Raw genomic sequence first — 72,089 nt, forward strand, 5'->3', positions numbered from 1 at the left:
GATAATAGGTTTTCTACGATATAAAACGAAGCAAACTTGATTTGAAACTTGAGCTCTATGCATTACAGTTCACATCAGGGTTTACTTTCAACCTTTTCTCTCTGTTTCTGCTAGATTGTGTTGCCGGCCACCTTCGTGTTTCTGGCCCTGACGTTCACTCTGATCATACCCCCTTTTGGAGAGTATCCCAGCCTGACCCTCACCCCCTGGATGTACGGTCGACAGTTCACCTTCTTCAGGTAGGTTCTGGACCATATATACCTGCCTGGCTCGATTCCACTGCCATAATAGAATATTCAGAACACAATACACACTTAAATTGAGTCTTAAATCAGTAATTCTCAAACTTTCTCATCTGAAAATATTTGGTGCCAGGGACCCCATACAAGATTTGTGTTGTTAAAATGTTTCAAACATTTTCTTACAAGATTCTTTGGGAAATATCAGATCTACAAGCTTACAACGCATCATTTTGCGATCCGTTGTGAGCTTGTACATCAGCTATTTTCAAATATCCGGTAAAGTAGTTCAATTGATTTTGCTTTAACTCCTATATGTAGAACATCAGCAACATAGGTTTAGAATGATCATCATTACATTTTCAGTCATGAGATTAAATTCAGCTTTATTCCATGAATTAGTACTATTGCTGTCTTCTCTGTTTGCAGTAATGAGCGTCCGTCAGATCCGCGGATGAGATATTTCGGAGAGGTGTTGCTGGACAAGCCCGGCTTTGGGGCTCGCTGCATGGCGGGAGAACCACTACAGTGAGTAAATGAAGCAGAAAAAAACACCTAACAAGTTTCTTTAATCATTTTTTTCAGAACTGCATCCCTCCATGTAACAGATGGGGGCATTGGGGCATGCCTGCAATTGTACACACATTTCAGAGGTGTTTCATTCCAATAGGAGATAACTTTATCTTCTTTTGTTTGAGCATGTTTTATTTATATATGCACGTTTTCCGACTGCGACAATATCCAGGAATTGTGTCAGGTTCGATGGATCTCTTCTTGTCTCCCCCCACCTGTTGCCTGCAGAGACTTTCCCTGCAACAACATCACCACCGAGTGGGAGATGCCCCTGGTGAACCCCACCCTGATAGAGATGCTGGAGGGTCCGCGGTGGAGCCAGCTCAACCCCTCTCCACCCTGCCAGTGCAGCACGCGCTGGAAGCTCACCATGCTGCCCGTCTGCCCCGAGGGGGCCGGGGGGCTGCCGCCTCCACAGGTGGGTGGGCTATATGGCAGTGGTTCTCAAACAGTTCGTCCGGGGACCACCAATGGTCCTTGAGGGGGTTCCAGGTAGTCCCCAGCTAAATGATGTAGAGTTGGTTAATGGACCCTTATTAGATCTTTAACTCTTGAGAGTGCAAAATGAAACCAAATGGACCCTTACGGGTCCATTTGGTTTCATTTTACGCTCTGAAGAGTTCAATTATTGTTAAACATCTGACTGCATTACTTAATTTACAAGAAGTCTACTCAATTATAGAATGTAGAAGAGTTGTTATTTTGATCAACGTTTGCCTGTTTTCTCTTCTATGATACCACATCAATACTGCATGGAATTGTGGACAAAATTTTATCCAACAACGACCCAAGTTTTGGGTCTGAGAGGCTAAATCTCATCAAATGGTGGTCCGTCGCTCAAATGCTGAATAAATAATGGCCTTGATATGAAAAGGCTTGAAAACCACGGAAACGCAGATTGTAAAAACACACACACTCACACACACGACACAGGTAGTGCATACCTGGGTGTGCGGGGGCAGAAATGCAGAAATGACTGAACCCTCCCACGCACACACACAGGCACACACTCACACTCGCTCACACTCCTTCACACTGTAACATGCATAGGATGTGAACCTTTTCTGGGCACGATGTGATAATAAGCAAACATTCTGCGAAAATGGATGAACATTCAGCGAAAATAGGTGAATATTCAGCAAAAATAGCAGCTCTTCAAGCTCGCAAAACGTCACGTTGTGAGCTTGTGGGTCTGCTATTTTCTGCAATTTCACAAACGATGAATGAATAGGGTTTATGACTTTTAAGTGGTTAATTAACAGCCCAATGCGATATTCCTGGTTCTTTCTGTGCATCCAGAGGATACAAACCACAGGAGACGTTCTGTTGGATCTGACTGGCAGGAACATCTCTGACTACCTGGTGAAGACCTACCCCAGCCTCATCAAAACCAGGTATCCACTGGACACACTGGTATACTACTCTATTCAGTTCAGTGATCCAACTAGTCAATTTAATCTATTATAAAAAAAACATAATCGTTAATCGATCATTAAATACAATAATCGATCAATATTCGGGCGCTTGTTGATAGCAGATCAACAAGCGCCCGAATATTGATTGATTGTTGATTGATCGCTTGTTGATAGCAGATCAACAAGCTCACAACGTAGATCTGGTATTTTTGATTATTCATTTATTAGGTTAATCGAAAAAGTAATCGATAGAATAATCACTGTGGAAATAATCGATAGAATAATCACTGTGAAAATAATCGATAGAATAATCACTGTGGAAATAATCGATAGTCGCGGCCCTATTCTCAATCTTTTAACTGTGCAACCTCTTTTTACAGCTTGAAGAGCAAGTATTGGGTGAACGAACAAAGGTAATTTCAGCTTCAATATTGACTTGATTCACCATCGGACTGCATTAAGATTCAAACACAAGTTGTCATTTGACACTGTTGTTGTTTAAAACATTAATTATACAACATTCTGTAAATGTCCCACTATTAGCCAACTGGCTAGTTCTCAACTGCAGTCCCTGGCCAAGATGAAAAAGCACATTATAAAGCATTTGTACGAAAATATTCAATATTTTTGCACTAGTTTAAAATGTGTCTTTCCTTGTGAAGTTCATTGAGTTTGAGACAAGTAGATCCTGTAGAACTAGACATTGTTTGAATCCATGGTATACGTGTTGAGTTTATACTTAATATTTATACTTCCACATATGCCGGAGTCACCCGCCCAAAATGGCTATTTTGGGCGGGAGACACCGGCATACAACGGAGTCTAAATTAATCATAAGTGTGACATCATTTCATGTGCAGGTATGGAGGGATATCGGTTGGAGGACAGCTTCCTGTGTTGGAGATAAAGCCCAAGACCATCCAGGATATAGCTGGACAACTGGGACAACTCCTCAACGTCACTGGGGTATGACTGGAGCATCCCTTTCTCACTGTGTGTGTGTGTGTGTGTGTGTGTGTGTGTGTGTGTGTGTGTGTGTGTGTGTGTGTGTGTGTGTGTGTGTGTGTGTGCGCGCGCGTGTGTGTGCATGTGTTGTTGACATCGGTCACCTTTGGGTACAGATGGTGGATTTGAAACCAGTTGATTGGAGTCAGCATGTCAAATTGGGGATAATTTGCCTTTTCCCCCAATTAGATTTTACTTAAGCTTCATGAGGTTGGGGTTAGGTTTAGGCTAAGGAGATAAAGTATGTGATTAATGTAAGTCAATGCAATGTCGCAAAACAGTCGTTTGTGTGTGCGCGTGCATGCGTGCATGTGTTTGTAAAATTGATCTAATATAAACAACAGTGACCAAATATATTTCCAGGGTTCCAAATACAGTATGTTGTTTGCATATATTTGTTGTATACTGTATGTCTGTATTCTTGACTGTTTGTTTGTAACTACAACATAGGATTTGCCTGTGCCTTGCTTACCTTAACGGAGTGAAAATGTGGCTTGTTGTTTACAGGGCAAGTACTGCAAACAAACTCTAAAGGACCTGGGGATGTTCCTCCGGTACATGGAGACTGAGAACAATGTCAAGGCAAGTTAAATAGATCTTGATTGCCCTGTGTACCTTATACTAGAGCAGCAACTATCTTCATTACTCTCCGCAGGAGAGTATTGTTTTCACTTTCAAAATATGACACACCGATTGGTCAAGCCTCACGTGACACGTGACAATACGGTGAAATACTGTATAAATACATGGCATCACTTTGACAGTGTCTGTGCCACTGTCAAAGTGAGGTAAGACAGGAACCATCACGAAATGGCTGCATGGCTGATACATAATTGGCAGATAGGACAGATAGGACACTTATATAGACAGGAGGGATATGACACTTACACAGACGGATAGGACACTTACAGTACACAGACAGGACGGATAGGACACTTATACAGACAGGACGGATAGGACACTTATACAGACAGGACGGATAGGACACTTATACAGACAGGACGGATAGAACACTTACACAGACAGGACGGATAGGACACTTACATAGACAGGACGGATATGACACTTACACAGACAGGACGGATAGGACACTTACAGTATACAGACAGGACGGATAGGACACTTACAGCATACAGACAGGACGGATAGGACACTTATACAGACACGAGGGATAGGACACTTACACAGACAGGAGGGATAGGACACTTACATAGACAGGACGGATAGGACACTTATACAGACAAGACGGATAGGACACTTATACAGACGGATAGGACACTTATACAGACAGGACGGATCGGACACTTATACAGACAGGATGGATAGGACAGTTAGAACATAAGAATTAGAACATTCCCAACATTCCCAGCACAAGTCTGGTAAGAGTGAGGTAAGACAGGAACAATCACGAAATGGTTGAGAAATGGCGGATACTGTAACAATTGGATAGGACACTTACACAGACAGGACGGATAGGACACTTACACAGACAGGACGGATAGGACACTTACATAGACAGGACGGATAGGACACTTATACAGACAGGAGGGATAGGACACTTATACAGACAGGACGGATAGGACACTTATACAGATAGAACATTCCCAACATTCCCAACAGCGGAGAGTTGTGCTCCGAGGAGCACTTTTTCTAGTTATTTATATTATTATTAATATTATTATATAATAGTAATTACTATTAGTGTTATTTTTCATTTATTCTTTACCAGACACATTTTATAAATGCTCATTGTAAGTTCTGAGGAAGTTCTGAGCTTGTATTCTGAGAACCCCCCCCCCCCCACCCACACACACACACACACACACACACACACACACACACACACACACACACAAAAAAAAAAACATAATCACTAAACTGGTTACTTGTATTTGATACATTTTGTATCAAATATTATTTGATTATTTGATGAATTGCTTTGTTCCACAATGTAACACCATGATACAGTTTCACAAACTGTATTTTCCATTATACTGATCTCAAACAAATATCTGTATTCTGTTACCATCATTTCTCTTCCTTTTTCTCTTCACATTAAGATTAGTAGTCAGAGAGAGTGCCATCATGATGTGTTCTGCTGCTACATCTTCATTATGATTGTGTATGCTGTGATGCAGGTGTGGTACAACAACAAGGGCTGGCATGCCATGGTGTCCTTCATGAACGTGGCCAACAATGCCATCCTGCGCGCCCACCTGCCCAAAGACGCCAAGCTGGACGCGTACGGCATCACTGTCATCAACCACCCCCTCAACCTCACCAAGGAGCAGCTCTCTGACATCACTGTGTGAGTGACCAATGAGAAACACACTCAGATAGATCACTGTGTGAGTGACCAATGAGAAACACACTCAGATAGATCACTGTGTGATTGACCAATGAGGGACAGTGTTAGATATATCATTGTGTGATTGACCAATTAGGGACACACAGTCAAATAGATCACTGTGTGAGTAGCCTGAAAGAGCGAGCCCTATCAACGGTCTTGAAGGGCGGATCCAAACCCAGGCGGTTGGATTCCAGCGCCGCTTCCTATTGCTTCACCAATCTATGTCCCCACCTAAAAAAAGGCATGGGTTTCCGAGGCTACTGTGTGAGTGACCAATGAGAGACACAGCAGATACAGATAGTGCTCAGCTGTTTTGTGTATTTGGGGAGAAGATGCATTTTAGTTTTGATTGTCTGTCCCTCCCTCTCCGCAGGCTGAGCACCTCAGTGGACGCAGCGTTGGCCATCTGCGTCATCTTCGCCATGTCCTTTGTCCCCGCCAGCTTTGTCCTCTATCTGATCCAGGAGAGGGTCACCCAGGCCAAGCACCTGCAGTTTGTCAGCGGGGTCAGCCCCCTCATCTACTGGCTGGCCAACTATATCTGGGACACGGTACGCACCATACCACTTCCTGTTCTGAGCTGTACTGTAGGTGTGGCACTGGCCCACTCTAGATCTGTTTTGTAAACATGTAAGGGTCAAGGACAAGCACCACAGCTTCCCCCCCGCCCTTTTTGTTAACATAAAATGCTGCAAATACATGCTTCTGTCTGACGATAATAATGGGTTTTATCTGTGACCTACAGTACACGTTTGTGTGACTTTTGCTGCGTTCACAGTAGCAGTGACAAAGAGACAGAGTACAAGCTATTTTCAATGGAAGCCAGCGACATGAAGCTACTAAGTGACACTCGACACATGTCGCTGTGTGATGGTCGTCACGCTCTATAAAATGAAATAAATAATGCAATTTATTAAAAAATAATAAAACATGAAAAAGTTAAGATGGTTTCAGCTTTTTCCAGCGCTCTAATGATGTGGTGAAGCATCTAACAATCATATGTTTTTGTTTCACCACTTTCACTCCCAATTCTCTCGCTCATTCTGGCTGTTAACCAGTTCCCTGTGCTCTTTAATCCTACACTTTTCATATACAGTGACACGGAAGATGTCCTCGCTTGGCCGCTTTATAGCTTTTGTCATAGCTTTTTTTGCCACCAGTGTGAACAAAACATGTGTCCTCTTTCCAGATGAATTACTCCGTCAGTGCTGCCATGGTGGTGTGTATCTTCATGGCTTTCGATAAGAAGTGCTACACCTCGCCAACCAACCTCCAACCCCTTGTCTCACTGCTTGTGCTTTATGGGTAGGATGTCTTCCACTTTTCTATATCAAAACCTGTCTGATGGTGAAAGCAAAGAAAGCTAGCATACTTAGCATTCATCTTGTTAGGACTTTACACAACTTATACTATGTCCCCATGTGATGTAGATAGTCACAATAGACCATTTAAGCCCTATAATTTCTTGTACCGTACAACAAATTGCGAAATAGCCAATCTCCAAGCTCACAACGTGTCACATTGCGACACGTTGTGAGCTTGTAGATATTTTGTCTAATAATTATATTTTGTGAAAATCTTTGAACATTTTCGCTATAATGACATTGTACTGTTGTCCGAATGCGACCCGTTGTGAGCTTGTAGATCAGCTATTTTTAAATAGGTCTTAAGTGGTTAAAATAACTATTGTACACCACTACACCCTCTACAGATTTACTTGTAATAGCAGCTTGAATGATATTAATACCATTTTATGATTACAAAATAAAAAACCTAGATGAGTGTTGTATTATTTATATAGAAATCCATGTGCATGTGTGCTAATGCATGTGGTCGTGGGTGTGTTTGTTTGGTGTGTGTTCCAGGTGGGCGGTGATTCCCATGATGTACCCCATGTCCTACATGTTCAGCGTCCCCAGCACGGCCTACGTCTCTCTGTCCTGCATCAACCTCTTCATCGGCATCAACAGCAGTGCCATCACCTTCATTCTGGACCTGTTTGAGAGCACAACAGTAAGACCGTGTAAACCTCACTGGAAGGAGAAAACACAAACTATAGCAACCTCTCACACGCCTAATATACACCCATTTATTCAGGAGTCAGTCAGGACTTTGTTGGTTTTGAAGCTCCATTCTCTGTGAAGACATGCATATATCATATGCATGTCTTGTCGTTGATACAAAACACTGTACCATGGTGGGGTGTACTGTAGTATTCCTTTAAGTGCTCACATATTATTCACACTGGCAAACTGGCTCATTATTGGATACTTTATTAGTCAGAAATGTAAACAGCATGTGCTACAGTAAGACATTAAGGCTAAAAGTAACACAAAACAGTCCAGGGAACTTGTTTCCATTGTGGTCCTATGTATTGAATTCATCAACATCAATTCATCAACATCAAATCGGGAGAGCTGCTGTCTATCCTCAGGTCTCCTCTTAACACTGCACTGTGTGTGTTGCATCTCTCCTACAGGCTCTGTACAAATTCAATCAGCTTCTAAAGGCCTTCCTGCACGTCTTCCCCCATTACTGTCTGGGCCGAGGCCTCATCGATATGGCCATGAACCAGGCTGTGAGTGAAGTCTACGCCCGCTTCGGTGGGTATACAGAACACATGCACACACACACACACACACACACACACACACACACACACACACACACACACACACACACACACACACACACACACACACACACACACGAACGCGCACAGATATGCTTTCAAAAGGTGTGTGGTAAATAATGCTCGACCACTTCTATTACTACTTCAGTAATAATACTTCAGTTGGTGTCCCTATACATGTATATTATCGTTGCTTTCGGGCAGAAACTCTCCATATTTTAACTTTTTGTGTTTTTCCGTAAATTAACACCCTACTTGGTCATACTACAGCGTCACACGAAGGCATCAAAAGTAGCAGATCTACAAGCTTGAAATGCGGTGCAAAGCGACGCGTTTTGAGCTTGTCGATCTGCTACTTTTGTCATTTTTGAATTTGAATCCTGAAAAGAAACTGTTTTGTGTGTGTGTGTGTGTGTGTGTGTGTGTGTGTGTGTGTGTGTGTGTGTGTGTGTGTGTGTGTGTGTGTGTGTGTGTGTGTGTGTGTGTGTGTGTGTGTGTGTGTGTGTGTGTTTGGGTGTGTGCTTACAGGTGAGGACTACAGCCCAGACCCATACAGCTGGGACTACCTGGGGAAAAAGCTCTTCTGCCTGACTATCCAGGGCTACGTCTATTACATCTTCACCATCCTGATTCAGTACCGCTTCTTCCTGGACGTATGGTAAAATGTTGCCTTGCCTTGATGGGGGGACTTACATTTTCAGTACCGTCTTACTTGCCACTGGGCTTACATCAGAACGGTGGAAAGAGAGAGTGGTGACAACGGGAGTCCAAAATACTCGCATAATTCATTCAGATGTGATGATAATATATCAGTACACTCTTTAAACGTCTTGCCTTTTAGAAGTGCATCACAAACAATCTATTCTGCTGCAACTGTACGTGCTGCTAGTATTTACTGCTAACCTCCGATGACTGTTGACTCCACAATCCAAACATATCTGTAAGAACAGTCCATTGGAGGGCATGGGGTTCTCGCCAATCCCTCTTTCCATCACCGTGGGGCTACATATGTTTTGTTTCTCTGTGCAAAACCCAAAAGTCTTGATGTTCCAAATGATGCTCTTTTCATACAATATTTTTTACTCAAATTAAACACTCATATCCATCTTGCAAAGTGCAAACATGTTAAGCAGATTGGCCCTAATACTGCCACACCCCCCAAATTCATTTAGGTGGTTGATTAGTTTACTGATCGTTTCATTAATGGTCCTCTGACAGGATACCAGAGGTACCGAAGCCTGAGATCATGGAAGAAGACGAGGATGTTTCTGAGGAGAGAGAACGTATCTACAGGGGCGGAGACACCACGGACCTCTTACGCATCCACGACCTGTCCAAGGTAAGGAGGTTTTCATTCAAAATGTAATCTATGGTTCCGATTATCTTAGCACTTAAACCCTACAGTATATGGTTGACTGGAGTGCGTCAGGGTTCTACGCTAGTGTCTTTTCTGTTTTCTGTTATTGTGGGGAAAGCTTTTGCTGAAAATAGCTATTTTCTGCAAAAGCTTTCTCCACTATAATTATTTGTGAGGTTAATTCAAAAAAGGACATCAAAAATATAAAAAATGTTAGTTAACCACATTAACCATGGCGGCCCTATTTTGGGTCATTATAGGCAAAAACAATTCAAAATAGTGCGACGTGTTGTGAGCTTGTACGATGCAGTTTAAAACAGGGCTTAAGTAATCAAATCAAATCAAATAAAAAACTGCAACCGTGTCGGTAGTACGGTACTGGATAAATAGTGAGAATGTTTCAATTGTGTTGACAAGGTAGGTATAGTATAAGATTATGCTGTGCTGTCTCATAATGTCATCTCATAAATCAGATTGCACTGGAAGTGTAACTCATTTGGAGCTCCTCTGTGATAGTGTATAGGGTGGGCAAACACTTATTTTATTCGATTGAGGTGATCAAAAACAACCACTATTAACTATTATTTTTTGATGTGCATAACACTCTCCCCCAAATAGTCAGAAATTGTGTTACCTTTATCATTCATATAACATTATTGACTTATTCCTTTGTTTTATGACTATGTCTATGCTTGTATTATATTGTATTAATTATCATCTTACAGTGAAAAAAAAAGCAATGGTGGTTTTCACTGGGCGATCATGCCAGCCATGGAAAACGTTCAAGTGATCAAGTATCTTTAAAGGTTGCCCACCGCTGTTGTAGATGATCATTAGCCATGTTGCTAAAAGCTATTCCTGTCTGAGACTCCCACTCACTTTACTCTTCACTTCTCCCTTTCTCCATCTGTGGGTCTGTCGTCCAGACGTACGAAGGGAGTTCTATTCCAGCGGTGGACAGAATCTGTGTTGGGGTGTCCCCTGGAGAGGTAGGTACCATGGGGACAGTACCTCTAGAACAGGGGTGGGCAACTTTGTAGATGGTGAGGGCCACAAAATTTCCTCAATCACTCTGGGGGGCCGCATTGTTTATCGGCAGGGGGGCCGCATTGTTTATCGGCAGGGACCCCCCCCCCCCTTGACAAAACCCCTCCCGTTGGCAAAACGGTCCGGGGGCGGCGCGCCGGTTCGGACCAAAATGCCAGGGCTGGATTTTGGTCTCAGCCGCCCGTTTATCGGCACTCTCGCCAGTAGTACCCCATTACTCAAAAAGCGCATAATAGTCACATATGTGATAAATAAGGGATATTAACTATTATTATTTGTTATAACTTTGTTTTTATTTAGCATTTAGTAGGCCTCTCCCCGACTAAGGATTTGTTTAGTCGAATCTAATTGGCGACTAATTGCCAATAGTCGACTGGCAGTCGACTAATGCAAAAAAAAAAAGAAAACTTTTTTTTTTTTTGGGCCAAAATACATTTTATTTCAAAGGGCCAAGTCTACACAGTTTGTTTTGTGTCTCCAGCAGAGTTTCTAGTGTCTCTATCGCTCTCTGGAAGAGGTTGCACATGAACTCTGCAGCCGCACTGAGGCGCTCCAACACAAACAATACCAATACAAAGACGAGGAATAAGAAGAATAAAGTAGAAGTTACGTGTGGTTGCAGGTGTAGACTTGGCCAAAAAACAATTTAAAACATTTTTGGCCCAAAAAAAAAAAAAAAAAAAAAAGTTTTTTTTTTTTTTTTGGCCTGGGGCCGCATTGAGTGACGGTGCGGGCCACATGCGGCCCGCGGGCCGCCAGTTGCCCATCCCTGCTCTAGAAACATCTGTGTAGGGGGGTGTCCCCTGGAGAGGTACAGTAGGTACCATGGACAGTACCTCTAGAAACATCTGGGTAGGGGTGTCGCCTGGAGAGGTAGGTACCATGGACAGTACCTCTAGATACCATGGACAGTACCAAGGGCCCAGCTTCCTGCTTTGAAATTGAATCGAATAAGGAAGAGAGTTCAAGTGACTGTTCATATGAATGGCCTGTAGTTTCGCTGTTTTACCCCTGCTGGTGTCAGAAATAATTTATCTCAATGCAAGCGGATGGGTTTTTGACAAACTTTAGACTTGATTTTCTTACCTTAATAAACATTGTCTGTCATAAATACTATATGCTTCCAGTCACTAGTTTACTAGTCACTAGTCTCCTTTCAATCATCATGATATCAGGGTCCCCACGGTCATGAAATTCCTGGAAATATTTTGAAATTAAAAAAATAATAATCCAGTACTGGAAAAGTTTTGGAATTGATCAAACTTCATCAAAGGTCCTGGAATTTATCAAGGGTCCTGGAAAAATATTTGGCTATGCATTGTTTTTGGCTATTGATTTGTTTTAATACAAAACCTTTTCATAAACATGTATAACATTACACGAAATATGTAACATAAGTAGTTTTTCGCCGAACAGGCTGTGTAACACCCCATCCGCACTGCCAGCGATGCGACGTGACGCGACGCGAGCGGGCGATGAAATCTCATTAAAATACATGTTTTTGAATGAGACCGTCCTGACCTACCGCAAGTGACAACGAAACGTGCAACGACGTCGTCCACCGCTCCTATTTTTGCTCGCAGGCTCTATTTCAGCGAGGTTTCGCGGCTGTGCCCACCCCCAAACACTTTTTATTGTTTTTTATTTATTTATTTTGCTACACTGCTTATCTTTGGGCATTGTACATAGGAGTAAGAGACACATTATTGCGCTGAATGATTGTTATATAGGCCTGGAAATTGGGCTAAATATTCTGGAAAAGTTTTGGAAATTCATTGCTAAAAATGTGTGGGGACCCTGTGATATGCGTTTTGGTAAATTATGGTCCCATTTATTTTAAAATTGACGATAAAGTAGGCTATGCTCTAGGAGGGGCGGGATGATTTGATTGACACGCTACACAACCAATAGCATTCATTCCCCGCCCCCGCTCTTGATTGACAAGCTACCCAACCAATAATGGTCTGGTTGCATTCTGCAGGATATGACGCGATATGATGCGATATTGAAAGATGGCGGATTTGAAATTCCTGAACAATCGGCTTCATTTACGTAGTCTGTAGAAACCAATGGCGTAGCTTCGTCCATTCTTTTTGAGTGGTGCCAACCACTCCTATACATGACTTTGTCCGTGTGTCCGTATGTATGTATGTATGTCTGTCCAATAAACAAACATTGATGACAACATCAATACGGGTCTCATCAAAGGCACCACTCTCTGCACACAGGGTGTGATTTTTTACAGTCTATGGACAGTACACAGAGGTGTTTCAGTGTGTGCGGGACTCATTTGTAGGTATAGATACAGGTATAGATCCTGCTCTATACCTGACTTTGTCCGTGTTCACCGTCAACGTTCTGATTGGTCAGACCCGTCAACGTTCTGATTGGTCAGACCCGTCAACGTTCTGATTGGTCAGACCCGTCAACGTTCTGATTGGTCAGACCCGTCAACAAAGTCATTGGTCAAGCTTCACGTGACACATGGTTATAAACACATTATAAACACATATCGATGACAAAATGTATCAAAGGCGCCGCTACCTTCACACAGGGTGTGATTTTTACTTTTTTGGGGGGCTTTGGATTTCCTGCACCACAGAAGAGAGAAGTAGTTTGGTGTGTGTGTGTTTTTCCTCAACTTTCCATGTGGGGAGGGTCCATGGCATGGAAAGGTTTGGGAACACCAGATCTATAATTGCGTCTCTATTATCCGCTCTAACAGTGCTTTGGTCTGCTTGGAGTGAACGGAGCAGGGAAGACCACCACCTTCAAAATGCTGACGGGCGACATCGACGTCACCTCGGGAGGGGCCTCGGTCGCCGGACACAAGTAGGTCATTTTACTGAATGTATTTGTACGCCACCCTGACCAACACAAAGCTTACAATCACAATGGCTTTAATCACTTTAGAGACCCAGACTTGAGTTACAACTGAGCTTGAGCTTGTAGATCGGCTATTTTTGCCGAATGTTCCCCCCCCAGAATAGACCTGCTGGGGTTCAAGTGCTTATTTACAAAGTGCATTCATTGTGTAGAAATGACTTTTGATGACCTTGGTGCAGTAATGTACAGACAGACTGTCACAGTCTAGATAGAGAAATGCCTCAATATGGGACAGATCTCGCATATCATTGCTGTGGGGCAGAAAACCTTGCACTGTACAGTATCTCCATATGCGTACATGTATTTATTTATTCATATGTGGTGCGGATTAGCCAACACCAACTCGGGACTCCAATTCAGGATTCCAGTAGCATTGATTCTCATAAATAGCATTGCTTTCACATAGATCAATGCTAATGGTCAGCCTTTATGTCTCTGTGGGTTTTACAAACGTTTAACCAATGAAAAGTAATGAGAGCTTGTTGTGACAGAGTGAATAATACGTACATTTGGATCCATTGGAACACAGTTTTCTTTAAAATGTTCTGAAAAGTAACAGTTTTGGACATACAAGGTCCCCCCCCCCCTGACAGCAACGACATACTGTAATGCAAAGAGATCCATACAGTAGTGTGAACAGCAGAGCATACACATTATTATTCAACCTACTATATCGTTGCAATTAATATTCTATGCAGTTATAGCTGTCAGCCATTTGGAATCACATCAGAGGCGGTGCTCTCTCTTTGTTCTTGTGTTTTTTCCCTTGGCAGTGTTCTGACCAACATCCTGGACGTGCATCAGAACATGGGCTACTGTCCCCAGTTTGATGCCATAGACGAGCTGCTCACCGGCAGGGAACACCTGCACCTCTACGCCCGCCTCCGGGGGGTGCCAGAGTCCGAGATCAGCAGGGTACGGTCGGCCTAGAATGCCACACAATGAGCAGCATTTAACATTTTAACGATGACTTAGTGCAGTCGGTGGTTCTAAACCGTCTTCATTTCAAGGACCCCCCAGTTTGCTATGCATTAGACCAGTGATTCTCAACCTTTTCAGCCTGTGACCTCCCAAAATAATCATATTTGAACTGGGAACCCCCATCCTGATAAGCACTTGTGTCCTCAGGTCGCCGACTGGGCCATCCAGAAGCTAGGAATGAGCGAGTTTGCGGCTCACACCGCTGGGACCTACAGCGGAGGGAACCGGAGGAAGCTGTCCACAGCCATCGCCATGATAGGTTGTCCTGCTCTAGTCCTGCTGGTGAGGCCAATGCTAGCTCAATTTTTGTCACAGAATCAAATGTTTTATGGTTATGATTCACCACCCTGCTGAAAAAAAAAACAGCTTAAGATGGTTGCTGGTTTTAGCTGGTTCTATTGGTCTTAGGCTGGTTTAGCTGGTTTACCAGGCTGAACAAACTGGGCAGGCTGGTCTTGCTGGTTTGTCGGTATAGTTGATCAGTTGGTCACCCTGTCAGGCTAAGCTGAATTCTGCTGGTCACGCTGGTCGGCCAGCTGGCGGCTGGAATGACCAGCAAAGCCAAACTGGTAAGCTGGGCCTTGCTGGCCAGTCCAAAAGAACACTTCAAACGCACTAGAAGACGATACTTATAGACCGCTACGCCAGCGGTCCGGGCGGTAACTTTTTGTAATGTTAACATAAACAAACTTCAAAGGTACTAAGTCATTGACTGAGTAATGGTGTAGTAATACTCAGTCTTTCAGCAGAGAGTTTCCATTGTCAAATCCCAGGCCAAGGATGCGTAGTTGAACCAAATGCAAGAGTATTTTAAAGTTTTGCCAGCTAAACTACAAAAGATCAACTCAAATGCACTAAAAGACAAATACGGGGTTGAACAGGTGAGTTACATAATGCAGCTTTAAATGCTGGAGTATTTAAACTTAACTAACTTAACGCTGACATACAAAAGATCGCTTCAACAATACTAAGAGACCTCTACTGAGTGACTGAGTTATAGTGTACTGGTCTAATGATCTAACTTTCAGCACAGAGGGCGGGTGTTCAAACAGGGGCGGACTGGCCATTTGGCATACCGGGCATACCTGCAGTGGGCCGGTGGGCCACCAACCTTTTAAAAAAATGTATTTTTGCTCCTGCTTTAGGATTATTACGGTCATTTCCGGGTCGCGCGGCCCAATTATTAGTTCCGTTAATGTTTGAGCCCCCCCAATGATTGCCAATGATTTGGGGGCCCATTTGCAATATCCTCACAGCCCACCAGGGGCATGGTTTGTGGGAATGGCTGATTTCCATAGTTGCTGTTGTGTTAACCCTTTCAGGATGAGCCCACCACAGGCATGGACCCCCACTCCAGACGCTTCCTGTGGAACTCCATCATGAGCGTCATCCAGGACAACAGAGCTGTGGTTCTCACCTCTCACAGGTGTGTAGTACTGTGAGCGTGTAGTACTGTGTGTGTGTGTGTGTGTGTGTGTGTGTGTGTGTGTGTGTGTGTGTGTGTGTGTGTGTGTGTGTGTGTGTGTGTGTGTGTGTGTGTGTGCGTGTGTGCGCGCGCGTATGCGTGCGCGTGTGTGTGTGTGGGCACACGCGCGTGTGCGCGTTCTCACCTCTCACAGGCGGGTAGTACTGTGTGTGCTTACTGTCTCCAGTAAGCACACACAGTGTGAGCTTGCAGATCAGCTATATTCAAATAGCCAAAGTATAAAATAGGTTTTAAGTGGTTAATGATAAATAATAGTCCAATAACATATGATATGATTCTGAAATGGGGCATTCTGCATAATGAGTACATTTACTTTTGCTACTTAAGTATTCATGCTAATTCTCTTGTAGTTTGACTTCAGTAAGATTTTCAATGAGGGACTTTTACTCATTGGTACTAATACTGAAGTCCAAAATGTGAGTAATTCTCCCACCACTGATCTGTCCCCAGTGAATGCATATTGTGGTTCTAATCATGTTCTTCTCTCTCACAGTATGGAGGAGTGTGAGGCCTTGTGCACGCGCTTGGCCATCATGGTCAATGGCTCCTTTAAGTGTTTGGGGACCATTCAGCATCTCAAATACAAGTATGTCATTTGAAACCTTTGATGTTGTTGTTGCTGCTGTAAAACAATGTTGTGGAAATGTTACATCATAAGCTGTCGGACCGAAAAGTTCAGTATGTCCCAAACGGTTACTTTTCAGGAAATTGAAAAGAAATGATCTAGTGTAGTTACTATTTAGTCACACGCTCTTGTTAATACTTTTCATTTGTTAAATATTTATAAAAACCCACTGAGATTTAACCACTTTCAACCTGGTATCCCTATTTTAGGCATTTGCATTATAGGTGAATACGTTTGAAAAAGATTTCAAAAGTAGTGAATTTGACGCAATGCAACACATTATGAGCTTGTAGGCTGTTTTTCCACTGTCATGCAACCAAGTATAAAATAGGGCATTAAACATAAAAAGATCAAGTATGGAGATTGATTGCTTGACAGTGACGATATATTAATGTGAAAAAAATAGCATTTGTTGCACAATACGCTCACTGTATCGTTCTCAAATGATTCTGGTTCTTTTAAAAAATCCATTCCTTTAAACAGCAAAGGTCTCAGTATTTAATCCAGTTGCTCTGCTATGTAGATGACCTATATTTTACCTGTTAAATATCGCTGCGTTAAAAATTGTTAGCTGTCGCTGTCAAAAAGAGATTCAATCATGTCTTACCAATACATGTCATTGGTGGCAGGTTTGGCGATGGCTACGTGGTTACCATGAAAATCAGGGCCGCGAAGCGTGGTCGCGCCCCAGACCTCAACCCTACTGAAGCCTTCATGGAGAGCACCTTTCCTGGCTGTATCCAGAGAGAGAAACACTACAACACCCTGCAGTACGGGATCTGCTCCTCGTCCCTAGCCAGGATCTTCCAGATGGTCCTGGCCAACAAGGACAGGCTCAACATCGAGGACTACTCCGTGTCCCAGACCACGCTTGATCAGGTATAAATACTGAAAAGAAACACGTTAAAAACATGAGACATTAGCCGTGAGTCCATATATCAGTGGTTCTCAAACTTTTTCGTGCCAAGGACCTTCAAATTGAATTTAGCCGCGGACCACTCATCTGAAAACGTTTTGTGCGAGGGACCCCCAGAAGAGAAGATTTATGTTAAAGAAATTCAAAATTATTAAAATGTTTCCAAACATTTTTGATATTTTTCACAAATAAAAAAAACAGATGTACAAGCTTGCAACGCTGCACGAGAGAGCTGCTATTTTTGAATAGCCAACATATAAATGTATAAAGTGTGATGCTTCATTAATTACTTTTGCTGGGGACCCCACTTTGAGAACCAATGCCATCAATTGTCAAGCAAATTTAACTTTCTGAACTTCTGAAATGTCACAAAACAAATGATACAATTTATGAATATGTATCAGGCATGTTTCTATCCACTACTGATATGCAAATATTAGGAGTTGGTTCATCGAGATAAGCAGTAGCCAGTAGGTGGTGCTAATTCTACAGTAAGGTGAGATGTACAGTATTAACCGATATTTGAGACCTTTTGGTCTGAAAATAATATTACCACACTGGTTGAGCAGGTGGGCTGGTTCTTTCAATTACATACAATATGTATGGATACTATTCACGAATGACTTGCATTTTTATCAAATGATTTACTGAACCATTGTATTTGAATATTATGGAGCTCTGATCATTTGTTCCTTATGTGTCAGGTTTTGTATCAAGTACTTTGTCCGATATTCCTCATGCCATCTTGTTTGGGCCTTAAGCATTTAAACCCTCTATTCTTCGTGAATTGCAACTGTGCAATTGTGTACTTGGTCTGCTGTTGTTTCCTTCTCCACCAAATGTCGTTGCCAGAAATAGCAGATCTACAAGATTACACCGCGTTGCGTTGTGTTGCGACGCGTTGTGTTCTCCCAAAATATTTGTTTGGGGTTCTTAACATATAACTGGTTAAGAATGAGGCATATGTTTTGTTTATGCCTTTGTGGTTATGTGTCCTTCAGGTGTTTGTGAACTTTGCCAAGCAACAGTCAAGAGAAGACGAAGATATGGTGTTGCACCCAAAAGCTGCCGGGGCGCGGCGAGATGTCAAGGTCGCGCCCCTCAAGTGAGCCTTCCCCCCAAGCAACCTCAGCAGAAGGACAAAACGCCACGATTGATTGCGTTTTCCACAATTCTGGACATGCTTCATTCGGCATGTCACGTTACATGTGGTTAAGCCCAATCCGTGTGGTATTACCCGCCATTTGCAGCGATCTGATGCAATCATCGCCTGTATAATGCCCGGGATTCGAACCCCGGTCTCCTGCGTGGAAAGCCTACATCTGATGATGGCTTTCTACGCAGGAGACCAGGGTTCGAATCCCGGGCTTTACATTGGTGCCGTGACCCGGATCGGGAGACCCAGGTTCGATTGCCGGGCGTTACACCTGCATGGTGCATGGAGGGGCTGCGGAGTGGAGGCTCTGAGCGCGTAGCCACGCACCTACAACGATTTTGTAACTATGCGGATGGGACCCACAGACCGCCTTGCCGTGATTGACTGGCTACCACTACGAAACACTACGAAAACAGAGTAAAGACAACTGCAGAAGAAGTTCTCCGCTGTGGTGCTACTATATGGCGATCAAGAGGACCACGCCATTCTTTTGAGCAAAAAAAGCATAGAGCTTATTATTTTTGCTTCATATGCCATGTTTGGCCTTTTTTTGTAGACGTGAAATAAGCAGTCAGCGTCAAAGAGGTATTATCTTAGCACTTTATTGATGCAGCATTGATTTAAGCATTGCTTTTGTATGGAGATTTGTGATGATAGTAATACAAAAAGAACTAAAAACTGCTAGTGCAATACGGCTGTTCATTGTGCAAATTGCTTTTGCTGCTTTGTAACTTGTTACCATGTGGTTTTGTAAGCCAAGAATGTACTGTAAAGTTTTGCGCTTCATTAATATGTGCAATTTTGATCAATAATTGTTTTCATGCAGCTAATGTGACCACCGATACCTCAGGTGTCATGTGTAGAAGACAAAGGATGTCACAAGGATGATCATTCTGAGAGATTTCAAATAAAGAAACATTTGATAAAAAACATGAATGTTGACCTGAGATTAGACTGTTGAGTTTTTTGCTGCTTAGCCCCACTCACATGCTTTTATGTCAGATGTTACATTATAGGAGGGAAGCGCTACTTAGCCTGGTAAACCACCCCAGTTGCGTGAATTCACATTATCATGTGCCTTCTGCAGAAGACACAATGATAATGTCAATTCACACGACCGGGATGGTTTACCAGGCTAAGTAGCGGCTTCCCTCAAAAGATTCAGCAAAGAACTACAGCAGTTGTCCTGAAAATGTGAACAGCTACAGTATAAACAACAGTTCAATTTACCTGAGTGCCAATTAAAAATACAACGCATTCAATCCAAGGCACACAACAGACATTCAATCACAAAGTTAATAAGTACAGAAATTCTTATTTATTTTTTATTGTCTGAGAATTTTAAGTGATTTTAAATAATTCAAACAAACGTCTTATTTTGGATACACTCCTAACAGACGTTCAGCGGTGAACATTGCAGACATGTGCAGACCTGAGGACTTGAACCCTGAGCCCCATCTCTTTAGCCCTCATTGGTCAAATTAATAGACCTTATTAATGCACACATTAATAAATGTGTGCATAATGGAAATGGGGCCGTTTATTCTTGTGATTGCGTAGGCTTTTCTGATATGTAAAAAGTCAATATCATAGCCTTGCAAAAAAATGTAAACTAATCAATTAGTCGATACAATTCCTTCATAAAAATTCATTGATTAATAAGAATGAAATTTGCTATGTCTCTGAAACAGTGTTCAAAGGAGTCGCATATGTCATTTAAAACTGCACAAACCTAGTAAGGGGTTTAGCTTGCCGCAAGCTAGTGTAAATTATGACTGTCATTTTTTTCTTCTTTAAAAGAAATCAACGATCAGTCTTGTGCATGCTACACTTGGCCTTTTCACGTATTCTCTGCACGTCCCTGGAATGTTGCTGGGTGACAGAACAGTATATTGCAGTATATTGCTTTATTTTTTTGAAAAATACCCCAACAACGGAACCACACAAATCAGGCCGGTGCAGCGCTGCGTTCTTCAGAGAATCAGGGGAATGATAGCCATACGGAGTCTGGGATACTCCCTGAACTCTCGGCTGTAGATTCTGTGCTTCCCTTTGGCCCATATAGTCATCTGAATGAAGCCAAATAATGAGTACAGCGCCACTGTGAGGAAGACAGAAACCCAGCATGATGTATGTGCATAAAGATGGATGGAGCCCTACTTGTTTTTCATGTCATTACATTTGTCTGGCCTGTCTCACATGGCAAAGTGATTAGATACAGAATGTTGGACAGGTAAGGTGAAGCCTATTACATAATGATGACGTGTGTCATGGCCTGTTCCACTGTACCTGGTAAACACTGCGTCATGATAGAGAAGCTCACCCACGCTCCAACCTACATGTCAAATGGACAGAAAGACAGATCGGTTAAAAGACTTAAACTTACAGTACTATAAACTGTAGACAGTATCATGTCAGTATTATGGTCAGTATCATGGGCAGTATCATTTTAGTATCAGGTCAGTATCAGGTCAGTATCATGTCAATATTATGGTCAGTATCATGTTAGTATCAGGTCAGTATCAGGTCAGTATCATGTCAGTATTATGATCAGTATCATAGTCAGTATCATGGTCAGTATCATGGTCAGTATCATAGTCAGTATCATGGTCAGTATCATGGTCAGTATCATGGTCAGTATCATGTCAGGTTACCTCATATGTGTAATTTGGGCAGGATACAAAAAAATAGAGCCAAGTGAAGGGATTCTTAGTTGGATTAGGGAAGTTTCTGCACTTGGTTTCTGTGAATGAATACAAAGATGTTAGATTTCATCAGCTGTGAAGTAATGGTGAAACCAATACTGATTTTGTCGCTGTTGGGCGGAAGCCTTGTATGTCCATTTTTGGCATCTTTGTCACAGTCACACGAGTAGAAAAAAATGCCCTGCCAAGCCAAAGTGCAGTAACTACGTTTTTGGACACACTGACTTCTTTTTATATCCCAAAGGTCAAATTAGCCTTTGTGATTTTGGGGGATAAACAATTACCTCAAGAACAGATGTACAATTAGTGTAATATCACTTATATGCCAATATCTCATTTGGCTGACCAGTTGAATCACTTCAAAACCCATTTATAAGTGTTTTTTTTTTTCTCGTAGTTACTGCACTTTGGCTTGGCAGGGCACTTAGTGAATTATACAATATTGCTGTCAGGCAGAAACCTTGTAGCTGCATATTTCATCTTTTGATGTTTTTTATTTAATTTGAATGACCATCTACAAGCTCACAGCGCATGGTAAAGTGACACAATGTGAGCTTACAGAAGTCTACAGCACATCTGCTATTTTAGCTATTCATTTGAACATTTTTCGCCTATAATGATACGCCCATAATATGGACACAAGGTCGAAAGTGGTTAGGTCTGTCTGTGGGTTTTATAAACTAGGGAAGCGGCCCAAACATCTGCTTGGCTCTGATCTAGTAGTCTGCTGAAATACAGGCTGGCTGGACCGGACTGGCCTTCAATTAGGTAGCAAGATATTTAACCCATGAGACTAAATAATAACTGTTGTACATTGGAACACCGGTTCTGGACATAGGCTACAAGCTTTCCGCCGACTGCGACAACACATATCATCTCTGTCGGGTGGAAACCTCATATGTCCAAAACTGTTACTTTTCAGGATTCAAATGCAAAAGCAGCAAAAGTAGCAGATCTACAAGCTTGAAACACATCGCACCTGCTACTTTTGATGCTGTTGTGTGACGCTGTTGGAAAGGCTCCAAGCATAATATTAAAGGTAGGGTAAGTGATGAACTTTGGTTAAAATAAGTGTTAAATAGCCCTATATTCTGATAGTACTCATTGCTATAGAGTATTTGTTCAGTAAAAAGAGTCTCCCATGTCTCTCCAGCTCTTTATTAAACAGAAAATGCATTTTCAGTACTCTCCTGATTGGCTTAAAATGTGTCACCTACCTGAAAATGTACTTATATTCTGTTTACTAGAGCTGGAGCGACCCCTGTGACCGAACAAACGCTCTGTAGCAATGATTACAATCAGAATATAGTACTTTAACCTTTTAACAAATAATAATAATAATAATAATAATATTACTTGTTGACTTTTATTTGCCTATTATGTACTACCTTAAGAACTGTGTTCAGAGTAATATGTACCTGCCACCTTAAGTGCGCAATGCGTTGTGGGTAATTCATTCATACCAGTAGTAACAACCATAGATATATATAAAGGCTAGATGACTCACCCGCGCTGCTGGCCAATGGAGTACGACGTCGCCACATGGCGGCCATCTTGGGACGGTCATTCATAACATTATGTCTATGGTGCATATACTTTGAAATAACCATAGCGTGCTCAATTTTCATCCGATTTTCAAACGGTTTGGTGTTTTGTAAACACCAAAGATGTAGTTATGATATTATTGTATTTAAAAAAAAACACGATTATAATTATAAGTATGCAGTATCATAACTACATCTTTGGTGTTTACAAAACACCAAACCGTTTGAAAATCGGATGAAAATTGAGCACGCTATGGTTATTTCAAAGTATATGCACCATAGACATAATGTTATGAGTGACCGTCGCAAGATGGCCGCGGTTGAGCTACGCTTGCGCCGCCCCTTGAGCCATCTAGCCTTTATATATATCTATGGTAACAACAGCAGAGAGAGAGAGAGCGGTGAAGTTCACCTGCTTCAAACTACCTCCTTCATTTGTACAGCACTGCAGTGCGCGTCTTTGACTACTGTAAGTCCATTGTTTAGTTCAATAATGTACTAATAATGTCTGCTGTATTCATTTACCATGATTAATAGAGTTACTGCCTTTCTGTATGTTTATTTCTCTCCATGGCTCGCTACAGTGCGTGCTTTAACCGCCCCTTCATTATATTTCTGTAACTGTAAAGTCATGTAACTTGTGAGAGATGTGTGTATTTCACGGGCGTCGCCATTAGGGTTCTGTCCCACAGCTGGGTGGCCTTTGATGTCCAATTAAGCCACTTTAGCACAGGGCAAGGCTGCAGTGATTATTATTGGAGTTATAGACCAATTATTTGTTTACCAACATTGAGACTGGATGCACAGGTGTGATAGGCTCTATTCACAGCAGCCATATTATGAAGACATTCACAGGTGTTACCAATGATACTAATGAAGGCTCTGTTCCCGTTCTGGTCAAACAGAGTCAGGGTGCTGATATTGTGCATGTTGGCCCACTGGAAACACTCTGCTACAACACCAGTGGGTCTACAGTTGGGGTCCAGGGACCCTCATGGGCTTCCAAATGGCCCCTTACAGGTGTGTAACTCTGAGAGTGTACAAATGGAACCAAATGGACCCGTAATGACGCATGCAATCGGTGTGTCTGTTAAGGGGTCTATTGGTTTAAGTTAATGTTAGTGATACATCAGTACTGTGATAACCTGTGTAGTGTAGATGCCTACTATATTGTATACCATATTATTGCGGTAATGTGATATATATTGTGATATACTTTGGGTATGATATTCTGTACTCATACATTATTGTTTATTCTGTGTTTGCTGCAGAACCACATACATTGACACATTGTCATTCGCACTCAGTGCCTGTACCATCCTACCCATCCATTCCATTCTGCAACCAAAGCCTGTATATGCCTGTAACTCAACCTGTGCCTACAACCTAAGTAAAGCTGTCATAAACCCTCTTCAATGTCCTGTCAAATGTGTCTGGATCGACGCCCCGGGGGCGAATGAAGCTTAACTCCATAGAACCAGTCCCCTTATACAGTCCTTTACAAAAACTCACCAATAGACGCTGTAGTATGATCAAGTAAGGCGTTAATTTACGAAAAAACACAAAAAGTAAAATTATGGAGATGGGAGGTTTCCGTCCAACAGCAACGATATGTATAAATTGATAGATCCAGGCTCTTACCGTCTACTCTGAGGTTCTTCAGGGCCAAGTGAATGGAGAAGTTCCCCATCTCACACAACTGTAGTCATGACAAACAGTCAGTGGGAAACTAGTATTAAACTGGGAATATTTATGGTGGAGCAGTGTAGCGTTGTCAGCCGTAAATACATACCACAAATATGACTAGTGCATAGTTGACTTGGACATCTCCGTACGCTGTGGAGGAAGGAAGAGAGTCAGATAAAAGTCCATCTGAATTCAGATGACGAAATCAGGTACTTCCCCCGGCACGTGGCGTCCTTTGGGGTCTCAGTGGATGGCAGTGGCGACCCCCTAACGTTCACATTCAACCACAAATTCAGTTATTCAGGCAGAAAACTCTTATCTCCATATTCTAACTTTAAAAAAAATGAATGCACTACTTGATCATATGACAGCGTCACACAAAAGTAGCAGATCCACAATCTCGAAATGCGGCGCGACACGTTTCGAGCTTGTAGATCTGCTACTTTTGCTATTTTTTTACGGGGCCAGAGCTCTGCTCTGGACACGTATTGTTATTCGCATTATTCTGTCACTTCTGCCACTTTTCGCAGTTCTGGCTGAACCGTGCAGTCGCTTTTTACGAAACTCGGCCATATGGTAGATGGTCATGAAAAACGATCAAGAAATAATTCTCACACTCATTCGTCAAAAGGTGGCGCTATAGCACTCAATTGAAAAATGCCAACTTTGAACAGGTACAACTCATGCCCTGTTTGACCTACAGCCATGAAACTTGGATACACATATGCGTCTCCTCATGCTGAACAACTTTCACACTCTGACTTTTGACCTCTGACCTTTAGATCGCCCACCATTTTGAATTATATGTAAAACAGTCATTGGCTCCTAACTTCTGCATTTTTTCACTTATGGAAAATCCGTTGGAAATTTTTGTAGGCAGTGGTCCAAAGTTCATGTGTAAAATGTTTTGTGCAGATTGCTCAAAAATCCCAGGAGGAGATAGATTTTAACTATTACAGTTTTATGAAAATTATTCATCTGTGCCTAAAACATTCATGCAGACTCACATTTCTTTGAAACTTGGCAGAAATGTACAGGGTCATTCCAAATATCACTGAAACCAATCTCACTCCAATTGGCCAAAAGGGGACGCTATAGCAATTTTTTGAAAAGGCATACTTTAAACAGGCATAAGTCATGCCTCGTTTGGCCGAAAGTCGTGAAACTTGCTTACACATGTGCCTTGACTCATGAGGAACACATCTATCGCTTTGACCAGTAAGCTCCGACCTTAGATTGTCCGCAATTTTGAGCAGTTTGAAAAACACTTAAACCCAGGATTTTTCAGCTATTTGCGTGAAACTGCATCATCTGTGTGATCTCCTTTTTCACAGTTACTTATCTGTTGGGCCAATGGCGTCTCCCTTAAATGAAGGCCTCACAATCTCAGGGTCGCCAGTTCAAGCCTCACTTGATGCAGACTTAATTTAAGTTGAATTGCAAACAACATGACTGTAATCATTGAATACATGTGCAACTGTTAAAGGTAATGATGAAATGCGTCTTGGAGAGAGTATGTTTTTTTAATGTATGACAAACTTCATTGTGAAAATAACCGATCTACAATCTCAAAACTTTTCAGATAGCAACATGTTTCTGAGCTTGTAGATCGGCTGCTTTCACTGGTTCACTTTTATCTTCAACAGATGACCTCAGCCTGGACAAAGCTATAGCGGTATAGGTAGTGTCTCAGCCTGTGAATCCAAAGGTCGAGAGTTTGATTCCTGTCAATGGCAATAGGTTGAGATGTTAATGGGTGAGGTTTTTCACCTGGGATTGCCCCCCTGCGTCCTATATATGACCACCTCAGCTGGGTTGGGCTAAAAAGAATTTTCGCCTGTTGGAATCATTTGCTTTGTCTCAATTTCAATCTATTCCCTTTCCATGTCTTATTGTGCTATTATTACGGGGCCAGAGCTCAGCTCTGGACCTGTTTTGTTATTGGCAGTATTCTGTCACTTCTTCTGCCACTTTTCGCAGTTCTGGCTGAACCGTGCAGTCGCTTTTTACGAAACTCGGCCATATGGTAGATGGTCATGAAAAACGATCAAGAAATAATTCTCACAATCTTTCGTCCAAAGGTGGCGCTATAGCACTCAATTGAAAATGGCAACTTTGAACAGGTACAACTCATGCCCTGTTTGACCTAGAGCCATGAAACTTGAATACACATATGCGTCTCCTCATGCTGAACAACTTTCACCCTCTGACTTTTGACCTCTGACCTTTAGATCTCCCACCATTTTGCATTATATGAAAAACAGTCATTGGCTCCTAACTTCTGCATTTTTTCACTTATGGAAAATCCGTTGGAAATTTTTGTATGCAGAGGTCCAAAGTTCAAGTGTTAAACGTTTCGTGCAGATTGCTCAAAAATCCCAGGAGGAGATAGATTTTAACTATTACAGTTTTATGAAAATTATTCATCTGTGCCTAAAACATACATGCAGACTCACATTTCTTTGAAACTTTGCAGAAATGTACAGGGTCATTCCAAATATCACTGAAACCAATCTTACTCCAATTGGCCAAAAGGGGGCGCTATAGCAATTTTTTGAAAAGGCAGACTTTAAACAGGCATAAGTCATGCCTCGTTTGGCCGAAAGTCGTGAAACTTGCTTACACATGTGCCTTGACTCATGAGGAACACATCTATCGCTTTGACCAGTAAGTGCCGCCCTTAGATTGTCCGCAATTTTGAACAGTTTGAAAAACACTTAAACCCAGGATTTTTCAGCTATTTGCGTGAAACTGTATCATCTGTGTGATCTCCTTTTTCACAGTTACTTGTCTGTTGGGCCAATGGTGTCTCCCTTAAATGAATGCCTCACAATCCCAAGGTTGCCAGTTCAAGCCTCACTTGATGCAGACTTAATTTAAGTTGAATTGCAAACAACATGACTGTATCAATGAATACATATGCAAATGGTAAAGATAACCTGAAATGCTTATTTGAGAGTACGTTTTTTCAACGTATGACATACTTCATTCTGAAAATAGCTGATCTACAATCTCACAACCTTTCATGGTTTGTGAGCTTGTAGATCGGCTACTTTCACTAGTTTTGGTTCTGAGGAGATGTACAATTTCTTCATTGGTAAATGGTTTGTGAACGAGTGATCTTAGTGTTAGTGAAACAGGGGCTTGGTTCATGAAACAAGGCAAGAGTTTATGATCTTCAACAGACAATATCAGCCTGGACAAAGCTATAGCACTATAGGTAGTGTTGCAGCCTATTAGTCTGAAGGTTGAGAGTTCGAATCCTGTTAATGGCAGTAGGTTGAGATGTCCAATCAAACCATTATGTTTCCATCTCTCTCTCTCATCAATCTATTGTTTCCATGTCACTCTCTCTCTCTTCAATCTATTCCGTTTCCATGTCTCTCTCTCTCTCTATTCACTGGCCCCGTATTATCGCTGCTTGCAGCTATATTTACGGGGCCAGAGCTCTGCTCTGGACACGTATTGTTATTCGCATTATTCTGTCACTTCTTCTTCTTCTTCTTCTGCCACTTTTCGCAGTTCTGGCTGAACCGCGCTGTCGGTTTTTACGAAACTCGGCCATATGGTAGATGGTCATGAAAAACGATCAAAAAATAATTCTCACAATCTTTCGTCCAAAGGTGGCGCTATAGCACTCAATTGAAAATGCCAACTTTGACCAGGTACAATTCATGCCCTGTTTGACCTACAGCCATGAAACTTGGATACACATATGCGTCTCCTCATGCTTAACAACTTTCACACTCTGACTTTTGACCTCTGACCTTTAGATCTCCCACCATTTTGAATTATATGAAAAACAGTCATTGGCTCCTAACTTCTGCATTTTTTCACTTATGGAAAATCCGTTGGAAATTTTTGTAGAAAGTGGTCCAAAGTTCAAGTACGAAACGTTTCGTGCAGATTGCTCAAAAATCCCAGGAGGAGATAGATTTTAACTATTACAGTTTTATGAAAATTATTCATCTGTGCCTAAAACATACATGCAGACTCACATTTCTTTGAAACTTTGCAGAAATGTACAGGGTCATTCCAAATATCACTGAAACCAATCTTACTCCAATTGGCCAAAAGGGGGCGCTATAGCAATTTTTTGAAAAGGCAGACTTTAAACAGGCATAAGTCATGCCTCGTTTGGCCGAAAGTCGTGAAACTTGCTTACACATGTGCCTTGACTCATGAGGAACACACGTATCGATTTGACCATTAAGCTCCGCCCTTAGATTTTCCGCAATTTTGAGCAGTTTGAAAAATACTTGTTTTTGCCAGTTCTGGCTTAACCGTGCATACGCTTTTTACGAAACTCGGCCATATGGTAGATGCTCATGAAAAACTACCAAGAAATAATTCTCACACTCATTCGTCAAAGGGTGGCGCTATAGCACTCAATTGAAAGTGCCAACTTTGAACAGGTACAACTCATGCCCTGTTTGACCTACAACCATGAAACTTCGATACACACATGCGTCTCTTCATGCCCGACAACTTTCGTGGTCTGACTTTTGACCTCTGACCTTTAGATCGCCCACCATTTTGAATTATATGAAAAACAGTCATTGGCTCCTAACTTCTGCATTTTTTCACTTATGGAAAATCCGTTGGAAATTTTTGTAGGCAGTGGTCCAAAGTTCATGTGTAAAATGTTTCGTGCAGATTGCTCAAAAATCCCAGGAGGAGATAGATTTTAACTATTACAGTTTTATGAAAATTATTCATCTGTGCCTAAAACATACATGCAGACTCACATTTCTTTGAAACTTGGCAGAAATGTACAGGGTCATTCCAAATATCACTGAAACCAATATCACTCCAATTGGCCAAAAGGGGGCGCTATAGCAATTTTTTGAAAAGGCAGACTTTAAACAGGCATAAGTCATGCCTCGTTTGGCCGAAAGTCGTGAAACTTGCTTACACATGTGCCTTGACTCATGAGGAACACATCTATCTCTTTGACCAGTAAGCTCCGCCCTTAGATTGTCCGCAATTTTGAGCAGTTTGAAAAACACTTAAACCCAGGATTTTTCAGCTATTTGCGTGAAACTGTATCATCTGTGTGATCTCCTTTTTCACAGTTACTTATCTGTTGGGCCAATGGCGTCTCCCTTAAATGAAGGCCTCACAATCTCAGGGTCGCCAGTTCAAGCCTCACTTGATGCAGACTTAATTTAAGTTGAATTGCAAACAACATGACTGTATCATTGAATACATGTGCAACTGTTAAAGGTAATGATGAAATGCTTCTTGGAGAGAGTATGTTTTTTTAATGTATGACAAACTTCATTGTGAAAATAACCGATCTACAATCTCAAAACTTTTCAGATAGCAACGTGTTTCTGAGCTTGTAGATCGGCTGCTTTCACTGTTTTCGGTAGCGAGGAGACATACAATTTCTCTATTGGTAAATGGTTTGTGAACGAGTGATCTTAGTGTTGGCTTGGTTCATGACAGAAGGCAAGAGTTTATGATCTTCAACAGACAACATCAGCCTGGACAAAGCTATAGCACTATAGGTAGTGTTGCAGCCTATTAGCCTATCATGGGGCGGCCATAGCTGGGTGGTTAGTGAGCACGCCTAGGGAACCAGAGGCCCTGGTTGCCCCATGTTCGATTCCAGGCCATCCCAGCATATGCGTCGATGAAATGAAATTTGTCCCTGAGCAAGACTCTTAACCCCTAATTGCTCACAGGTTCTCATTGGAAACAAGACCACAAGGACTTTCATGAACGACCTGTTAAAAGGAATTATCCTTATCCTAGTCCGAAGGTTGAGAGTTCGATTCCTGTTAATGGCAATAGGTTGAGATGTCCAATCTATCCATTCTGTTTCCATCTCTCTCTCTCTCATCAATCTATTCCGTTTCCATGTCTCTCTTCAATCTATTCCGTTTCCATGTCTCTCTCTCTCTCTCTCTCTCTCTCTCTCTCTCTCTCTCCAGTTTCCATCTCTCTCTCTCTCTCTCTCTCTCTCTCTCTCTCTCTCTCTCTCTCTCTCTCTCTCTCTCCAGTTTCCATGTCTGTCTGTCTCTCTCTCACTGGCCCCGTATTATCGCTGCTTGCAGCTATATTACGAATTGTTTTTCGCTCCCTCTCAATTCAAGGCTAATCTTAGTTCTGGCTTAACTGTGCTGTTGCTTTTTACGAAACTCGGCCATATGGTAGATGGTTATGAAAAACGATCAAGAAATAATTCTCACAATCTTTCGTCAAAAGGTGGCGCTATAGCACTCAATTGAAAATGGCAACTTTGAACAGGTACAACTCATGCCCTGTTTGACCTACAGCCATGAAACTTGGATACACACATGCGTCTCCTCATGCTGAACAACTTTCACCCTCTGACTTTTGACCTCTGACCTTTAGATTTCCCACCATTTTGAATTATATGAAAAACAGTCATTGGCTCCTAACTTCTGCATTTTTTCACTTATGGAAAATCCGTTGGAATTTTTTGTAGGCAGTGGTCCAAAGTTCAAGTGTTAATAATTTCGTGCAGATTGCTCAAAAATCCCAGGAGGAGATAGATTTTAACTATTACAGTTTATGAAAATTATTCATCTGTGCCTAAAACATACATGCAGACTCACATTTCTTTGAAACTTTGCAGAAATGTACAAGGTCATTCCAAATATCACTGAAACCAATCTTACTCCAATTGGCCTAAAGGGGGCGCTATAGCAATTTTTTGAAAAGGCAGACTTTAAACAGGCATAAGTCATGCCTCGTTTGGCCGAAAGTCGTGAAACTTGCTTACACATGTGCCTTGACTCATGAGGACCACACGTATCGATTTGACCAGTAAGCTCCGTCCTTAGATTTTCCGCAATTTTGAGCAGTTTGAAAAATACTTGTTTTTGCCAGTTCTGGCTGAACCGTGCATACGCTTTTTACGAAACTCGGCCATATGGTAGATGCTCATGAAAAACTACCAAGAAATAATTCTCACACTCATTCGTCAAAGGGTGGCGCTATAGCACTCAATTGAAAGTGCCAACTTTGAACAGGTACAACTCATGCCCTGTTTGACCTACAACCATGAAACTTCGATACACACATGCGTCTCTTCATGCCCGACAACTTTCGTGGTCTGACTTTTGACCTCTGACCTTTAGATCGCTCACCATTTTGAATTATATGAAAAACTGCCATTGGCTCATAACTTCTGCATTTTTTCACTTATGGAAAATCCGCCGCTTTTGTTTTGTCGGCAAAGGTCCTAAGTTCATGTGCAAAATGTTTTGTGCAGATTACTCAAAAATCCCAGGAGGAAATAGATTTTAACTATTGCAGTTTTATGAAAATTATTCATCTGCCCCTAACACATACATGCAAGACTCACATTTCTTTGAAACGTTGCAGTAATGTAGAGAGTCATTCCAAATATCACTGAAACCAATCTCACTCCAATTGGCCAAAGGGGGGCGCTATAGCAATTTTTTGAAAATGCAAACTTTAAACAGGCAAAAGTCATGCCTCGTTTGGCCGAAAGTCGTGAAACTTGCTTACACTTGTGCCTTGACTCATGAGGAACACATCTATCGCTTTGACCAGTAAGCTCCGCCCTTAGATTGTCCGCAATTTTTAGCAGTTTGAAAAACACTTAAACCCAGGATTTTTGAAACTGTATCATCTGTTTGATCTCCTTTTTCACAGTTCCTTGTCTGTTGGGCCAATGGCGTCTCCCTTAAATGAATGCCTCACAATCTCAAGGTCGCCAGTTCAAGCCTCACTTGATGCAGACTTAATTTAAGTTGAATTGCAAACAACATGACTGTATCAATGAATACATGTGCAAATGGTAAAGATAACCTGAAATGCTTATTTGAGAGTACGTTTTTTCAACGTATGACATACTTCATTCTGAAAATAGCTGATCTATAATCTCACAACTTTTCATGGTTTGTGAGCTTGTAGATCGGCTACTTTCACTAGTTTTGGTTCTGAGGAGATGTACAATTTCTTCATTGGTAAATGGTTTGTGAACGAGTGATCTTAGTGTTAGTGAAACAGGGGCTTGGTTCATGAAAGAAGGCAAGAGTTTATGATCTTCAACAGACAATATCAGCCTGGACAAAGCTATAGCACTATAGGTAGTGTTGCAGCCTATTAGTCTGAAGGTTGAGAGTTCGAATCCTGTTAATGGCAGTAGGTTGAAATGTCCAATCAAACCATTATGTTTCCATCTCTCTCTCTCTCTCTCTCTCATCAATCTATTGTTTCCATGTCACTCTCTCTCTCTCTTCAATCTATTCCGTTTCCATGTCTCTCTCTCTCTCTATTCACTGGTCCTGTATTATCGCTGCTTGCAGCTATATTTATGGGGCCAGGCTTCCAGCATGGACCCATATTGTTATTCGCATTATTCCATTTCTTCTTCTTCTTCTTCTTCTTCTTCTTCTTCTTCTGCCACTTTTGGCAGTTCTGGCTGAACCGTGCAGTCGCTTTTTATGAAACTCGGCCATATGGTAGATGGTCATGAAAAACGATCAAAAAATAATTCTCACAATCTTTCGTCCAAAGGTGGCGCTATAGCACTCAATTGAAAATGCCAACTTTGAACAGGTACAACTCATGCCCTGTTTGACCTACAGCCATGAAACTTGGATACACATATGCGTCTCCTCATGCTGAACAACTTTCACCCTCTGACTTTTGACCTCTGACCTTTAGATCTCCCACCATTTGGAATTATATGAAAAACAGTTAAAACCTATCTCCTCCTGGGATTTTTGAGTAATCTGCACGAAACTTTTTACACATGAACTTTGGACCTATACCAAAAAACTTTTGCAAAATATCTTCCATAAGTGAAAAAATGAAGTTTTAATGAGCCAATGAATATTGCAGTTTTATGACAATTATTCATCTGCCCCTAACACATACATGCAGACTTACCATTCTTTGAAACTTTGCAGAAATGTAAAGGGCCATTCCAAATATCACTGAAACCAATCTTACTCTAATTGGTCAAACGGGGGCGCTATAGCAATTTTTTGAAAATTGAAACTTTAAACAGGCAAAAGTCATGCCTCGTTTGGCCGACAGCCATTAGACCTGCTTACACATGTGCCTTGACTAATGAGGAACACATCTATCACGTTGACCAGTAAGCACCGCCCTTAGATTGTCCGCAATCTTGAGCAGTTTGAAAAACACTTAAACCCAGGATTTTTCAGCTATTTGCGTGAAACTGTATGATCTCTGTGATCTCCTTTTTCACAGGTTCTTGTCTGTTGGTGGCTTCTCGCTTAAATGTGTGCCCCACAACCTGAAGGTCACCAGTTCAAGCCTCACTTGGTGCAGACTTCATCCAAGTTGCATTTCACACAACATGACTATCAATGAATACATCTGCAATTGTTAAAGATAACATGAAATACTTAATTGAGTGTTTTTTACATACAGCTGATCTACAATCTCACAACTTTTCAGATAGCAATGAGAGTATGTTTTTTCAATGTATAACATACTTCATTGTGAAAATAGCCAATGTACAATCTGACAACTTTTAATGGTTTGTGAGCTTGTAGATCGGCTACTTTCACTAATTTTGGTTCTGAGGAGATGTACAATTTCTTCATTGGTAAATGGTTTGTGAACGAGTGATCTTAGTGTTAGTGAAACAGGGGCTTGGAAGGCAAGAGTTTGTGATCCTCCACAGACAATATCAGCCTGGACAAAGATATAGCACTATAGGTAGTGTTGCAGCTACCTAAGAGTGCTTCATGACCGTAAGGTTGCCGGTTCAAGCCTCAGTTGATGCAGACTCATTTAAGTTGAAATGCAAAAAACATGACTCAATCTATTCCGTTTCCATGGCGCTCTCTCTCTCTCTTCAATCTATTCCATTTCCATGTCTTTCTCTTCAATCTATTCCGTTTCCATGTCTCTCTCTCTGTCTCTTCAATCTATTCCATTTGTCTCTCTCTCTGTCTCTTCAATCTATTCCATTTGTCTCTCTCTCTGTCTCTTCAATCTATTCCATTTGTCTCTCTCTCTGTCTCTTCAATCTATTCCATTTGTCTCTCTCTCTGTCTCTTCAATCTATTCCATTTGTCTCTCTCTCTGTCTCTTCAATCTATTCCATTTGTCTCTCTCTCTGTCTCTTCAATCTATTCCGTATCTCTCTCTCTCTGTCTCTTCAATCTATTCCGTATCTCTCTCTCTCTGTCTCTTCAATCTATTCTCTCTCTCTCTCTCTCTCTCTCTCTCTCTCTCTCTCTCTCTCTCTCTCTCTCTCTCTCTCTCTCTCTCTCTCTCTCTCTCTCTCTCTCTCTCTCTCTCTCTCTCTCTCTCTCTCTCTCTCTCTCTCTCTCTCTCTCTCTCTCTCTCAGGGGTGGCCATAGCTGAGTGGTTAGGGAGCCAGAGACTCTGGTTGCCCCAGGTACGATTCCAGGCCAGGTCAGCAAATGTATCGATGAAATGAAATTTGTCCCTGAGCAAGACTCTTAACCCCTAATTGCTCACAGGCACTCATTGGAAACAAGACCGCAAGGACTTTCATGAACTGACCTGTTAAAGGATTTATCATTTCTCTTTCTCTCTCCTGGCCCCATATTATCGCTGCTTGCAGCTATATTACAAATTGTTTTTCGCTCCCTCTCAATTCAAGGCTAATCTTAGTTCTGGCTGAACCGTGCATACGCTTTTTACGAAACTCGGCCATATGGCAGATGGTCATGAAAAACGATCAAAAAATTATTCTCACAATCTTTCGTCAAAAGGTGGCGCTATAGCACTCAATTGAAAATGCCAACTTTGAACAGGTACAACTCATGCCCTGTTTGACCTACAACCATGAAACTTCGATACACACATGCGTCTCTTCATGCCCGACAACTTTTGTGATCTGACTTTTGACCTCTGACCTTTAGATCGCCCACCATTTTGAATTATATGTAAAACATTCATTGGCTCCTAACTTCTGCATTTTTTCACTTATGGAAAATCCGTTGGAATTTTTTGTAGGCAGTGGTCCAAAGTTCAAGTGTTAAACGATTCGTGCAGATTGCTCAAAAATCCCAGGAGGAGATAGATTTTAACTATTACAGTTTTATGAAAATTATTCATCTGTGCCTAAAACATACATGCAGACTCACATTTCTTTGAAACTTTGCAGAAATGTACAGGGTCATTCCAAATATCACTGAAACCAATCTCACTCCAATTGGCCAAAAGGGGGCGCTATAGCAATTTTTTGAAAAGGCAGACTTTAAACAGGCATAAGTCATGCCTCGTTTGGCCGAAAGTCGTGAAACTTGCTTACACATGTGCCTTGACTCATGAGGAACACACGTATCGATTTGACCATTAAGCTCCGCCCTTAGATTGTCCGCAATTTTGAGCAGTTTGAAAAACACTTAAACCCAGGATTTTTCAGCTATTTGCGTGAAACTGTATCATCTGTCTGATCTCCTTTTTCACAGGTACTTGTCTGTTGGGCCAATGGCGTCTCCCTTAAATGAATGCTTCACAATCTCAAGGTCGCCAGTTCAAGCCTCACTTGATGCAGACTTAATTTAAGTTGAATTGCAAACAACATGACTGTATCAATGAATACATGTGCAAATGGTAAAGATAACCTGAAATGCTTATTTGAGAGTACGTTTTTTCAACGTATGACATACTTCATTCTGAAAATAGCTGATCTACAATCTCACAACTTTTCATGGTTTGTGAGCTTGTAGATCGGCTACTTTCACTAGTTTTGGTTCTGAGGAGATGTGCAATTTCTTCATTGGTAAATGGTTTGTGAACGAGTGATCTTAGTGTTAGTGAAACAGGGGCTTGCAGGTTCATGAAAGAAGGCAAGAGTTTATGATCTTCAACAGACAATATCAGCCTGGACAAAGCTATAGCACTATAGGTAGTGTTGCAGCCTATTAGTCTGAAGGTTGAGAGTTCGAATCCTGTTAATGGCAGTAGGTTGAGATGTCCAATCAAACCATTATGTTTCCATCTCTCTCTCTCATCAATCTATTGTTTCCATGTCACTCTCTCTCTCTATTCACTGGCCCCGTATTATCGCTGCTTGCAGCTATATTACGAATTGTTTTTCGCTCCCTCTCAATTCAAAGCTAATCTTTGTTCTGGCTTAACCGTGCAGTCGCTTTTTACGAAACTCGGCCATATGGTAGATGGTCATGAAAAACCATCAAGAAATAATTCTCACAATCTTTCGTCAAAAGGTGGCGCTATAGCACTCAATTGAAAATGCCAACTTTGAACAGGTACAACTCATGCCCTGTTTGACCTAGAGCCATGAAACTTGGATACACATATGCGTCTCTTCATGCCCGACAACTTTCGTGGTTTGACTTTTGACCTCTGACCTTTAGATCTCCCACCATTTTGAATTATATGAAAAACAGTCATTGGCTCCTAACTTCTGCATTTTTTCACTTATGGAAAATCCGTTGGAAATTTTTGTAGGCAGTGGTCCAAAGTTCAAGTGTTAAACGTTTCGTGCAGATTGCTCAAAAATCCCAGGAGGAGATAGATTTTAACTATTACAGTTTTATGAAAATTATTCATCTGTGCCTAAAACATACATGCAGACTCACATTTCTTTGAAACTTTGCAGAAATATACAGGGTCATTCCAAATATCACTGAAACCAATCTTACTCCAATTGGCCAAAAGGGGGCGCTATAGCATTTTTTTGAAAAGGCAGACTTTAAACAGGCATAAGTCATGCCTCGTTTGGCCGAAAGTCATGAAACTTGCTTACACATGTGCCTTGACTCATGAGGAACACACGTATCGATTTGACCATTAAGCTCCGCCCTTAGATTTTCCGCAATTTTGAGCAGTTTGAAAAATACTTGTTTTTGCCAGTTCTGGCTTAACCGTGCATACGCTTTTTACGAAACTCGGCCATATGGTAGATGCTCATGAAAAACTACCAAGAAATAATTCTCACACTCATTCATCAAAGGGTGGCGCTATAGCACTCAATTGAAAGTGCCAACTTTGAACAGGTACAACTCATGCCCTGTTTGACCTACAACCATGAAACTTCGATACACACATGCGTCTCTTCATGCCCGACAACTTTTGTGGTCTGACTTTTGACCTCTGACCTTTAGATCGCCCACCATTTTGAATTATATGTAAAACAGTCATTGGCTCCTAACTTCTGCATTTTTTCACTTATAGAAAATCCCCTGGAATTTTTTGTAGGCAGTGGTCCAAAGTTCAAGTGTTAAACGTTTCGTGCAGATTGCTCAAAAATCCCAGGAGGAGATAGATTTTAACTATTACAGTTTTATGAAAAGTTATTCATCTGTGCCTAAAACATACATGCAGACTCACATTTCTTTGAAACTTTGCAGAAATGTACAGGGTCATTCCAAATATCACTGAAACCAATCTCACTCCAATTGGCCAAAAGGGGGCGCTATAGCAATTTTTGGAAAAGGCAGACTTTAAACAGGCATAAGTCATGCCTCGTTTGGCCGAAAGTCGTGAAACTTGCTTACACATGTGCCTTGACTCATGAGGAACACACGTATCGATTTGACCATTAAGCTCCGCCCTTAGATTGTCCGCAATTTTGAGCAGTTTGAAAAACACTTAAACCCAGGATTTTTCAGCTATTTGCGTGAAACTGTATCATCTGTCTGATCTCCTTTTTCACAGTTACTTGTCTGTTGGGCCAATGGCGTCTCCCTTAAATGAATGCCTCACAATCTCAAGGTCGCCAGTTCAAGCCTCACTTGATGCAGACTTAATTTAAGTTGAATTGCAAGCAACATGACTGTATCAATGAATACATGTGCAAATGGTAAAGATAACCTGAAATGCTTATTTGAGAGTACGTTTTTTCAACGTATGACATACTTTATCTGAAAATAGCTGATCTACAATCTCACAACTTTTCATGGTTTGTGAGCTTGTAGATCGGCTACTTTCACTAGTTTTGGTTCTGAGGAGATGTACAATTTCTTCATTGGTAAATGGTTTGTGAACGAGTGATCTTAGTGTTAGTGAAACGGGCTTGGTTCATGAAAGAAGGCAAGAGTTTATGATCTTCAACACACAATATCAGCCTGGACAAAGCTATAGCACTATAGGTAGTGTTGCAGCCTATTAGTCTGAAGGTTGAGAGTTCGAATCCTGTTAATGGCAGTAGGTTGAGATGTCCAATCAAACCATTATGTTTCCATCTCTCTCTCTCATCAATCTATTGTTTCCATGTCACTCTCTCTCTCTTCAATCTATTCCGTTTCCATGTCTCTCTCTCTCTCTCTATTCACTGGCCCCGTATTATCGCTGCTTGCAGCTATATTACGAATTGTTTTTCGCTCCCTCTCAATTCAAGGCTAATCTTAGTTCTGGCTTAACCGTGCTGTCGCTTTTTACGAAACCCGGCCATATGGTAGATGGTCATGAAAAACTATCAAGAAATAATTCTCACAATCTTTCGTCAAAAGGTGGCGCTATAGCACTCAATTGAAAATGCCAACTTTGAACAGGTACAACTCATGCCCTGTTTGACCTACAGCCATGAAACTTCAATACACACATGCGTCTCCTCATGATGAACAACTTTCACACCTGACTTTTGACCTCTGACCTTTAGATCTCCCACCATTTTGAATTATATGAAAAACATTCATTGGCTCCTAACTTCTGCATTTTTTCACTTATGGAAAATCCGTTGGAAATTGTTGTAGGCAGTGGTCCAAAGTTCAAGTGTTAAACGTTTTGTGCAGATTGCTCAAAAATCCCAGGAGGAGATAGATTTTAACTATTACAGTTTTATGAAAATTATTCATCTGTGCCTAAAACATACATGCAGACTCACATTTCTTTGAAACTTTGCAGAAATGTAGAGGGTCATTCCAAATATCACTGAAACCAATCTTACTCCAATTGGCCAAAAGGGGGCGCTATAGCAATTTTTTGAAAAGGCAGACTTTAAACAGGCATAAGTCATGCCTCGTTTGGCCGAAAGTCGTGAAACTTGCTTACACATGTGCCTTGACTCATGAGGAACACACGTATCGATTTGACCATTAAGCTCCGCCCTTAGATTTTTCGCAATTTTGAGCAGTTTGAAAAATACTTGTTTTTGCCAGTTCTGGCTTAACCGTGCATACGCTTTTTACGAAACTCAGCCATATGGTAGATGCTCATGAAAAACTACCAAGAAATAATTCTCACACTCATTCGTCAAAGGGTGGCACTATAGCACTCAATTGAAAGTGCTAACTTTGAACAGGTACAACTCATGCCCTGTTTGACCTACAACCATGAAACTTCGATACACACATGCGTCTCCTCATGCCCGACAACTTTTGTGGTCTGACTTTTGACCTCTGACCTTTAGATCGCCCACCATTTTGAATTATATGTAAAACAGTCATTGGCTCCTAACTTCTGCATTTTTTCACTTATGGAAAATCCGTTGGAAATTTTTGTAGGCAGTGGTCCAAAGTTCAAGTGTTAAACGTTTCGTGCAGATTGCTCAAAAATCCCAGGAGGAGATAGATTTTAACTATTACAGTTTTATGAAAAGTATTCATCTGTGCCTAAAACATACATGCAGACTCACATTTCTTTGAAACTTTGCAGAAATGTACAGGGTCATTCCAAATATCACTGAAACCAATCTCACTCCAATTGGCCAAAAGGGGGCGCTATAGCAATTTTTTGAAAAGGCAGACTTTAAAAAGGCATAAGTCATGCCTCGTTTGGCCGAAAGTCGTGAAACTTGCTTACACATGTGCCTTGACTCATGAGGAACACACATATTGATTTGACCATTAAGCTCCGCCCTTAGATTGTCCGCAATTTTGAGCAGTTTGAAAAACACTTAAACCCAGGATTTTTCAGCTATTTGCGTGAAACTGTATCATCTGTGTGATCTCCTTTTTCACAGTTACTTATCTGTTGGGCCAATGGCGTGTCCCTTAAATGAATGCCTCACAATCTCAAGGTCGCCAGTTCAAGCCTCACTTGATGCAGACTTAATTTAAGTTGAATTGCAAACAACATGACTGTATCAATGAATACATGTGCAAATGGTAAAGATAATCTGAAATAGCTTATTTGAGAGTAAGTTTTTTCAACGTATGACATACTTTATCTGAAAATAGCTGATCTACAATCTCACAACTTTTCATGGTTTGTGAGCTTGTAGATCGGCTACTTTCACTAGTTTTGGTTCTGAGGAGATGTACAATTTCTTCATTGGTAAATGGTTTGTGAACGAGTGATCTTAGTGTTAGTGAAACAGGGGCTTGGTTCATGAAAGAAGGCAAGAGTTTATGATCTTCAACAGACAATATCAGCCTGGACAAAGCTATAGCACTATAGGTAGTGTTGCAGCCTATTAGTCTGAAGGTTGAGAGTTCGAATCCTGTTAATGACAGTAGGTTGAGATGTCCAATCAAACCATTATGTTTCCATCTCTCTCTCTCATCAATCTATTGTTTCCATGTCACTCTCTCTCTCTTCAATCTATTCCGTTTCCATGTCTCTCTCTCTCTCTCTATTCACTGGCCCCGTATTATCGCTGCTTGCAGCTATATTTTTTCATTAGAATCCTGAAAAGTACAGTTTCATGAGGTTTCCACCCGACATAAACGATATGTAACCTGACTCCATGGTCAATGGATACAACAACTATTTATTAATGGAGATTTAAAGAGTTAGAAAGTCAGAAGGACAAACAATATGGATTAATGGAGATTTAAAGAGTTAGACTTAGAAGCAAGAGACAGAAGGACAAACAATATGGATTACTGTGTGTGTGTGTGTGTCACGCGCAACTTACATGGGGGTGTGTAGAGGGGGTGGTTGATATGGTAGGCCAACCATGCTGAGAAGCTCCAGTAGTATGTGCAGTTCTAACCCAGAATAAAGACATTACATGTGCTTAGGGTCAATCTACAAGGGCTTTTTTTCTTTTCTTTTTTTTACAGCTTCACCTTAAAAATAAGTAGGCTAAATAAAAAAAAATCACACCCTGTGTGAAGTGAGTGGTGCCTTTGATGAGCCCCGTATTGACCCCCGTATTGATGTTGTCATCAATGTTTGTGGACAGACATGCATACTGTACATACATACATACATACGGACACACGGACAAAGTCATGTACTGTATAGGAGTGGTTGCCCTCGGCACCACTCAATAAACCCTAGTGTCCACAACGTTTTCAGTTTTTCAAAAAATAAAATCATTTATTTTACGTTTTAAAAATAGTGAAAATAGCAGATCTTCAATATCACAACGCATTGTGACTCGTTGAGCTTATAGATAGTTTTTGCTCCCTATTCATTGAACGACAAAGTAGATGGGGGTTAAATGGTTAAAGCAATTAGAAGCAATCTACTTTATAAGCCCTTTCTCGGATCGTATCTTATCATACAATCACTTTGATGACAGATGAGACCTGACAAAGAGGAAAAGGTCACTAGACGGTTAACCACTTTATTTAAACCTTCCTATGTTGGGCCTGTCATTATGGGCAAAAATCTTCAAAGAAATTCAAACAACTTTTGAAGTTGTTTGAATATCAAGTTTCACAATGATCAAAATTGTGTAAAATCTTCATTGTACGATAAAGCAGTGGTTTTCAAAGTGGGGTCCAGGGACCCCCAGGGGTCCTTGGGTGGGTACCACCATGAGTTTGTAGATCTGCTATTGTAGATCTGAAACATAGTGACAATTTGTGAAAATCTTTGATTATAATGTATAAAAAATATATATTATATATATTTTTCAAAATCTTTTTATTAGGTTTTCTTAGACAAAGCCCAGGGGTGAGTATAATATTATATATTTTTTAAAGTGAAACATTTTAACACAAATCTTTGCTTCTGTAGGTTCCTGGCACAAAATATCTTTTGAGATGGGGGCGGGGTCCGCATGTCATTTTGGGGGTCCTTGACATGAAGACATTTCAGAACCACTGCGATGAAATATTGGGCCTTAATTGGTTCATTTAAAGTCCATTAATGGCCTTACCTTCACTGTGGTCCTGAGAGGCATGGTCCCACGAGAGAAGCGATGCACAAAGATAGTTTCAACCAACCTCTTCACATAGTGACAGGTGTGACAGACACAGGCCAGTCTGAGAGACACATGAAGGAGAGATGTTGGCACACTGGTGATAGGTTGTGCTCAAACATAGGGCTGCAACTATCCATTCATTTCCTAGCGATTATTCTATCGATTATGCTTTCCATTAATCGGATATTCGAGAAGCGCATTTGCCCTGATAATTAGTTTAACTTTTGTGTATATCGTCGCTGTCGGGCAGTAACCTCTTATCGCCATATTATTATTATTTTTGTAAATTAACGCCCTACTTGATCACTACAGCGTCACACAAAAACATAAAAAATAGCAGATCTACAAGCTCGAAATGTGGTGCCAAGCGACTTGTTTTGAGCTTGTAGATAAGCTACGTTTGCCATTTTATTTGAATCCTGAAAATGAACTGTTTTGGACATGGTTTCCACCCAACAGAGACGATATAAATGAATCAACACGAAAGATTCGAATCAATCAATCAATTAGTCTGATTCACCACTACTTATTTGATACGATTGAAAAGCAAGTAAATGCAGTTGTAAAAGCCTTTTTTTTTCATCTTGTACCATTGCCAAGATCAAGCCGTTTTTCTCTTTCCAAGACCTAGACAGAGTAATCCACGTGATCTCATATCCTCCTGTTTGGACTACTACAACTCCCTGTATACTGTAGTCACTCCTGTCCAGCCTGAAATTGTCCCCTCTCTCTCTCCACTGGCTGCCAGTAGAGCTTATAGAATCGTTGTGTGTTTACAAAGCTCTAAATGGGCTGACCTCATACCACTGACTTTTTAACACCTCCTTCTATGTCCACGTCCCTCAGGTCAGCTGGCTTGGGGCCCCTAGCTTTCCCACAATCTAAACTTAAGTTCAGGAATGACTGTGCATTTACTCCCAAAACAAACTGATTCGACTACTTCTCTGCCTAAAGCCCATGACCCACCTAATTCCAACACACTTTGCTAGTCTGGGATGGCTCAGGGTAGAAGACAGGGTTAAGCAAATCATAATGGGATTGGTATTTAGTCAAAGGGACAGTGCCCTCAGCCTCAATACCCTCATACCTGACTAACTACTTCTCAAAAGTGAGTGACTCCCACAGCCACAATACTAGAGGGAGCGACAACGATCTGGTACCACCCAAATATAGAACAGACACGAGAAAATTCTCATTCTACAGCTCTGCCACCAAAATGTGGAATGCCCTGACACCATCCATAAAAGGATGTGAAACACTGGTTTCTCTCAAAACTGTCCTGAAAAAACATCTACCAGGAGACCACAAAGGGAGGATCTCTTTTGTACATGGTGTTTGTATTTGTTGATGACATGTATTATTGTGTAACTTTGTTATACCAAGTTGATGAATTGAGTACATAGGACCACAATGGAAACAAGTCCCCAGGCCTTTGTTTGTTATCCTTTTAGCCATAATGTCTTACAGTACCACGTGCTGTTTACATTTATGACTAATAAAGTATTCAATCAATCAATCAATCAGTCAATTAAGACTGAGGCCAATTTTGTCCTGACGCTTCTCTGCAATACAAACGCGGCTGACCAAAACAACCAAAAGCATGAATTGGTATGAAACTGTCTTTTGCAGATAACAATACAGCCTACGCAGTGGTGTGATGCAGACGAGGTGTTTCCACTTACGTAACAACAGTATAGGGGCTGGAGGTGAAGGCGTGGCCGTGGGAGTAGATGCATGGAACACGGAAATAGAAGAGGAGGTAGGTGAGGAGAGGCCCCATGTACTCTAATAAAAATACCTGAAACCAGTTACAAAGAGTTATGCAAAGTAAAGCACAGAAAACCTTTTATTTTAACTGGTTTCTTTTTTCTAATGTTATATTATTATTATATTAGAAATTATCATCAGGGGTCGCCACAGGGCATCATCTGTTTCAATCTGTTTCCAGTAAGTTCAAAACTCAATATGAATTAAATCATGACTAATGTACATCAGGCAAAAACAACAAGGGCTAAATAATTGACACAAATCAGATCTGCCAGTAAATATGTTTTTAAGAAGTGATTTAAGAGATTAAACTGAGGCCATTGGCAATCCAAGACGTTTTACTGCTATTCATTATTTATTTCTCCTTTTAACAGGACGTAAGATCACTTTTACAAGTCAGACCTGGTCATAACAATAACAATTGAATACAAATGACAGTACATAACACATAAAAACATAAGATCATGGCTACATATAATAATGCTTGATTAACCGCTTACCAAACATTCTCAAATAGCTGATCTACAAGCTCACAATGCGTTGTGAGCTTGCATGTAGGTTGTCCATTTTTAGTAACATTGATGCAATATTTGAATTTCTTGCACAAAAACAGGACGGCAGTGTTAAAGTGGTTAAACGTAGCACAGCTTAATCAGTCTACAGAAAACTATTTCGGTCTTCCTGTATAGGGTATTGGCAGATAAAGTGACTCCTCTTACCATAGTCCATCCTAACTGTGGACCCAGATCTGTGAAGTACATGGTGGCTGTGGTGCCAACAGGTAGAGACTGTAAGGTCTCATCATCTGATAGGGCTTTACCGTCTGGAAACAAACACACACACACACACACACACAAAAAAAAACGTAATTGAGTAGTATAAACAATTAAAAATCACACCTTGTGTGAAGGAAGCGGTGCCTTTGGGGCGGGGCTTAACTCATTTCAGTTCGTCCCTATTGGTGGTCTGAGTCCACTTACCAAATTTGTACTTGGTAGCATGCTGCAAACTGGAATGATGGCTGTTTAAAGCCCAGCCAATGGGCAGACAGAGGGGGCGGGGCTTAAGTAATTACAGTTTGTCCCTATTGGTGGTTTTAGTCCATGTACAAAATTTGCACTCCGTAGCATGCTGCGAACTTGAGTTATGGCTTTTTAAAGGCCAGCCAATGGGAAGACAGAGGGGGCGGGGCTTCAGCAATTCATGCTCGTCCCTATTGGTGGTCTAAGTCCACATACCAAATTTGGACTTGGTGCCATGTTGCAAACTGGAGTTATAGCTGTTTAAAATCCCGTGCTCATCCCGTGCTCATACGGGCGGACGGACATAACATACGCTGGGGGTCCCTGGACCCCTCTTTTATAACTTCAGCAATTCATGCTCGTCCCTATTGGTGGTCTAAGTCCACATACCAAATTTGGACTTGGTGGCATGCTGCAAACTGGAGTTATAGCTGTTTAAAATCCCGTGCTCATACGGGCGGACGGACATAACATTCGCTGGGGGTCCCTGGACCCCTCTTTGATAACCAGTGGCACGTGTGGCCAATGAGAGGAGAGATGGCATAGGCAATCTCCAAGTCTGTGTGTGTGTGTGTGTGTGCGTGTGTTTGTATGTGTTGCTTCTTTGCCGTGCTCATCCCGTGCTCAAACGGACGGACGGACACGCAGACAGAGTCAAACGTAGAGCGGTTGGCACCGCTAAAAAAGTATAAATAAAGTTTAGAGTGGGAGGGAGGGGGAGAGTGAAGGGGGAGGGGGGAGAGTACCTCTGCAATCAGACAGACAGACAGACAGAGACATACTGTAGGGAGAGGGAGAGCCTATTTCACCAGTACAATAACCCACTTGAAATATAATAGTTGATATGTCATCTTAAATTGAATTATTTTTATGCTCAAGGGATACAAAGTGTGTGTGTGTGGGGGCTCGGTTGTTCTGTGTCTATAAATGCACCCAGCATCCAATGTGAAACCACCAGAACCCTTCATGACTGTGAGAGATTATGTTCATAATGTTCATGTCATATATGTGACTGTTAGATTGTTATATTAGCATGTTTTCTGTATATGTTGCTGTATATGTAGCTGTATTCTATCTATGAAACTTTGAAGTAATCAGCACACACATACTCACTTGGGTAAAGCGTTAAGGCCTGTCTAGCTGGATACCACTGGGGATCTAGACACACACACACACACACACACACACACACACACACACACACACACACACACACACACACACACACACACACACACACACACACATATATAATTAGCAACATGATAAGACTTCAAATCATTTCATGCATTCACTTTTTTTCAAACTTGCCTCAGTTAAGATTAAAGAAAATGTTTTTATAGATCTCATAGCTCTCCTAGTTGCTATTTTCGCACACCACCATGGTACGATGAAGCATAATACAGGGTTTAAGTGGTTAATCAGACTAATCAATTCAAATGTTTGTGTCAATTCGTTGTTACATGGGTGGGTTCGGAAATACTCCTTACGCACACGCACAGAGGCCAAGGCCTTTAAGGAGTTAGAGCAGCGATTCCCAACCTTTTTTGCATCAGGGCCCACTTGAAAGTCCCAAAAGCGTTCGTGGCCTTGTGGCCCACCTATCTGACCACTTAGGCAGCCGGATGGCTGTTTAGAGCTCATGTGGGTGGCCAAACGTGCATTTTCAGAGCATGTAATGACCAATCAAACGATTTTGTCCCGGCTTTGTATTGATGAAACCAACAAAGTATACTTTACAGTACGTTCCTATTAAAGCAGCACTATGTAGTTTGGGGTATGTGTCAGTGGCCACTTTGGACACACATAACATGGCAGCCAACTTCTTTGACTTCATTACCCAATGAGTTCCGCAGTTCTGCCTTGGTGCCTTGGCAAATGCCAGGATGAAACTCATTGGCCACTGTTACATGGACAGTTGTATTCGGAATGAATACACTTCTATTCGGAATGAATGAATGGATGAATTCATTCCGAATAGATTTGCTCATGTAAACACCCCAATTGGAATAGAATATTCCATTCCAGTCTGACCCGAATGCATTTTCATTCGGAATAGGAGGGGTGGTATAGACCGTTTGAATCGGGTTAAATCAATCGGAATTGACCATGTAAACACTTTATTCCAAACGCTCCTGTCTGTTTGGAATACATGCATTCCTTTGCGCATGTCCGTGCTTAGTAGGGCTGTCAGAATTGTCCAAAAATGACCTATCAAATCTCTAATTCGGCCACGGTTGGTGCTGAGAAGCGCTCGCTCCTGCGGGATAAAATTAATGATTCTAATAGCGTCATTTAATAAGCCCAGACTTGTCTAATGGTTAAGCCCAGACTTGTCCAGGAGAACGGACGCTCCGAGGATTGCTGGCCTAGGCTACACTTATATGGATCTTTTTCTAAACAGGTATTTTAGTCCTCAGTTTTTAAAAAGAATCCCTCGCCACATGACAAAGATTTTTTTTTAAAATCCCTGTCCACACGTAAACGCAGAAACGCATTGATCAGCATGCAAGTTTCAATTTTAAATCAGATTTTATTTTTATTTATTTTATATATGAGGGGCCAAATACATATACATTTTAATCGCATGTTAAGGCCCAATACTTCAATAGCTGCATATTTTAATAGTATACGTGAACAAAAATAAATGAAAACAACATTATTAGGGCGCAACTGCAGCGAAAACAGATGAGTCTTCATCAATTCATTACATGGGCAGCCGGAACGGTCGTCCCAAAACACCCCGCCCCACGCACCTTTTGAGCGGGCCATCCACGGCTGCTCCATGGTGGCTGGATTTTGACCCGGGGCGATTGTGTTTTAGGGCGACAGACCCGTTATATTATACCTCTATGGACAGACCCTGTGTGCGCACCGCGCGCTACTCGGCGCAGAAAGAGGGTTTTCGTCACAGTGAATGAGTTACAGCATGTTTCAAAGCTTTTTCATAATACAAGAAAACGTGACTCGGCATAATGAGTAGCTTATAATTTCTACTTAAGTATATTTTGATGCCAATACTTTTGTACTTTTGCCATAAATGAGCGTGCCTTGTTTCATAGACTGTAGTGTTGCTCTCTCTCTCTCTCTTTCTCTCTCTCTCTCTCTCCATTTATTATTATAATGACCATGAGCGGTCCGGTGTTTAAGTATTATTATTTATTATTATAATGACCATGTGCGAATGCGCGATGACATCAGGCATCAGGCTAGCCTACGTTTTACCGTGTCTGGTACCAATACAAAAAAAGAAACTGGTCTGAACTTGTAGATCTGCTACTTTTGCATTAAAACGGCGATGACAAAGGAACACAGGCTTGCACCGCATACAACGCTGCCTGGTACGACCGATAGACCTCTGCCGCGGAGGCAAAAGGGGGCTATTGCCTCCTTCCCATGCCCACCAGGGGAAGCTCTGCTCCGGGTAGTGGCCCGTGGTCCATGGCCGGGCGTAGGCGGGAACCACTTTGCGCATGTCAAAAGTTATATTCTGAATGAATGCTTTGGTCATGTAAACGAGGAATACTTTTATTCAGGTCCCATGTAAACACGTGAGTGGATCAGATTCCTCTATTCAGAATGAGTTCATTCGGAATGAATTCATTCTGAATGAATACATGATGGTCCATGTAACAGTGGCCATTGTCTCCCCTATACATAGTAATACAGTCAAGTCCCTAGCAGGGACCCCTCTGAGTCTATTTATAATTTGATATTAATGCTATATTATCATTTAAATCTTTAGTGCTTTGGCAATTATTCGGGGCCCCACTTGCAATACCCCCGCGGCCCACCAGTGGGCCCTAGCCCACAGGTTGGGAAATGGCTGAGCCAGAGGCATTTTAGGACAAACAGACAGTTAGGGCTTCGGGCCCAGTAATAATTAATCGCAATGGATTAGTCTACTGCTCTGGTGGACCGAGGCAGCCCCAGGCTTACAAACACACTGACAGACAGTAGGAATACTGCAGGCCTCGCACACCGGCTCAGCTTTAATAGCACATTTCTGTTGACTATTTAAGTCTAAAAACTTAACGGGGCCAGCAACGATAAAGGTTATAGTATACAATATAACCTGTCAGATAAGCCAGATGAGCTGTCAAGTCTATTGATCTTCTGGATGACATACAGGACAAACGGCAGGTTGTTATACAGATCATTTGTGCGGATACGGTAGATTATGTTATGATGGGTACAACATATCGTTGCTGTCGGGCAGAAACCTATTTTAACTTTTTGTGTTTTTTCGTAAATTGACGCCCTCCTTCATCATACTACAGCGTCACACAAAAGCATCAAAAGTGGTAGATCTGCAAGCTTGAAACACGGCGCGAAGCGACGCGTTTCGAGCTTGTAGATCTGCTACTTTTGCTATTTTTGAATTTTAATCCTGAAAAGTAACAGTTTTGGACATATGAGGTTTCCACCCGACAGAGACGATAATACAGGATGGCCAGAGCACCATCATTGCATAGTGAGACACTACAGTATATCATTTGATATGGTGTGAACACTCACTTGATCTCTGAAAAAGAATCTTGATTTCTGCTATGGTGGTGTGGGGCTCCAACTGAATGCAATGCAAAACATACAGCGTGATTAGTTTTCCTTTGGTGGCATTAACAAAGTACGTTGCTACTCAAGTACTGTTCAAGAGTACAACTCTGAGGTACTTTTACTCTTGAGTATTTCCTTCTTTGATTATTATTTGAAAACGTTACTTAGTAGTTACTTTGCAGATGTTTACTTCAGCTACAGTATATGAGAATAGCCGATCTACAAGCTCACAAGACTTCGCGATGACATGTGTTGTGAGCTTGCAGATCTGCTGTGGATATTTTTTTTTCCAGTGGCTATGCCTGGCCAATTTTGATCAGAGAGCAAGTTTAAAAAGTTACAGCTCTTTATTCTGATAGTATCTTTATCTTAAAATGTTTGTTCAGAAACAGGGGTCTCAGAAAACACCTTTTCAGGTACCAATTGTATCTAATCAGGAAAAAGAACAATCATTTATCTGCTTACATTTTATTGCATTTCAGTTCCAATTTTGTATGTAATTATGTATGTATAATTTTGTTCAACATTTCCATTTTCACTTGTATATCCTGTACCCTGTATGAGAGTTCTAACTCATTATTAGATCAAATTGGTATCCCCACCTGAAAATGTATTTTCTGTTTGTTAAAGAGCTGGAGCGATAAGTAGACAAGTATTATAGTATTAAGTCTAGACTAGTATTATAGGAGACTAGTATTAAGTATTATACAGTAATAGCAACAATGATTGCTATATGGGTTACAGAGAAATTTAACACTTTTTAAATCAAAACAAAAATCACTTGCACTTAGAGATACAAAAACATACCTTATCTACAAAACAAAGCTGATTCCTTGTCTTGGAATCCAGGACTTCAACCTGTCAAACACAGAAGGCATACATTAACGTAAAAACGTTATCCTTGTTCAGACCAAAGATTTGGAAAAACGCTCCCAAAATAAGGATACATAATCTTTATTATTTTTCATAATCAATTAACTGTTGCACCCCTACACTCATCTGACTGGCCATCTCTCTGATCCGACGCTCCCAATCAGAATAATGAGTATGACTGCATCCACCTCCAAGACTAGGGATGCGTCTTCTTGTCCTGCTACTGTACTATAGGTTCGCACAGCACAGATCTTTTTTAATCTTAATTAGAGCGTGTCAGTGGTGATGTACAGCATATGCATGGAGGAAGGGTGGGTGGACGCACCACAATTTGCCCTGAAAGCACTCCATACTGTGCTGCTCAGCACAGCGGACTGCTGTCTTTACCGGACACCATAATACTCTGCTAATGGATGCCTAAAGATTTGCTGAGTCCACAGTTAAAGAAGGCTAGAGGGGGGAGAGAGAGAGAGCGAGAGAGAAAGACGGGACAATGGCCTCTCTAGGAATATACTGGGGCTGCACCTGTCGATTATTATGTTTTCGCGATTATTCTATAGATTACTTTTATCGATCTGTTTCTATGTGATTGTTTATTTTATGTTGCGTTCGTTGCAACATTTTCCTGCTGCAGCTACACTAAACAGGGCTCCGTCGTAAAAGAGATCTTGATCTCAATGGGATTTTCACCTGTGTAGATAAAGGTAAAGAAACAAATAAAATAAAAAAAGATTCATCAAGTAACCGAGAAGCACAGTTTTTTTTACATATTAAAACAAAACGGGTTGCCAAGTCGTTGGCATGCCAGGTTCTCTAAAAACAAGCGCCAGAAACAAGCAACCACCTTCATGAAAAAAAAAAATACACCGAAGGGGTCCGCCATGTTCCAGGGGGGTCCCCGCGCGGCCCAACACTCCACAGGGGGGCCGTCGACCAGCAGGGGGTCCGCGGGGGTCCCCCTCAAACATAAAAAATATATTTTTTTCAATTTTTTTTTTTTTTTTTTTTTACTTTTCCACAGTTTTACTCCAGCAATTTGAGTACCCCAATATACACGCGGCCACGCTGGGCCCCGTGCGCGGCTGGGGTTGAGGGGGGCGTAGCCCCCCGAAACTCTAGTACCGTATATACAAAATGAGTAACCACTTAAGCGTTATTTTGTACTTTGACGTGTTGTGAGCTTGTCGATAGCTTGTAGAGCTATTTTCACGATCCTATATTAAAATTGGCTAATGGGAATCAAAATACAGTGAAAGCTGGGTCCTTGGCCTGTGTTAGTTTTACCACAATAGGAGACTACGGATGGAAATGAGCTTCTAGCTAAATCCATCCGGTATGCTTACATGAGATCACGATAAGCTGATTAATTTCACTTTCATGTATGGAATGTTCAATAATTTGCAATGCAAATTTTGCAATGTCCCGTCTAAAGAAAGAAAGAACCACTTAAGCCCTATATGCTCGGGGTCCCCCAGGGCTCTGTAGTTTGCCGCCTCCTTTTTCTTATAGTTCACTGGCATATTTTCTTAAGAGGCGCCGGCATGGAGCTGAGCCATGCCAGGAACACACACATCACAGATTAAGAGAGCCATCGCTAGGCTGCTGTCAATATACTCATTCACTGATGGGCTTCCTTTATTTACTGCGTGTGTACGCTGCAAAATGCTGAGTGTCAATTGACTCCGAGAGACTCGTACGGGTCAATTTTAGCTCTCTGAATTAAATTATTCTCAGTATTTTGCATTGTTGTCTCTGCCAGGCCGAAGGCGGAGGTCCAAACATCCCGCAAATTGGTACACAGCATCTCTATAGTCATTAAACGAAACGGGTCTTACAGATTTTTCCAGATCTGCTTTTTGGCTGTGTTCAAAACTGATGGTGCTGGCTGTTGCTGACATTTAAGTGCAGGGACATGTTGGAGAGTCATTTTGCTTTTCTCCACCCCGTCTGCCATCCTGTTACCAGCGGGTATCATCAGATGCGTTTCTTGTTGAATAATAGAGCAGTGGTTCTCAAACATTTTAAGTATTTGACCGTGTACCCCCATCTGAAAAGGCGTTGTAGAGACCCCATAAGAAAAGAGTTGTGTTGTTAAAAAGTTTCAAAATAAAGATGAGATAAATAGATGTTTGAAAATATTTGGAAAATAGCAGATCTACAAACACGTTATAAGCGGCTAGTTTTTGCATAGCCAATGTATAAAATTGTGTTAATGTGAGTTTGATGCAAATGTTAAATGTATCTATCTATACTCGAATTCATGGAATCTCTTTCTGTCTTGTCACAAACTTTGTCCCGGGCATTACTCGGACAGTGTCTGTCCGACCAAACTTTCCGTGTCCGTCTCATATAACCCCAAGGAGTGCAGAGCCGAATGGCAATTCGGACGGACCAACGATTTCCTATAGAACCGAAAAACCATGAATATCTGTCCTACGGGTCTGAGAGATTCCCTGTGTTCCGAAGATTCATCGTCTACCCTGATTCGCCAACCCAAATCGTCGGCTTCACGGATTGGCGCCACGTCTCGTCACGCTAAGCTAGTATAAGTCCCTGATTGGCTCATCCGACCCGTCGGCTGAGCTTCGCATAACGTTTGTGCCACATAGCCAGTATAATGGAACGACTTGAATCGTTCCCGACATGCATGGCCCCAAGTAGACCAGAGCCGTCCTAGTAATATTAACTCATTTAGCTGGGGACCCCCCTGAAACCCCACTTTGAGAACCCCTGGAATAGTGCACTCTGTGCTGCTGTGCTTTTGTAAATAAGACCATATTAGAGACACTTCTGTTGTCACTTGCAGATCTGCTACTTTTGCTGCTTTTGTGTGACGCTGTAGTATGATTAAGTAGGGCATTCATTTAGGAAAAAACACAAAAAGATAAATATATGGAGATAAGAGGTTTCTGCCTGACAGCGACAATATAGTATTAGGAGAACCCTTGGGAAGACATACTGTACCACATTTGCCTCTCAGTTTTACATTGAGTGTTTTAGGATAGATCTAATCAGGTCCACTTATACTGAAACATAATTATACAGAATCTAATGGCTGAACTTAAATCACTGAATGAGTCCATTACATTCAACCTTAGCTGAGAATAGCTAATCATATGAACACATGGCTGTCCAGTCGTTTTTACCTGTGGACAGATGATCGACTCCATTCTTTCCTCAAAGTGCAGCAGATCTACAAGCTCACAATGCGTGCGAAACATTGGTATTTGCTGGTGTGCGACACTGGCGTGCAACTAAGTATAACTCTACCGTAACCACTTCCCATATGGTTGAGGGGAGTCCCTCAGGGCTATACTAGTAACTTTTCAGTTTTCTGGGATTGTGGGGAAAGCTTTTGCTGAAAATAGCCGACCGACAAGCTCACAACGTATCGCAACGTGGCACGTTGTGAGCTTGTCCATCTGCTTTAAAAAAAAAAGTGGTTAATACTGGACAGAAGGCTTGTTATAAATCACCTCTCGTTTCAACCAGGAAGTGTGTGTAATCAATAAAGCACTCAGTTGATGTTTTTCTTTCTTTTTTTTTGGTGCACTGCCAATTGACAGTACTTCCCTAAATTCACCTAACCTTCCACCCTACTAGCTGTAAATACACCACTAAACCATGATGTATAGAGAATACTGACAAGAGGGTTATTGAGTTACATGTATAATGCATTCTGACAGCTACAGGACAGATAGAAAATGGTATCAAAACAGCATGGCTGATTTGCAAAAAGGTTTTTTAGGGATTTAACTGACTACTATTATGTGACAGAACACTATATTGTACATGGCACTTGCTGTACTGCCTACACATGAACACCCAATGCTGTCGTAGGAAATTAATTCACAGACACAGTGCATTCATATCGTCACTGTCGGGAGGAAACCTTGTATGTCCAAAACCGTTACCTTTCACGAAATGCAAAAGAAGAACCTTTGTTCCAGTGGATCCAATGTAGTTAGTCACATGCTCCTTAATAATGATTTTCATTGGTTAAATCTGCTATTTGTGTTACTTTCGCGTGACACTCTTCCTACCACAAAGTAGGGCATTCATTAACGAAGAAAACAACAAAACAAAACATAAGGTTATAATATCTAAGGTTTCTGCCTGACAACGGCGATATGTGACATTCAAGTAGGCCTACAGCTGTAGTTTGCCATTTAGGCATGTGATGTGTGCTAAGTTTGCATGTGGCGTCTATAGTAACAGCACGCGGGGTCGCTGTGCTGCATGCATGTTGGAAATGCCAGAGCAAAGCCATAAATTAGCTTGAAGAGGCCTAGTGCTCTCACACTGAACACTTAAAATGTGTTTAAGAATACCCACCCAAACTGATAACTGACACGCTAGATTAGCACTGTGAAGTAAGATGTCAAAGAGTCAAGGAGTTAAATTTTACTTTTGCTGACAGTCACGAGACAAAACTTTTAGCTAACTTTGTGGCTTTGGAATTCAGCTACTATATCAACCACCCCCTTTACACACCCCCATGTAAGTCACACACACACGCACACACACACAATGTGTGCAGGCAATTTGTGTGCATATATTACAAACAAAATAACAAAGTTCTCTGGTTGAATAATAATAATGTACGCAAATTGCAGCATACTGATAGACTGTGAAAAAGTGATGGGGAAAAAAGTTATATCCAAAGCTTCAGTTAATTCACCCACATTCATCCAAGTCGTTTAATACATCATTCAAGTAAAAGAACATCTTTTGAAATTATTATTACATGTTATTTTTTTAACCCATTAAAACCAGCAAAGCATTGCGTTGGCTATTAAAAAATCGCAGATATACAAGCTCACAGCGTGTCACTTTGTGCCCCGCTGCAAGCTTGTACATCTGCTATTTTTAAAAGTGTGAGAACTACTGATTTAGAAGGCATTTGTAGAATCTGCCACAGGTTTTAATGGGTTAAGTAAGTAATAAATGCTTCAACAAGGCCTTTCCATCAATACACACTCTGACACCCAGACTTACCTCAAAGAAAGTAGGCCTACTTCTGCTCATGTTGGATGATGCTGTTCCCCTCAGTCCACACACATTGCTCACAGCACATAACCAAGTGGTTCCATTCCTCTCAGGCACGGGGACTGACCTCTTGTCGACTCCCTTTCTCGCAGAGTGGTAACCCATCTCTCTCTCTTTCTCACACACATACACACACACACCGTCCAGTGGAGAGAGTGCAGGGACAGGGTATCACGGGAGGAAACTACTCCCCCTTCCCCGTGTCCATTTATCTCCTCTCCTCCCCCGTCTTGAACTTTGGGGAGAGACACTTTTGGCACTGGAGTCCAACCATGACTAGGGTAAAAGAGAGAGTGAGAAAGAGAGAGAGAGATTTCTCAATAGAGGAGGGAGACAACATCCAACCACAGCAGTTGTGTTAGTCAACATAGGCTATACTCTACCATACAAGATTGGTTAAAATCACATTTTATTCACTAAAATAAAGTGAAGGATATCAACTTTAACGAGAAAAACAGCCTATAGCCTAGCCCTATACTATAGGTTATAGGCTGTTTTTTCTGTTTTATAGGCCTTATAGAACAAAAGGATGATAAACAAAAAATATTTTTAAAAGTGCAAAGGAAGGTGAATAGGTGATGGGGAGACGGTAGTCTTGCAGAGTCAACGTTCTACCACCACCAGCCACCTGCCCCGGCAGAGACTTATGACTAGTGTTGACAGATTCTGCGAAAGAAACAAGCAACCAGTTCCATGAAAACAAGCCCAGAAGAAGCGACTACACTGTAGGCCACATGAGCGCGCGCGCACACACACACACACACACACACACACACACACACACACACACACACACACACACACACCGGCTACTTGAAAATAGCCGATCTAAAAGCTCACAACGATGCGGCGCGTTGTGAGCTTGTAGATCTGCTATTTTTAAAAGATCTTGAAAGAAAATGTGAAATATTTGGAATATTTTTTAAACATTAAACACAAAGGAGGATGAGGGAGTCCGAATAAATTCATATTAATTTAGGGGGCGTCTTTGAAATGAATATATTTGAGAAACACTGGTTTAAACAACATTTAGGAAGCAATCCCAAAAAGCTGCAACCTGCAACTAATATTTAATACAAGCTACTTGACTACAGAAAAAACAAGCCCAAACTCGCTTATAATAAGCGGACATGGCAACACTGCTTGTGACTCTGAGGACTCTGAGGCTCATGCTGAGTCAGCAGAAGATGAGATGAGCCCTCCAGCGGGGTCACGGGCTGGTGACATCTGGGCTGCAGGGGTCTGACTGCACATACATACCAGCTCATTCCTTCATTTGCTGAAGGGGAAGACGTTTTCAAAAATGATGTATAAGAGCTCCTGTGTGAGCATCACTTTATCTGTAATACAAGAACCCAGTGGTGGAAAAAGTAAAGAAAATCAACTGTGTTATCGACCTTTCTATGTCAGACGGCACCCATTTAGGAAAAATAGTTTCTTACCTATAGTGGCGGAGCGTGGGTTGGGCTACCTTCCTAAATTCTCTTGCAGTTTTCATTCTCGCATTTGGTCTAGGATTTTGTGCATTTTGCATTAGCAAAATGCACATTTTTGCATTTGTTCTCTTAATATGTGCTTTCACGTTTGAAGCACAATGGAAGTCCACCCTAGAATTCCAATCATGTTGATGTTGATCTAGACACAATGTGGATAAATCAGGATACGAGATACTGCCAGTTGTGAATGGAGCCTCCGCTTTGCATGCATTGAGTTACAGCGCAGTCCCATATGGGAATTCTCTCTATTAAAGTACTGTATACTGTAGGACAGTTATTTTAGGCTTACTGGGTGTGCGTCCCGGCATGAAGACGCCGTATGTTAGCTGTTGGGTTTGTGTGTGGAGCCTGGTCGCTGAATGGCTAAATCACGTGGGAAGAGAAACACTGCACTGCACATCAGTTAAATTCTATCATGAGATGGTGTTGCTCTGTTGTATATTGCTTTTCACAGGGGAAGCTTTTGCAAATTCCCTAATGTAGGCGGGTCGGTGTGAATAATGAATATATCTACATGATCTGGCGGAGACCTGTGCTCCGAGGAGCACTTTTTCTAGTTCTGTCTTGTGTCTACTGCAATTTTATCCTTTGACAGGACAGTAGCAGTAGGCTGACAGGAAATGGGGAGAGAGAGAGACGGGGAGTGACATGCAGCAAAGGCCATCGGCATCGGGACTCGAACCCACGACACATTGTCAGGCTACACTGAGCCTAGGTGCCTGGACCTCTACGCCAGCGGTCCAGGCTGGCATGTTTGATTTTTTTAAATAAGTTATTAATTAATAATATAGCTATTGTAATGATTCAATTTAGTATTTTCAGAGTGATTGTTATTTGGGGTTATTTAACTATGGTGACACTTGAGCCCTATTTTATACTTTGTGATGGTGTCATGTGAAAATAGCTACTAGCTACTTCTACTAGCTCATGCCTAAGATGACATGCCCAAAATAGCGATGCCAGGTTTCAAATGCCAAGTGGTTAAAATATTTACCTGAAAAAAAAAACTATGTAGTTGCTCAACCTTTTGATATTCTGAATAGTCTATGTCTCTAGTGTCTGTTTTTAATGATCCACGTGTCCAAAATATTCTTACGGTCACCATCAGTCATTGGAGACGTGAAGCAGAATGTCAAGAGGTGCATCACCCTTTCAATCTGGTTCTGATTAATGGCATACTCTGTAACATTCATCTCTGAAATCTTTTTTTATAAGACACCTATTGGTAGCTCCATGTCATTATAGCGTTTGTCTATACGGAACATAGAGCTATATAATATCTAGGACATAAAATCCCTGCCCCTTAGCATGGGCAGTAGTGTCCTTTATGCGTCTACTTCACAAGATCTCTACCTCAAAGGGCCTGAGCACCCTAGAATTATTACTGTATGTTTTGTAATAATAATCAAAATCTACAGTATTAGTAACTAACGTTTTCAAATAATTGTAGTGGAGTAAAAAGTACAATATTTGCCTCTGAGATGTAGTGGAGTATAAGTAAGAGTATGGAAATGTGGAAATACTCCAGTAAAGTAAAAGTACCTCAAAGTACAGTACTTGAGTACAAGTACTTAATTACTTTACACCACTGAGGGTGAGTGGAGCTCCACTCTACTCTCAACAGACCACTTCCATGTGGGGTGTGATTGCCCTCTGCTGGAGAACTTGATCAGTGCCACCAAGTTTGAGACAGCATAACCTCTTGCAATACATTGACAGCAACAAGCACTGCTCTCCAGCTCCAGGGTTCAACAGCCAAATATTGACAAAGATGAATAACTCAGTTTGTTACAGCTACACGTTTTACTTCCCTTAATCGTGGGACATTTACGTTGTTGTTGCACTGTTGACATAACAACACTTTCCTATGGCGACAACTGACAAGGCACAACTGCATGAATCTGAAATGACTTTATTTCAAATACATTTTTTATATTTACACTTCCATTGCAGTGAGGACACCATTCAAAGTAATAGGGCAACAGAAAAGAACATTGAGTTCAATGGAGAAGGGGTGCCATGTCCTCTTAGTTAAGTGGATCTGAATCTGAGTCTACACCAAATCTCAAAGATCAGCGATTTCTGGTTAATGTTCCCTCGAGAATATGGATGCTGGGGTTCAAGAGGTTAAATCCATACTTAGTTGACCTCAGGCTCTAGAATGGTCTGCTCCTTTTTTCCCCTCAACAGCAAAGATCTTTGACCGAAAATAGCAGATCTACATGCTCACAACGTGTCGTGTTTTGCCATGTTGTGAGCTTGAGGATCTGCTATTTTAGCAGAATGTTTGCCCCAGAAGATGGACGCTAGGATTAATGTGGTTAATTAGAAATACTAGACAGGTGGGAACAATGCAAATATAGGGAATGCATGCCCCACCCTATTATGCAATACCAGTGATACCCGTTGTCAGAGTACCCGTTGTAACCGTCTGTCCGCCTGTGTCCCTTTTATTCCCACTAATGGAGATCTCTATATCTGTCTGTCCATGTCCCTTTTATGCCCATATATGTAAGTCCTTGTGCAGTGGTGTGAATCTTCCAAATCAAGCTTTGGCTGGGGTTGCCATGACAACCAATTGGCTGAGAGCCTTTTCTGGCGGTTCTGGACAACCACCTATCAGAACCACTCGACGCCGGGCACTGCACTCCCTCGAGTCGTCTGCGACGCGTGTGCCGAAATTTGAAGTTGCTCGGTCGAACGGTTCTCGAGATTACAGACGGGTACAGAGATTCCGTGAATTTATTGTAAGAAGATAGAGGATGTTCTCTGTTAGGCCCTATAATCCATGTCAGTGAATGTCTGTCTGTACATGGTACGGGTTTGGTTCCAGGAAAGCTCTGACAGGGGGAATCTATTGTCACGTTTGGTTGCACCTCACACACATCCCCTGATATAGGCAGCTGTCTCCCATGATCAAAGGTCTGTCTACAGTGTCTCCCTCCCAGTGGGGGAAGCAGTAGCCAGGTCTTTTACTACTGTAAAAGTAGCAATATATACCGCCATATAAAAAAATAAAGGCCTCTACTCAACATTTTACTTGAGTAAAAGTACAAAAGCATTGGCATCAAAATATAACTACTGTACCAAAGTATAAGTATATTATAAATACGTAAAGTAAAAGTACCTAAACAATCTACTTAACCACTTAAACCCCAGGATCTATATTCTGAGGGAAACCCGTCACAGAAAATAGCAGATCGACAAGCTCACAACGCCTTGTCGAGCTTGCTGTTAGGCTATTTTCAGCGAAAGCTTTCCCCACAATAACAGAAAACACCCTGATTTCACATAGAGCCCTGAGGGACTCCGGTCAACCATATGGGGTTCAAGTGGCTAACAGTACTTGAGTAAATGTACTTACTTTCCAACCTCTAGCCTCTCCATGATCAAAAGTCAGAGCACTGCAACCCTCCCCCCAAGGTCAGCCGGCGGGGTCATTATTGACTTAAGCATCAGTGTGCATTAGCCTCAGCCCTCTTGAGGATGGCAGGGCACATTGTAGTCCGGGGAGCCATTTTCACCTGTGTGACAGTCCAAAGGGAGAAGCCCACACTTCGCAGCTGTCGAGATTGGGAATTTAGATGGAATGGGGCCGGAGGCTATCACTGAATGCAATCCCGGCACACAAGCAGCGCAGGGAGGGAGTGTGATGACTGGCGGCGGGATGTCTCCTTCTACTTCCCTCACAGAGATGTGAGGCTTTGTTCCTGGGCAGAACTGTGTGTGTGTGTGTGTGTGTGTGTGTGCGTGCTCGCAAGTGTGTGTGTGTGTGTGTGTGCATGAGTGTGTACTGTTCTTTGAGATTCAGACCTTGACATTGAAATGGAAGCGACACCTTTATGATGTTAGCGAAAATGGTCGAAAATCCAATATGAAGATCCAATACCCTCCCTCACCATGAATATTTGAGCGGTATGCACATGTATGCGTGGGTGCGCATGCATGCTAATATACACCCTGGGGTGTTTTTTTTTCCGTATATTGCATTTGACCAGGGGGGGCGTCAAAGGGTAGACGTGAGGTGTGGACTGGAATGCGAATAGCCCAGGTGGTTGTCTGTAAATGGATATTTCTCTCTGTTTTCGAGGCTGTTATGCAATGATGCCATTGTGTGCTTAAAACTAATTTCACTGATTCCCTGCTACACTCAATATATAATAATTATATACTACCGTGGCAGTGCTGAGTGTGACAGCCTCCAATTACACTCTCCAGCCAATTACTGTGCTGCATATTCTTTGATTCCAATAAACAGTAGCTAGAAGTGCTGTGTCCTCTACGGGAAGATAGAGACACTGTGGACCAAACAGTCATTAGACCCCACTTCAGCTTTGTCGTTTAAAGGGATATTTCACTTTAAAACACTTCTGGGGTCATTTTAACGTCTACTCTGTCGTGCACGTTGCACCCAAGATAGTTATTTTTTTATTGGTTCTGGTAGCTGATATTGGCTGATATTGTCCTTCTAATGCATTTTTTTAAATATATAATTTCTATGGAAAATTTAAAACAAGAAAATAAATACTATAAAATAGTAAAATAAATGAAAAAAGAGACGGAAGCATCACGGCCCCTCACACATTAGAAAGCCAATTTCAGTCACCAGAACCAGGGTCGACATTAAAATGACCCCCAGAAATGTTTTAAAGTGAAATACTCCTTTAAATTGCTTCAGTTCACGTAGCTCTGATTGTTCACCATCTTTCAGAGATTCTGGCATCGTTCAAGAGTCTGACACTCATGACAGCTCTGAGACTCTCCATGCAATTGGGCCGCTTTTGTTCTCAACCAGCAGAATAGATGAAAGAGTCAGTCAGTGGAACTCTGCACCGGATAGTTTGGCTAGAGGTGAACGTGCATTCATCACCAGTGGTGTAGAGTAACTAAGTATATTTACTCAAATACTGTGCTTAAGTACAATTTTGAGGTAATTTTACTTTACTGGAGTATTTCCAGTTTTCAGTACTTTCCACTACATCTCAGAGGCAAATATTGTACTCGAACTCCACTATAATAAACTCCCCTACTATTATTTTCAAAAGATTTATATACATCTTATACATTTGAAAATTTGTGAAATGGGTAACTCTGCATAATAAGTACTTTAAGTACATTTTGATACCAATAGTTTTGTACTTTTACTCAAGTAAATTCCGGACTTTTACTTGTTCTACATTACAGAATTGATACTTGCCATTCCAAGCCAGTTTGAAGCCACAATCTGCAACTGCAGAATGCCGATGCCCACTGTCTCTGGCTGTTTACTTCACTTGAAAAATGTATGAGCTAGCTGCATGGGTGCAGAATTTGACAGCTAAACAAGAATCCTGTATTCTTGCAGCTACAGTGACGTCACGCACTATTACGTGCGAATAGTGGAATAGAATCAACATCATGTGAATGTGTTGGAAGTGCAAAAGTGCTTCCTCCTTGGATTTGTCTCCTTTTTGTGCCCATGGAGCTTGAAGAACTTAATATTTGTCATAAGATGGTGATCGATGCATTCCCTATATTACGGTACTTAAACATAAGTTTGCGCTCGGACAGAAACATTTTCACTGTAACCCATGGGTCTTCAACAGGGGTCCAGGACCCCTAGGGGGTCCTCAGAGTTACTATAGGGGGCCACCAAATCTTTGTGTGATGAACTTTTTTTGTACATTAACCACTTGAACCCTAGCATCCCTTTTCTGAGGGGAACATTAGCTGAAAATAGCAGATCTACAAGCTATAGATCTGCTATTTTTGGCAAAGAGTTTGGTGTAGGGGGGAAAAGAGCAGACAAAGTACAAGTTTTCTAAGTATTGAGGGTGCACAACACTACGCATTGACAGTACTGTCAAACAAGTCTATGAAATCTATGAAAAAGCGTAATCTGCAACACCATTTTTTCACCTTCGGGATCCTTGGACTGAAAAATGTTGCAGACCCCTGCTGTAAACGATACAGGACGTCTCACAAACTCAAAGCTGATACAGTACTTGTGTTTGCACCTACAAAACAATGGCGTATCAGCCGTGCCCCCGAATACCCATAATGTGTTAAAGATGTGAAGGTGGTAAACTGGTAATGTTTCAAGTAATGTTGCGAGACCCGAAACACCCTATGACCCCAGGCTACAACACTGATGATACGTCCCAGTTGCATCCATGTGATGTTTTTCTTTATCAGTTATTCTATTTATAGTGGCTCATAGGAATTTATAGACTACGTGACAACCAGGAATAGTTTGGTGACCACAGGAGAGACTGTTGACAGCCGGAATGTAGACGGCACCCCGGGAGCAGTATGGGTTAGCGCCCCATGCTGTGTCTTCCGTGAGGAAGAAGCCCAACAAACCCGCCTTTAGGAGGGCCATTCCAGCGTACCGCAAGCAGTGCTAATACCATTAGACAGCCCAATCTAGTGGTATCGGCCCAAGGAACCATCACGCCAGAAGGAAATGTTTGGATCGGGGCGGTGCACCTGATCTGGCGCAGCGCTCAGGTCCTGGACCTGGTGAGACGAAGGAGGAGCCCGGCCAGGAGACAACCCACAGAGCCTAGTCCCTCCACGTGCCAGAGCCTCCCCGAGTCCCGGCAGAGTACTTCCAGAGAAGCGGACTGCCCTGTCTTTCCCTATAGGACTGACCGTGGGTGCTACTGGGACGTAAGTCGGGGCTTGATCAACCCTGGCTGGGTCACCTGGGCGAGGGTGTATGTTGTATGTTGCGAGACCCGAAACACCCTATGACCCCAGGCTACAACACTGATGATACGTCCCAGTTGCATCCATGTGATGTTTTTCTTTATCAACCTCTTGTTTGTAAATTTGAGAAAACTAATGTACAGTATAGTAAACCTTAACGGGAATAATGAGAATGATGTTAAATGACCCTGAACTCCTTTTTGCTGCTCGACTGCCAGGTGAAATAAATCAGATTGATTGATTGCTTTTCATTCATATTGCTGTTGAAACAGTATCTGTTAGTCTAGTTTTATGCCACTGCACAGGATGGGAAATGTTTCGGTTTAACGCAGTTTAACTCAAATATTGCACAAGGCAAAAATCACAATTGTAATATACCATTCAAACAAACAGGAAACTATCACACCGTGTGTGTATTTCAGGTATTTGTTACAAGATCTCGTTAGCGAACATACAATGGATACAAGTGACCACACAACTTACATGGGTTACGTGTCCCCAGTATGTTGTATATATAGTATGTGTTGGGAGTGACGTGCGCCACGCATCGTGCTGCCGCTATACCAGCCTTTATATGTGTAACACAAAGGGCAACTTTGACGTTGCCAATTTTGTGTGTCAATTTTGTGTGTAACTGCTATGCTAGCAGCAACTTTGCACACAAACCCTATTTTTACGAAGTTGAGGACATAATGAACATGATGTTGGAGTGTGTTTTGTGTTTTTTCTGTGGTTTGATATTTTGATCATGATTTTGGCGACTGTGACATCATACAGAATGTCAGTTCTTCCAGTCTGACCTTCCCCTCCAGCTGATGTCAATACAATACAACCAGATAAAAACATCAATATCATGTGGGAACAGATTAGAACAGCATATTCTGAAAGTAGTGAAGCCTGTCTAGGAACAACCAAACACAAAAGGAAGAATTGGATTACAACAGACACCTGGCAGGCCATTGAAAACAGGAGACCTGAAGAAAAATACAAAGACCAGTACAGAGAAGCAGACCAAAAAGTAAAGAGGCTGGTTAGAGCAGACAAAGAGGGCTTACATGGAGGACCTTGTAAAACATGCAGAAGATGCAGCCAGAAAAGGGGAAGTGGGGACCGTATTACGGATAGGACAATAATCATTATCGTTTATCGTGATAAAAAATGCTCACAATAATCGTATAGCAGAGATTTTAAGTTATCGCGAAATCCTCAACAGACCACGGCCAACATTAGAGGCTGATATACAAGAAGCAGAGGCTGGCCTTGCTGTTGAGATTGAACCACCAGAGATAGAAGAAATCATGATATAGTACTTGAGTAAATGTACTTAGTTTGACCTGGTCGCACATAGAAAAGAACGTCAGTGACCGAGAACTCTAGCGCTCTCTTGTCAACGGCCTATTAATACCCCAGTAGGAGTGTCAGGCATAAGTTCAGAAGGTATCTCGTCGTTAGACCTTCATCAGGACAGACGATGAATTGTCTGTCCTGATGACGATCTAACGACCGAAACGTTGAATAAGAGCAACACTTTTTTGCAAGTTCCAGACAGTGTGAAGGTCCTTTTCTTTGATATCCTTATCAGAGATCCCCTTCTGAACATTATGCCTCCTACGCACCTGTCACCAACCTTTTGAGGTGTGCATCGGCCTTCTAAAAAGTCAGGCATAAGTAAAGTACTTTACTTATTCCTGTACTTTAGAGAGAGAACTAGATAGAGAGAGAACTAGAGATTATGTCTATAATCACTATAGTGTCCTGATAAGCTGATAAGGCCAGAAGGGAAGCCAATATAGTGCAATAAATGATAGTGGTGTCGGCTGATATTGCCTCCATATTGTTTTTTTTTCCCCTGTGTATTCTTTCACATGTCTACACATTTGTCTTCCTTATTGTAATTTGTAACTGCTATTTTGACATTATTAACAACACAGAAACACTACATCATAGTCTAGATCAGTGGTTCTCAACCTGTGGGTCGGGACCCCAGGGGGGTCCTCACAAGATTTTTTGGGGGGTTTCCCAGATGACAGTGAAGAGACAATTTAAGGCCTTTTAAGACATTTTTAATGCCTCAAAAAGATCTGCTGTTTTCACAATATTTATCTGTGAAACCGAGTCAATCAAAATTGAATGCCTGAACCTACATTCCAAGTGGGGGGTCCCCAGTTCAAATAGGATTATTTTGGGGGGGGAATCCCCAGTTCAAATAGGATTATTTTGGGGGGTCGCGGCCTGAAAAGGTTGAGAACCACCTGTCTAGATGACCTGAATTACAGCACTTTTATTTTATTTCACTGCAGAGCAGACATGTGTGCCTCATACAAAAAAAGCATGTCACTATTCTGCTTACTTGATATTGCCTTGATATTGACATTGACAGGGTTGGAATTGTATCGGTGGAACGGGGGAATTCCATGCCTCTGCATAAATAAGATAAGATATATCCCCCTGTGGTTTTAATACCAGATCCCTGTTTTATCCCTGCTGCTGGTCATGCGTGTTACGTACACCAATTTCCTTTTGGGAAATGAAGACTGTCTGATATCTATTGTTGCCGTCAGGCAGAAACCTCTTATCTCCATACTCTAACTTTCTGTGTTTTTTCGTAAAGGAATGCCCTACTTGATCATACTACAGCGTCACACGAAAGCATCAAAAGTAGCAGATCTACAAGCTCGACACACGGCGCGAAAACTTAATTAAGTATTGGACATACTTAATTGTAGATCGGCTATTTTCAGAATGAAGTATGTCATACATTGAAAAAACATACTCTCAATTTCGTACTCGCATTTCAGGTTATCTTTACCACTGCACATGTATTCATTGATACAGTCATGTTGTTTGCAATTCAACTTAAACGAAGTCTGCACCAAGTGAGCCTTGAACTGGTGACCTTGAGATTGTGAGGCACTCATTTAAGGGAGACGCCATTGGACCAACAGACAAGGAACTGTGAAAAAGGAGATCACACAGATGATACAGTTTCACGCAAATAGCTGAAAAATCCTGGGTTTAAGTGTTTTTCAAACTGCTCAAAATTGCGGACAATCTAAGGGCGGAGCTTACTGGTCAAAGCGATAGATGTGTTCCTCATGAGTCAAGGCACAAGTGTAAGCAAGTTTCACGACTTTCGGCCAAACGAGGCATTACTTTTGCCTGTTTAAAGTTTGCATTTTCAAAAAATTGCTATAGCGCCCCCCTTTGGCCAATTGGAGTGAAATTGGTTTCAGTGATATTTGGAATGACTCTCTACATTACTGCAACGTTCAAAGAAATGTGAGTCTTGCATGTATGTGTTAGGGGCAGATGAATAATTGTCATAAAACTGCAATAGTTAAAACCTATGGATACATGGGATTTTTGAGCAATCTGCACGAAACGTTTAACACTTGAACTTTGGACCTCTGCCGACAAAACGATAGGAGTAGATTTTTTAGTAGAAGTGAAAAAATGCAGAAGTTAGGAGCCAATGACTGTTTTTCATATAATTCAAAATGGTGGGAGATCTAAAGGTCAGAGGTCAAAAGTCAGAGGGTGAAAGTTGTTCAGCATGAGGAGACGCATATGTGTATCCAAGTTTCATGGCTGTAGGTCAAACAGGGCATGAGTTGTACCTGTTCGAAGTTGCCATTTTCAATTGAGTGCTATAGCGCCACCTTTGGACGAAAGATTGTGAGAATTATTTCTTGATCGTTTTTCATGACCATCTACCTTATGGCCGAGTTTCGTAAAAAGCGACAGCACGGTTCAGCCAGAACTGCGAAAAGTGGCAGAAGAAGAAGTGACAGAATAATGCCAATAATAAAACAGGTCCAGAGCTGAGCTCTGGCCCCGTAAAAATAGCAGATCTACAAGTTTACAACATGTCACAGAGTAACGCCATGTGAGCTTGTAGATAGGCTATTTCCCTTATTTGTTGTACTGTACAAAGCAGCATATTGGGAAAATGTCCCCCCCTCTATTTGTATTGTTTTTATTTTTGTATTTAACAAATTGAACTCGAAGTCAAAACACGATCCTGTTGTCACATTACTTTTTTCACCGTGTTCTTTTTTCTTCACATAACAACTCTGCCTCTCTGGTGTTTTCACATGTTTGGGTCCACTGATGAAATCAAATAAATGTGACAACAAAACTATACTTTATGACAACTAAACAACCAGAAATGCTACTGTTTCTCACTTTCGAAGGCAAAGTGTGACAGCCTTAAGTGTCTTGAGTTTCAGATGATTTTGACAGCAAATTTTGATTTAGTTTTAGTCATAGTCTTTTGAATAAAATTGTTTAGTTTTAGTCATATTTTTGTCACCTGAAATATTTTACTTTTAGTCTAGTTTTAGTCGACTAAATATCATAAGATTTTATTCGACTAAATCTACAGTTGATATAGTCGACTAAAATGTATTTTTGGGCGAAATGATTTTCACTTGGCTGCATGCCAAAAATAGCCAATCTACAAGCTCACAAAGCGTCGTACTATTATCAACTATTTTCGGTCTGTGACACCCTCGTGCACCCATGATGACTTGTCTTAGTTACTGGATCTCTTCTCCACTAGTTTCTCCCAAACATGTTAGTCTAGTTTTTATTTGTTGACGAAATTGGCAGTATATTTAGTCTTAGTTTTAGTCATCATAGCTTAGTTTTTATTTAATGTGAAAGTGAAAAAAGGTAGTCAACAGAATTTTTTCGTCATAGTTTTAGTCAACGAAATCAACACTGGTTTCAGCCGTTGCTGTGATTAGCTAACGCTAATAATTATCTATAAGCTCTATTACAATCTATAAAAGATCTGTAAGAATCGAGAAAAGCCCACAACACATCACATCCGCGTCAGTCTTGTATTTGTACTGGTTGACCTTATCATAATTATGATATGGCCATATTATGGTCGCTTTTGGGTGGAAACCTTGTAGCTAAACCATTTTTAAAATAGGGTTAGGGTTAGGGTAAAATAGCCGATCCAGAAGCTCACAACGTGTTGCATGGCAACACGTTGTGAGCTTGCAGATCTGCTATTGTCACAACTTTTTTTCAACACCTCTTGTATGACAAAGTAGGGCATTACTTAACGAGAAAACATAAAAAGTTGAAATATGAAGATAAGGTATCTTGTATCTTTCTTGTAATGATACAGTACTGTTTAGGCTACCATACATCTCACCCATTCATCAAGTTATAAAAACTATAGATATACTATAACTGTGAACCCGACTTCATCTAACACGCTGTTAGATATGGATCGTCTCTTCCCAACCATAACATTTCCTGCATGTACAGTCAATGAAATACATGCTGTACTATCCATAAATAAGGCTCGCTCAGTGCTGCTTTTTTGTTTTTGTGCATGAAAATAAACTAAAACAATGCGTGGTATTATTATCAATGCATTAACATCATATGGTGTGACACATTGAAGCTGTTGTTCTCATTGTTAGAGTTAGACAAAAGACAAGACAATAACACAGTGTTCAGCTGTTTATGCGGGTTTGAGTTGACAGATGTTTGTGGTAATTACTATTTCAGCATTTTAATTCAATTTCGCAGGTGTCCACCAGACAAATTGGTTGTTATGCAGCTATTCCTCCACAAAGCCTCAACCGTAAGCCTATTTGCCATCTACTTTAACAACTCTTACAGTTCTATTTTATACTTCGTCAAAATGGCAGTGTCCCACGAACATATTATAGCTACAAGCTACAAGCTGTAGATCTTTGTTGTTGTTGTCGTTGCTGTTATGAAGACGCCACAGAGACCGACAGAAAGGAATCAAAGAGTCCTTGTCCTTTGAATATTTTGAATACTTTTTTTTTACTCAAATCTTTGCTTCTGGGGGTCCCTGGAACAAAATATTTTGAGATGGGGGGTCGGTCGGTGTTCAAATACATATCATTTTTGGGGTCCTTGACGTGAGCCTCTGAGATAGCAACATAAGTTTTTCAGAAAACTGAAGGATTTAGAGGACATTGTAGAATCTACCTCAGGTCTTAATGGGTTAATGTTGCCTCCACAGTGTTGACAGTAGGCTACAGCCCACTAACTGCCTTGATAACCCAGAGCACACAGAGCCCAACAGCAAGAAATCAAAGACATTAGCTGAATGAAATGGAACAACTTTCAGAAATATTCACCCGTGAACATTCTCATCCTTTTGAATATCTTGCCCTTGTGCTAAAAACTGAATAAGCTGTACTCATTATTAAAGTACAAGCCTCCGAGGCGCACATTACTATTTCTCCCGGAATTGTCTGAGCTGGCTGCTCTCATTACCACCAAATTATGACATTTACATTTTGAATAGAGATTTCAACTTTCACTTTAACAACAATGCTGAGTGCTGACTCTAAGGCTATGGAATACATTCATCTATTTGAAAGCCTAAATTAAAGCAGCATGGATGTAGGCTACTTGACTTTGTAGTGTCAAAAGAGTTAATCACTGCTAATGGTTCAGTGTATCATATCCCTGTGTTTATTACAGTTTTAGTTTTTTTTTTAGTATCTTTTAAAAAAATGTAACACAAAAGAGTGCATGGTCCAATTTAGTTCTTAGATGCTACCGCATTGAGCTTGTGAGATCTTTTGATCCGTGTAGTTTGAGCTGCTCGCTAGACAAAATTGATCCTGCGTAAACCTCAAAAATGACAAATGCCCTAAATAAGCTGGCCTGGCACCAGTTAAAGATACATCATGTGGGGAAAGAAAACATAAAAAATCCTGTAGATCCAGCAGGATTGAAACGTTGAAGCAATAAACAAACAAGTAGAGCTGAGGGGAAAAAAACAGCGTTGCGTACTGTATTCCTTTCCTGTTGCATCGCTGTTTGTCCAGCACCCATGGGTGAGATTGGATGTGCGTGCATGCACTATCGCAGTGGTGGAAAGTAACTAAGTACATTTACTTAAGTACTGTACTTGAGTACAATTTTTTAGGTATTTGTACTTTAATTGAGTATTTCCGATGCTTTTACTTCTACTCCACTACATCTCGGATCCAAATATTGTACTTTTACTCCACTACATGTATTTGAAAACTTTAGTAACCCTAACCCTAACTTTAGGTACTTTGTAGATTTGAAAAAAAGAAATCACCATGGACAGACAGCTGTCTCAGAAAGCCCCCCAGGTGTGCCAGATGTCCCAGACGGGTCCTCTCGAACACCATTTTACTAACACCGATATCATTATGCAAAAACTTGAAATGAGCAAATTCAAGGAAGTTCAATATTATATCCAAAGGGTTTATTGCAGTTTCGGTGATATGGGTCAAATCCCATGCTTGTCCATGGAGCAGCTGCACACACAACGCAACAACACAACTCCATCTAACACCTCAGTATTTCATGCTTTCTGATGAGGTCCTCCTCTACAGTATATACCCACAGTTAGAACAAAACACGGTGAAGCAGCATTTCACTACCATACACCACAAACCTGGAATAACATTCCAGATTACATTAGACAAGCCCCAAGTTTTCAAGTTTAATTTCAGATAAGACAGCCAAACTCTTCACACTTTCCTGATCTTTCCCTGAAAGTTCCCTGAGAAGACACAGGTTTTCCCCCTATTCGTGCCTGATTAGCCTTTGTTTGACACCATTTCACACCTGGCACCATTTCACGCCTGGCACCATTTCAACCTGACACCATTTACGCCTGGCAAATGTCACACTTTCTCCATGAAAATGTTTGGATTTCATTCTGATTTGCCCATGAATTGCCAGTGCCAGGCCTTTTGAAATTCTCAAACCATCTCAAGCCATTGTTTATTTGTATTACTATAGTACCAGTCATTGTAAATCACCTCTTTGTATATTTACAGGACGTTATTCGTCATATCTGCCCTGTGCAATTTTGGTTTAACAAAGGCTTAAAAGGAAAACAGAAATGTAATTGTTCCAATGTTCAATGCATCGTGACTGCTAGCTGTGCGACCTCCTCCTTCTTACCAATGTTCAATGCCAAAAACACAATTCATTGCAATTAACTACATTTCCGTGATCGTGACA

General features: G+C 41.4%; 2 protein-coding genes across 2 annotated transcripts in view; one reads left to right on the forward strand and one right to left on the reverse strand.

The window, feature by feature from the left end:
• Positions 1-18,621, forward strand: part of abca4a (ATP-binding cassette, sub-family A (ABC1), member 4a) — a gene marked incomplete at both ends in the record, with an annotated part of 64,809 nt that extends 46,188 nt beyond the window's left edge. Inside the window, 22 exons of the mRNA XM_084049235.1 lie at positions 115-239; positions 669-767; positions 1,041-1,230; positions 2,112-2,206; positions 2,608-2,640; positions 3,088-3,193; positions 3,740-3,814; positions 5,371-5,540; positions 5,956-6,133; positions 6,772-6,887; positions 7,448-7,595; positions 8,062-8,185; positions 8,743-8,872; positions 9,433-9,553; positions 10,498-10,560; positions 13,344-13,450; positions 14,278-14,419; positions 14,633-14,767; positions 15,808-15,911; positions 16,465-16,557; positions 17,226-17,475; positions 18,514-18,621. Coding sequence (XP_083905361.1) covers positions 115-239; positions 669-767; positions 1,041-1,230; positions 2,112-2,206; positions 2,608-2,640; positions 3,088-3,193; positions 3,740-3,814; positions 5,371-5,540; positions 5,956-6,133; positions 6,772-6,887; positions 7,448-7,595; positions 8,062-8,185; positions 8,743-8,872; positions 9,433-9,553; positions 10,498-10,560; positions 13,344-13,450; positions 14,278-14,419; positions 14,633-14,767; positions 15,808-15,911; positions 16,465-16,557; positions 17,226-17,475; positions 18,514-18,621 — 2,712 coding nt within the window. The remainder of the gene's footprint in view (positions 1-114; positions 240-668; positions 768-1,040; positions 1,231-2,111; positions 2,207-2,607; positions 2,641-3,087; positions 3,194-3,739; positions 3,815-5,370; positions 5,541-5,955; positions 6,134-6,771; positions 6,888-7,447; positions 7,596-8,061; positions 8,186-8,742; positions 8,873-9,432; positions 9,554-10,497; positions 10,561-13,343; positions 13,451-14,277; positions 14,420-14,632; positions 14,768-15,807; positions 15,912-16,464; positions 16,558-17,225; positions 17,476-18,513) is intronic.
• Positions 18,622-20,641: 2,020 nt separating this feature from the next.
• tecrl2a (trans-2,3-enoyl-CoA reductase-like 2a) lies at positions 20,642-48,201 on the reverse strand (the record flags this gene model as incomplete). Its single annotated transcript, XM_084048133.1, has 11 exons — positions 20,642-20,769; positions 20,958-21,003; positions 21,323-21,411; positions 24,559-24,616; positions 24,710-24,753; positions 41,387-41,459; positions 42,581-42,686; positions 44,308-44,423; positions 45,112-45,215; positions 46,528-46,572; positions 48,171-48,201. The coding sequence occupies 11 exons, from the start codon at positions 48,199-48,201 to the stop codon at positions 20,642-20,644; spliced, it is 840 nt and encodes a 279-aa protein (XP_083904259.1).
• Between the last annotated feature and the right edge of the window lie 23,888 nt (positions 48,202-72,089).

Source organism: Gymnoscopelus microlampas (assembly GCF_963454915.1).
Source record: "Gymnoscopelus microlampas genome assembly, chromosome: 22".
Lineage (NCBI taxonomy): Eukaryota > Metazoa > Chordata > Actinopteri > Myctophiformes > Myctophidae > Gymnoscopelus > Gymnoscopelus microlampas.